The following is a 72,089-nucleotide window of genomic DNA, read 5'->3' as shown; positions in this document are numbered from 1 at the left end:
GAAACACAAACTGTCCTCAATGGTTCACAGTCAGGAAGATGTTCTCACTGGACTCAATTTTACAGTTTTGAATATATACGATTCCCTGCTACCTTAAAGCCAAATGCTAGATGGAAATGTGAGAAGAAACAAAAGGGAACTCATACTGCACAGTATACTGCCAAGTAGTAACAAACAGTAAAACAGCATAATGCTATAGATGTTTTAAACTGCAGTATGCTACATGCAACGCAATCATGGGACAATTCATTTATCATCTGTTATCATCTCAGAAATAAATGTTTTTTTGCAAAACAATTCCTAACTCTCTAGAGAGTCTGATTAAATAAGAACATTTTAAATACATTTTGAATATAAAATATGCATACCGCAGAAATAGAGAGTAGAGAATTATGTTAATAAAATAGTATGGCAGAACGCTATTCCGAAAATAGTCAGGGATTTTGACACACACAGTCTTAAACCTTTCTCTTTACAGTTAAAATGTTGAAAATATTGGCTCGTGTTACTTCAGAATACTTAAAAAATTTATTCATGTTATTAAACTTTAATGTAAATTTTGAAGAAAAAAATAAATAAAAGGAATTTTTAGCTACCCGGCATTACAAAGGAAAAGCAATTTCAGGATAATCATTCTTTTAGTGGTAGGTGTTGCTTCAAACTAGCCCTTTCAATTCTACGCCTAAAAATGTGGCTTGCAGAAGACTCTGTAGAGGTTAAAAGGTTTCCTCTTTTGGTTTACAAATGTTCACAAGAGCATGAATATATCAAGCATTATGTTTTTCAAATGTGAATCACTGCAAACTGTCTGCAAGCTTCAGTTTCTTAAGAATTCAATCACAGAAAAAGAATTCAAATCATACCCTACAACCAATGCTTCTCCACCTCATTTGCATGCATTTGTTGGCTCTGGACCAACAGACAGTGAAATAAACACAGCCAAACACACGCACACATACCACAACTAGAGTTTGCAGTTAAACCATTAAAGGAACACTCCACCCATTTGCATTAAGCTTTGCAATGTTAGAAACCCAGTCATACTATTGAATGGTCGTGCAACATTTTCTCATTTTCCCCTGAGACGAGAGAAATCTGTATTTACCTCTTTACACTTCCTCCTACAATGACGCAAAAATCGTCATTTTGCGTCATTGTAGGAGGAAGTGTAAGAGGGGGGGATTTCTGTTAAGACTACAAGCACTAGTTCCCACCCTTTCAAACCCGCCCATAGGGGGTTGGAGCTAATGCGCTAACAGACCTATCACAGATCAGTGCGAGTACGTTTGATTTCACCAGCAGAAAACATGGACGAAGAAAGCTGAGTAGTGGGGGTTACCATACACTTTTTCCCGGACATGTCCGGCCGTCGAGATCAACAAAAATGTCCGGGATTCAGCTTTTGCTTTCTGCGGTCGCCATTCATTGTTTACATGCACACCTTTTGTTTCAATCTAACTGAATTCATTCCGATTGGTGAATCTGAATGTAGTGTTTACATGAACGCTAAACAAGTGATCGGTTGATGTGCGTTTTACCATTGCTAAGAAGATTCCCGCTCCTCCGTGAGAGATACGAGACCAGTGCCTCACAGGTGTCGGTCATCAGTAATCACGCCACCGGCCTCGCGCCGTTCTCCCGCGCCCCTCAGCCTCGTCCTGCTCGCCACAGTACACATGATGAATGGCGACTGCAGAACGCAAAAGCCGAATCCCGGACATTTTGGGCGATCTCGAAATCACGGGCAAACTCGTCACGGAGACTCACTCGTAGCCTAGCCTTGCCTTGTTGTTTTCAACTGCGCTCTCTTACCGGTAGGCGTGGCTTGGGAGTGGCCTCGTAGGGCAGCGAAGCAAGTGCATTCTGGGAGTTGTTGTCTTTCATCCACATAAGCCAAAAATACATTTTCTGGCTTTTCTCAGTCTAGAAAGCTCCAAATTCAAAAATAATTTCACATTTCTTCTACATAAATGACCCATTTTAAATACACATTCATCTTTCCAGCGGTGGAATGTTCCTTTAAAAAAACTGGAGAGACAAAAAGATGTCCTATAGACAAAATCAGGACACAACAAAAAGCATAAAAGTGCTCCACATTGCATTTTTTCAATGTCAAAATATCCAATTTGTAGAAATATACTGTATACATTTTTAGGTCGACTATACAGAATGTGTCAAAATTGTGGCTCTGTCATACTTTTAAGACATTGAGGCCCAGTTTGACAGACAGGGATTAGATTAAACCAGGATTAGGCCTTAGTTCAATTAGGACAGTAGTTTGTTTTATTTAAAGGTGCCTCAGAAAAAACACTACTGGTGTGCATCTTGAGAAAAAACAATGGCATTGACATATTATAAGATATGGCAGCGCAAGTTAATTTCTGTTAAGACAGTTTAAACATGCATTTTAGTCTGGGACTAGGCTTAAGCCTTGTTTGTGAAACTGGGCAATGCCCAAAAGTCAACTTCTGGCTCAACCAATGACATAATTTTGGGGAGGTACTGTTCGTTTGTTCAAACAATGGCCGATGAGAATTGGGTGGAACTGTTCGGGGGGAAAAAAACTGCTCTGGTTTTATTTACAGTATGCACTTCCATTTCATGCCTCTAATTGCACAGAGCTTACACAAAAATAATAATATCATAATTTTAATTAATTAGAATTTATTTGCAATTAACTTTGGTATAATTAAGTCAAGTTTTAGTTTTAAGTTAGTTTTAATTAAATTTTTACTAAAATAAAAGTATTGTGGCAGCAGTTTCTTTCTACACAATCCAATGTGAATGCAAAACACCCCACATGCAAAGCATCTGTCTTCAAAATCTTTCCACAAACAGAAGCAACATGGTGTCGTCCACAGACACAGCTGCTACTGATATTCAGCACACGTTGTGAGACACGAAACGTAGCTTCACGCAGTGCAGGGATCAGAAGACCAGTAAGCAATATTATTGTACAGTTATCTTCATAACTGCTTTCACTGATACAGATTCAGATGCTAACATTTTTAGCCAAAGTCAACAAATTTTAATTCACAAACCATTATATTTTTAAAAATAGTAAGGTAGAGAATGAAAGACAAGGAAAGAAAAATGAAAGAAAGGATTACAAACTACACCGTGAGAGAGAGGCAGAAACTGAGAGACAGAATTTTAAATCGAAAGCAACACATTAGTGTGACATGGGTCTTTGGCCCGACCCGGGTCTCCTTCAGTTTTAGCCCAGTGAACCGGTGTGGCCCCCTGAGGACCTCTGTTTAAATCTTTCACACTGAGAAATCATTACGCACATTGTGCTTGAGGTGTCCCTACTGACCCCAGCACAATGACTAATAGACTGGTTTACTGAGCCTGTCTCTTTACCCCAGAGGAGAACAAGAGAGAGAGAGGAAAAAAATAACCATGTTATATCTCAGTAGATTAGTCCCAGTGACAATTACATATTCAACACCCTCCTTAAGTCTCTTTCACACACACACACACACACACACACACACACACACACACACACACACAGACCGATGAATTCCACCAGCATGAAAATACAAACTAGCATAATTATACCTTGAAAGCATTGCACAAGCTGCTTTGAAAAGTCTGTCAAATGCATATATGCAAATGTGAAACTGTGACATTCATCTATCTATACATCTGTACTGAATCTGTCCATTTGTTTTTACATATTCATGTTTTCAATATTGTCTTGAGAAATCTGATTTCAGATAACCTCCTGGATGACAGTGATGGCATTTGCTAGAGATTACTAGCTGTACGCTCCAAAGACATCTGACATTGGCAATCTTATAAAAGCACATTATCTTTAATGGACAAGAAACAGTTTCCTCTGCATGTTACCTTGAGTTGCAATGGTGCTATCCAACTATCTGTCTACACAAGTGATATGAATGAATTGTTTTTATAACCTCTGCTTTATCCAGTCTATCATTTTTACCGCCCACATCACCTCATTTCTTGAAGGTCGACAGACAGTCCATCATCAGCTCTCGTCAAGAGCACGATCACACGTCTCATCTTCAGACAGTAGTGTCACGTAAAGACTGCAAGGCTCAATATGCTTCATGTCAACAATTTAGTGCTAGTAATTGTAAGACTGCAAAAACTGGAAGAGAGAACAAAGGAAATTAACATTTGAACTCACTCTTGTGCACCATTCGAGATGCAAGTCTCACCTCAGAATCATCCTAATCTCTTTTCCTCTTCCCCCATTCCTTCTCTCTCATGCTGAGATCACCAAAATTCACCCAAGAATCTATATGGTTTAATGTGAATAATTATCATACAGTATTATACATGTTTGGTATCATTTGAAATGTCTCAGTGCGACTGGTACAAAGCTCTCATTCCCAAAGAAGACAAACAAAAGGTAATAAAGTTTTTAAGAGTTTAGAGATAACTTGCACACAAAGGAGGATGGCTCTCCCAGGCAAATGGCCTCCTGCTCTCAAAAGGTGTAAACTCTGAATGCAAATTCCCATTGTTAGCAAATGATTCCATGTGAAAGGAGTTTCTGTCTTGGTCTGGGTATATAATGAATTGCAACAAGAGGCTTGGGGCGATTTGTTGCTCAAATTAGCCTGTGATGCTGAGAGTGGCCGAGACGCTCAGCATCATGTATTTTCTGATGTCAGGTTCGCAGAGCATTTGATGTTTTGTATTTATTATCTTTGAACTGATTATGAAATTGGCATGATACATTTACCTGACATAATAAATTGTTACATTTGATTTTATTCCAACTGACTCTTAAATTGTTTTCCCAAGTAGATTAAACAGATTTGTATGTTCCCGCAAGTTTTGCATCAGATTAGTGATGACTAATATTTGCCATCGATTCAAGTGTACTCGGTTTGCAAAGACAAGAAGTGAATTTCCATTTAGAACAGCAAATGCTGCTTGACCAATCTAAATTTGGTCTTACCTCTGTTCTAATTTAATGTTACTTTAGATAAGTGTAAGTGGGAAACCACGGCATGGCCAATCCAAAGCTATTATAAGAGAAGTAATGTTGGTCAGCTTATATCTGTAATAGTGGCCATACCTCTACTGAAGTAAACGTTAAGTTAAATTCAAGTGAATGCAATTCCATGGGGGCTATACCAAAGTGTAAACGTGAATGTGACCAATCTCAGGTATACAGCAATTACCTCTGTTTGGTGACCAAAACTGATGAGCTTGTGAATGTGAGACCCACGTTAAACAGAAGACGTGAGGACTTCTGAGTGACATAGTTTCATAATCTGAACGGGTTAAATATAATTAAAGAATTAAAGAATAATCAAACATTGCTCACTTTTAATGATGCTCAGATATCATTAAAACCTTTTTCATTTATGGAGTCAGATGAAATAACGAGGTAATACATATGAGAAAATGTATTTCATTTAATCTTGTTGTGTTGCGTAAAAGGAAAGACAGTAACATGCTAAAACCTTCACCCGTCCTACCGGAAACCCCCATTTGGACCGCTAGACGGGCTTACATAATAAACATTGATTTTCACTTAGTCTTTGATGAAAATCTTTGGAGAGAGGCATCACTCCATATATCATGTTTTTATATTTAATATGCTGATAGCTTGACAATGGGAAGGACTGTGTGAACGCGGTCATCTTACCTTTCTCAGGATCTTTACATTCACATATGTTTAAGGTAAAACTCACTCTTAACTTCAACAGAACATCATTATCTAATCAAATGGACAAATTCAAACATCTGCAAGAGCGTCAATCTCATTCTCAATCTAAACCTTTCTATAGCAATTAAAAGGAATTCCAAGTCAATCTTTTGGAGGAGATGAATCTGTCGGTCTAAAAACATTTTTAGTATTATGTTTCATTTATTATGTTTAATAAATTACGTTTAACATCCTGAAGGCCAACAAATTGACTCGTCTAAGGTGATTCAACAAAATATTACAACATGACCTACAGGCTCAAGACTTAAACTCCTTTGATTTATTTCCAGAGGCACTGGGAATCAGAGTGGAATTCAAAGCAATCCCTGCTGGAAAGGCAGGCCAGGATCCTGGAAATCAGAAGGTACAGTATGGCACAACTGACCCAGATAAAAGCAACTGATCTATCTGTATGAAAGGAAAATCAGTTGGAGCGCACTTTAACATTTAACATTTCAAACATGTTTTTTATTAATAATCCCAGTCAGATTTTTATCATCGGATTTTTATCCACTTTATATCATCTCATTTTTATCATCAAATTGTTATATTCACAATTTAAAGTTTGAAAATCCTACTGTTAACCAATAACGTTTTTTTTCTCCAGATTCTCCAGATAAATGCCTTCTGGTTTTTCCAAAAACTTTTATAATTCATTCATTATCAGATTTTTATAATGCATTCATTATCAGATTTTTATAATGCATTACATTTGTGCTAGACATGCTTGAAATGTTATACCATAGGTAAGTTATTAATAAAATATTTAAAATGCACATTTTTATTGTTGTACAGAAGTATGTAGTCTAGGAACTTTTTAGTCCTTAGCCAAAAATATACAATAATTAAAAACTGCTTCCGATTATTGGTTATCGGGCAGAAAAATAATCTGTATTGCAACAGCCGCTAAAGAACAATAGTGGTCGATCTCTCCTTATAATGTTAGAATGTTGATCTTTTATGGTGTCACTGAAACATTTGCATACTGAATTACAATTTGGCTGCATCCAAAATCGCAGACTTTCCTATATAGTCGACGAAAAACAGTATATGTGACCCTGGATCACAAAACCGGTCAAGTAGCACGGGTATATTTGTGGCAATAGCCAACAATACATGGGTCAAAATGATCGATTTTTCTTTTATGCCAAAAATCATTAGGATATTAAGTAAAGATCACGTTCCATGAAGATATTTTGTAAATTTCCTACCTTAAATATATAAAACATTTATTTTTGTGAGTGAATGCAGCACAATCGCACTCTCTCTTCCAATCCCTCTCTCCACAGAATGCACACTCTCATTGGCCTTGATTGCCTTTGATAAAAAAATACTTGCTGCCTGATGCTTTCAACACATCCTTTCCATGTCCTTGTCCCAAACTATTTTTTTTAAATGTCAACAGGGTCTAAACTAAAGGTGTGTTTATTTGAATAAGCACCAATAGGTTCAAATAGAAGTGGACCGTATCTACAGGGTGGGCCATTTATATGGATACACCGTAATAACATGGGAATGGTTGGTGATATTAAAGTCCTGTTTGTGGCACATTAGTATATGTGAGGGGGCAAACTCCTCAAGATGGGTGGTGTGTACTAATATATACTAATGTGCCACAAACAGGACTTTAATATCACCAACCATTCCCATGTTATTACGGTGTATCCATATAAATGGCCCACCCTGTATATTGATTGCATCATCCTCATCTTACATAAACCAGTTTTAACCAGTGTTAAACCAGTGTTTCGTTAAACACACCACTCTGGCATGATCTTAATAAGTCATCAAATATTTTATTTTATATAAAATTAGAAGAACTTTTCCAGTACACTGAATGTATGCATAAAAAAAAATGTCCACCTATTTCAACTTAAAAACTTATGTTCAGTTGCTGCCTTAAATTTTTCAAGTTAAAGTCATTTCAACTTAAATTATAATAAACTGACAATATATATATATATATATATATATATATATATATATATATATATATATACACACACACACACACACACACACACACATATATATATATATAATTAAATAGTTGAATCTTGTATAACTAATAAAAAAGTTGAAATTGCTTAATTTATTTTGATGAGTTAAAGTAATGTAAAAACATATGTTGCCAATGCCATGACAACACTACATTGACAATAAATGACTTGTTCCTGAAATATACACGCTAAATAAGTTAAATATAGCATGTGCTATGACAAACGTGGATTTTAACAGAAATTAATAAGATTAATTTGTTCCAGGGCTCAAGTAGCTGTGTTACTGTTGCGTTAATTTTTTTGTTTTGTTGAGCCAACATATTATTTTTTAAAGGTTTATTCTGTATTAGTATTAACATTTTAACTTTTGTTGTCACTTTCCAAATGTCACTGTTCAAAGTTTAACATCAAATGTAATCTAATCAATATGCCTCTATACTGTATTTAAATCAAATATATACACTTTCTGCAATACTTCATACAGTAGCTAAATCATTGATTAGTTAAAGTAAATAAAGCACATCATATTGATGTAAATTGATTGATGTCAAAATAGACTGATGAATTCACACTGACATCACATTGCAAAAACAAAACAAAAAAAAGATCACATTTATTCCCATTAATGGACAGTATTTTTTATTGCATGAGGCTGATTTTGAGTAGACAGCATTCAGGTTCACTCATAGAAACCCTTCCTCATAGATTCTGCTCAGTTATCGTTCAGCTTATCTATCTTTGCCCTTTCACCCATTTATTTCTCGTCTATAACCAGGCCTAAAACCTACAACAGCATTGAACTTTTAGCCTTGGCCAGCAGCTACTCTGAACGGTCAATACTCCTCCACTCGCTCTGACTAATCTAATAGTGTTATTTTTCTGTAGTGGAAAGTGCTGCGGGGTCATTAGACTTGTGAGATGGGGAAAAAGCCAACAATCAGCAAATAGCTGCAGGAACTCTTGCCCTCCGTGGCATCTCGACAGCTGTCCACCACTTTAAATGGACGGACCGCAGAATAATGTTAGCCACAGGCAGGGTGTAGAGAAAGAGTGCAAGGAAAGAAACAGGAGGGAGGACTGGAGGAGCAGACGATGAAAGAGTGTGAGCAAGAGAGAGATGGAGAAGGTGAGAGAGCGAGGGAGAGAGAGGAATGGTGGAGGCAGATAAGAGACACTGAGGAGACACAAGGGAGGGTGAACAGGGGCGATAAAGGGGTGGAAGAACCAGGGATTGGACAAACACCAATCGTATGTCTCACTACATGCAGACTCAAGTAAGATTCGGTCACTTCTTATAGTTACACATTAGAAGAAAAGCTATAGTGACAGTGCTCAGAACAGCTCACTGACATACTTTTAGATTGGATTTTTGAAATGTTATGTTATACTCACCCTCAATTTGTTTCAAACCTGTATGAATTTCTTTCTTCTGCTGAACACAAAAGAAGATATTCTGAAGAATGTTGGTAACCAAACAGTTGATATACCCCATTGACTTTCATAGTAGGGAAAAAAAAATATGTGTAAGTGATGACAAAATGTTCATTTTTGGGTGAATTATCCCTTAAATACTGAATATGCCCCAAAATGCAATGAATATGAATTGGTTTACACCTCGAAATAATTTTTAAAGGAATTACTTCTAATCACCCAAATTTTAAAAGAATCGCATTCCAAACCCAATTTTTCTTCTTTCTTCTGTTTCGTCAGGGTCCAGAAAAACACACAAAAAGCACCAGAAAAGTAGTCTATAATCCACTGTAATTCAAGCCTTTTGAACTCACATTGCTTTGTCTGAGAAAGAGGCATTCAATGTAGGATTTAGGCCTAAAGTCTTCTTCCTCATTGGTCCCGAAACTCATTTGTGCTCGAGTTCAATTCAAAACAAGCAAATGCATCACGATCTGTCAAGGGAAATGTGAGAACTAATGATGTTTGACATCACTTTGACAATCATACTATGGAACTTTTATTTTTGGAACTTGACAGCACAACTCACTTTTATTATATATGGAAAAAAAGCAGTTCAGACATTTTGCAAAACATCCAACTGTGTGATCCACGAAAGCAAGACAGGTTTGGAACAACATGAGGGGGAGAAAATAATCAATACTATTCCTTTAACTCAATGGGATAAGCATCATCACAGCTTGAACCCTTCTAATAAAGCAGAGATGCTGAACACACCTGACTGAATCACAATGACAGGCTCAAAACAGCAAGTTTCCTTCTGAGCGCTTCTCTCACAATTCCTCTCATCTCTGTACACAAAAAAAGCAGCATTGTTCATTTTTACTGGCAAGCTAGCTTCTGAAATATTTTACTTCACATACCAGCAACAACCAACCGAGTGTCCGAGTTAAATTATAAGGAAAGACAAAATAAAGCTCCAAATAAAAGACTTGTCAATGAATATTTGAGCCTAACCTGACAGGTTGATGACATGCAGGCAGCACAACAGTTCATTCACATAACATATATAACACATAGCTCGTTTAAATTCAACTGCTCCAGCGTGGTGTTAAGGATAAGACAAAAAACTTTAACATCATTGCAGAAAATATGCATAAAGCATCATAAAGTGATGTGGCTTACCGTCAGGTATGTGGAATCTCACTCAGATGATGCTGGGACAGGTGTAAGTGTTCGAGGCAAGGTTGGTTGATGTACCTAATGGCTGCTGTGCGAAATAGTGCTAAAATAGCGAAATTGTAAGGTTTGAGAAAAAAAAATGAACGGATGCCCAGGTTTGTTAGTGAACTGCAGTGTAAATAAACCAAATATGTTTGAGCTCTGTGCACTCAGAGATGCCAATGAGGAGTGAATGCGGAGCGTTTCCTCTTTCAAAGAATCAAGCCGAGGCTACAGTACGGAATGCCTGAGTCACGTGATCGTCACTCCTCACTCTCTCACCGCGCGCGGGCAACACAATGAACACATTTTCCTTTCTGCTGAAGATTTTCATATATGCTCTGGGAATGTTTTATTGATTATTTAAAAAAATTAAAAAAATAAAAAAGTCTTTGTAAAATGTTTATTATTTTATTTTTTCTTAATCTTACATTAATTACCTGAGATATTTGTACATTTGAAATGTATTTGTCACATTGCATTTCGGTTTTTTTTTTTAGTTAAAAAGCATACAGATTATTAAAAAATAATTATAAACTTGGAGAGTAGTCACAGCAGAAAATACAGTGTCCCTACATATGGGTCAATTAGGAAACTTTTTTTCTATCTTTAAAATGCTGTTCATAAAATGTTCATAGCAATTTAATATAGACTATGTATATTGTTTGTGGGGCTAAAAGTACAAATGGTCTTGGTGGTATAAATGACTGGAGATTGTAAAAAAGAAAAGAATCACACAAAAAAAGCAATTTTGTTTTTAAATATGCAGTCATGTGGCCAACATGCAGGAAGCCATTTTGCTGTCATTTGAGAGGAAAACTATAAATGACCCCTTTAGACCTCCAAAATTCTGTCAGGGTTAAATTAAGTTTCAAAAAATAAATAAATAATTATATTTTGAATTGTTATTAACTAATGAACATGAAAATAATCATTAATGATTAAGTTACGTTTACATTCTGTATTCAAGGTGCAGTATTTGAGTAAATTTATATTCAAGGAAAGTATTTGAGTAGTTTTTTCTTGACAGTTACACCATTTGACCTTTTTGTTAAAAGTCATTAAATCAAGATTTATGTTGAAAATTGAAGACACTTTTGATTTTAATGTATGAAACCAAAATGAATGCAAAGATATAAAGATTTTCAAGTGTGTGGACAAGTATAGGCTTATAATGAACTCATCTAATAAAATAAAATATCTGGATTTTTTTGTTCCTGAAACCTTTCAAATGAAATTACACATATCCCATATGCTAGAAATAACTATAGCTCACAGTTCTCTCATTACAATGTGCATATTTTCAAACAAGAACCATTTATAGTTCATTCTCATAGTCACTAACACATTTTTACCATGACCCATGAGGAAACAACTCACTCTGGTCTGATGTATAATTATGTTCTCACCAACTACTCGTGGTCCATCGAGCAACAGCTAAGAGGCTGTTAACTACCGCACACAGAAACCCATTATTAATGGCATTGCAGTTGTCATCTCTGCCTGAAATGTCAGTCGCTGCATGTACAACACACTTTTTCCATAGAAATTGGAGTCCCTGTGTGCAAAAGAATTTGCTGCTGACTGTTTCTTTGTCTGTTAAACACATGTAAAAGAGCCTCCGGCAATGAAATCTCTGCTCATGTTGTGGCACCAATTAACAAGCTTTACTGCCAGCCTAATTGAAGCATAATCACTAGGTTTGTTCAGTTCAGGGTAAATTTAAAACCAACACGTGAGAAAATGAACAAAGTTAATGCATGCCACAATTAACATTTGTAATACTTTAATGTGTGCACCATTGTCCAGTTGTGCAGCCGGCTCAGGAAAAATAGCACCCCGGTTTCTGTTTTGCCTCATTTGCATTTGTTAGTTTTCAAGCATGTGTATTTTTAGTGTTTGCTTACATTTTGTAGATATAGCTGTGTTGAGGATCCAACAAAGAACTGAAAGCGTCCCCGAAACCGACCATCCATCTGAACAACTGGCAATAATAAACACATATTTTCTTTCACAATCTGTGAGTTTTTGTATCTCTTTGGCAGTCTGCCACCTCCTCTGTGCTCCCACACACACAGGTAATTTTGGAGCTTTGTGTAGGCAGCCTGCATGGTCCAGATTTCTAATCATAGTAAGATCCAGATCAATATGTGCCTGTAAGATGGAGTTGAGAGCAGCTCTAGGAAAACAAAGCTGTGGAGAGGAGACTAGAGAAATAAATAGAAGGATATGTGGGAAAATTCAATCGTTCAAGAGCTTTAATGATTGCTTATGCAAGTTGAGGAGTGAAGCTCTCAAAATGATCAATTTAGGCCCATCTGTCAATTACAACTGTGTATTATTATATATAATAATATATAAGTCTAGTACACACTGCAAGACTGAAGCTTGTCACTGATTATTGAAGTATTTTTTTAACAAGAAAATTTCTATTTCAGTCTTTTTTAAAATGTCATATAAATCAATGAGTTACTTGCCATTTCTTTGTAATTATTTGTGAAATTTACTAGTGTAACCGGTCCTACTTGACCCTCTCCGAGCGGAACTCGAACCGGGGTCTCCAATGTGTGAAGCTGGTCCGCCTCTTGAGATCAGGGGAGTGAGGTTTACACGGACAGCTCTCACTGGCTTACATCCGTTACACTCACCCCCCTAAACCTCACTCCCACCCGGGTCACGGCACCAAATGTAACCAGTCCTAATCGACCCGCTCCGATCAGGACTTATACTGGCGTCTCCGGCGTGGGAGCCGGACGCTCAAACAAGGAAGCTAAAGACCGTAGCCTCTAGCATCAGTCGCTAGCGCGCCTCTTGATGCCAGGGGAGTAAGGTTGTAATGGTCTCAGACCATTCAAATGACCTTGTAATTGATCTTGATATGATCTTTTAATTGATGCTCACTCTGGTTGCATCCAAAATCGCATACTCTCTTGAGTAGGCACTTATTTTGAATGAGTACTTACTTAGCGAGTGCTAAAAAAAGTATGTTCTATATAGTATGAATCTGTGTAGTATGAATATAATCTGGATGTACTACATTCGCCATGTTGTCATTATCATGTGACCTACCAGCGTCAGTTGTATCACTTCACTGCCATTCATAAATCCTCTCCCGTGGCCTCATGGGATAGTAAAGTATCCATCGAATGCACATTACTGCGAATTATTTTGTCACATACTGTTATTTTGTCACCCAACTATACAGTAGGGAAGTACAGTATGTGATTTCAGACACAGCCAATGAAACCCTTCTGCTTTCCAGTGTACTCTTGACCTTTACTGCCAATCCTTCAGTAAATTCTGGATATATTGTGCCCTTAGATATTTGTGCATCCTTTTACTGTAGCAGAAGGCAGTGAGGACTGGAATGATAGGACACATGGGGATGCCAGTGTGGTTTCACCTTGGATTCAGCCTGACTGATTTCCCACCTCACTTTAAATAGCAAGTGAACGACTCCCTTGAAGCGCTAGTATGGGCCTTATCTCTAGCAGATTCAATCAGCAATCATTTTTGCCTTACAAAACGTAAGAGAGAGAAAATCAGAAATGATTGATTAATGCTGCAAAAATTATTGATTATGCTGCAAACAGGATGTGGATAACTAGATTAATGTTTCCTTCCCCAAGTCTCTGTGATTGATGTCGCATAGTCTATAGTATTTTCGTTTATCATTTATTGTCTGATTGCTTTTAAAAGTTATAATACACACATCTCCTTATACAAACCATTTAATTTAACACCTCATTCATATCTGTAGCACAAATAGTGCAAGTGTTGAAAACTTTGATTGATTCAATGCATGGGCAATTATACTTAGGCTACTCTAGTCTATTCCTTGTCTGTGCACAAACATGTGCATATGCAACATGTGATGGGAACTGTGTTGCAATACAAATTATTTCATTTGACACTGTAAAATCCATGAGCTGCCATTACTTTCTCATTTTATTTCATACAACCTGGTGGGTGGTTAAATTGTCCACAGGCAATGGAGACCACACACTCTAGTGACCCAGAATGCACTGCAAGAACATAAGAGCCCACTTTAGTTTCAAAATGAGATAATTGGGCCAATGAGAAAAGCTCCAGTAGAGGAAATGACTTTCAGTCCCAGAGCATGGTCACATCAGAGTGCAAAAATCAGGGGGAGGCACTAGTCATTGTGACCTGAATCTACAAAAAGCCTGCTTGTTAGTGGAGGCGCTGTTACTAAACACAGACAGAGAATGAGGCACATAATGATGTCTCTGAGTCACACTAGGATGTTTTTTAACCGTTTTGAGTTTCATTGAGATTTTTTGTAAGGAATAAATATTTGGGAAGAAATTATAAGATAATTTGTCTTCAACTAGCCTAGATATTTGCAATTGTCATATGAACAACCAGTCTGTACAGCGATTTAAATCAGGTCTCAAAGTTTGATGTTTGATTCACTAAAAAGAATCGACTCATTAGAGTCATTCGTTCGACTACACTGGTTGCACTCCTATGCCGCATGTTTTGAATTCACTAAAATAACTGGCTTATAATATAGTTCTTCATATGCTTATTTTTTTCTAAAGAAAATTGCAAGTTATAAAGTCCGAATTGTGAGGGGAAAAAACTCGCAATTGTGATGAAAAAAATTAAAGATAAGTGAGATAAAAAGTCGCAATTTGTTAAAAAAAGAAAATAAATCTGTGTTGGAAACAAGCTTAGCTTGGCTTAGCTTAGCTATAGGGATGTTTTTGATTCAGCAAAAAAATGGCTTTTAAGAGTCCTTCATTCGGGAATTGGACTACACCTATCACGCTGTAGATTCAAAAGTAGTGCAGGAGTGATAGGGATTTTAAGCAACTCTTTCTGGAGGTAACACCATATTTCTGGAGTGTGTGGTGACAAGGGATTTTGAGTGAGTCATTAGGTCTGTCCCAAATGGAACCCTTCACAATCTTCCTCCGGGTCCACACTTTTGTGACGAAATGCCGCTTGGTGGCCATTGTAAGTCCATAAGACCGCAAGTGCACATGAAGTGTGCCATTTGAGACAGGCCCACTTTTTCATTCATTCGACCGAATCACTCAAAACATTAATTCAGGAAAGTCATAAAGATGTCCGTCTTTATGAGGGAGTCATTGAATCATTCACTGAACTGATTTTGCTCAAAAACACTGAATCATTCCGAGAATGAAACAACCACCATATTGCAATCGTAACGAAACGGCTTTAATTGAAACTATTAAAATACGACAGTAATCACTTTTTGACTTTATTACATATGTATTATTTCCCTTGAAATTCCAAACCAGAACTCTGATATTTTAATTCAGAACCATGCTATAGGTAAAGTGCCAATCTTTCTAAGCTTCTGTTTATACAGTCGCTCCACTTATCAGGTATTATCTGCACGATAATTACAATTTTGAATCACTAAGCTAATTTTTTAAAAATTGTATCAATATTTATTTGTTGTAGGATTTGAGACTATACCACAATGACAAATTAACAAAATACCTAAAGCATTAAAAGTATTATATTATTGTTCTAAAGTGTATTTTATGGAAATAAATGCCCTGTCATCTTTGTAGGGTGTAGGCTGTTAGCCTATGTGCTCTATTTAACAAGGGAATTGTCTTGTGTTTTTTGTGACTATGATAAGAGAAAGGCAAATACATTATGGTTTCCAGGCTGATTGCATCTTTTCATGGTAGAGTTTCTCCGAAACATAAAATTGTATATAGATTTTTGACTTCCTGTGAAACAAATTATGCAATAGCTGTCATAGACGGCTCCTCACAATTGTTTGGCAAACTAGAAAGATTGACTGTCATAGGCTGATCAATGACAGTACAGACTCTGATTGCATTGGGAGAGAGAGAAAGAGAGGGATGGAGGGAATATTATGAAGGAAGTGAGGGACACAGAATGCCATGAGAAACAAGCAGGCCAAATGGGAAAGACAGAAAACAGATTAATTATTCATCAGTACTCCAAACCTGGTGCAGTCCCTGTGGGGGTTGTATATGGAAATGTTGTGGCACGCTGTCATATGTTTCCCTTCAGCCTGAATTCCCCATCGTTCTCAACTCTTGACCCAAAGGGTACTGAGATTTGTAGTATTTGAGCTCTCAAACGCTACTCCAAAGGACCACTTCGTCCATGCAAATTGAAGCAACAGTCTCTTAAATTTCTGTTCTTCCACTTCAGGAAATTAATCCTTGGCTTAAATGTATACCCAAATATTATGATACAGAGAAGTAATATGTGGGATCAGCTTCTAGCTACTCCAAAGGCTTAGCTGGAAATGAATTGACCACCGCATTTATTTAACTCTCAGATAAAACCAGAGAACAGAAGGAACGCTTTCATTTTTGTCGTCTTGTAAAGATGATAATGCTGAAACTAATTGTGGCCGTGAATAGAATATGTAATATTGAAAGTAAAAGCTTTCTGACTTCAACATACTGCTTTACTTTGATAGTGATTATGAAAGTACTAAACTAAGTTGCAGCAGTCTACTTAAACCTTGAAGCTGTTTTATTCATCCTTTGAGCTAATTTTCTGATTTAGTTCAGTTTACAAATACTTACGAAGATTTGTTGCACTGTAATAGTATCTGCTTATAAAAAAATTAAAAAAATCCCCCAATTCAACTTAAACACTTAAGTTTAGGTATACTTAGATTTTTAATATAATCAAATTGTCTGTATCATAAAAAAAAGAAAGAAAAAATGTTATCTTGCCTTTGAATCAGTTAAAATTGTTGAAAAGTCTATTTGAATTATTTTGATGAGTTAAAGTAACAGAATAACATATGTTGCCATGACTTATTGATCATATAATTTTTACAGTGACAGAACTATTTAATTAATAGATTACAGCAAGACATTTTATATATATATATATATATATATATATATTAAAAATGTAAAAATTATTTTAAATTATTTCTTTCTTTTTTTATTTGCATGTGTTCAAATTTGTTTGTTTGATGATAATTAACTGGAAATGTTTAAAAGTTATAGATTGTTTGGACAAAACACCACATCTTGTTAACAGCTTTCTCATAATGTTAACATATCCAATTCGTTTCCATGGAGACGAGAGTGTGATAAACAGTCTGTCCTCTTGATTCATCTGTCCATTTGTCAATCCTGCTGTCATTCAACATGTAAAATGTGTGACAAAGACAATAGATTGCATTTGTATCTATTTTTCCTTATTGCACAAAGACCTGCACACATGCATATCCTGCCCTCTACGGTTCAGTAGATCAGATTGTATCGATCAGAAGGGTAACGGCCCAGAGAAAGCAGCTCTCTCCCACACTTTCAGACTGCCTGTGTGTAAAATTTATCTCTACGCTTTATCCCCCTGGAGGAGTGAAATTTTATTTTTTATCTCCGTCAAAGTGCTGCCCACTTCAGACACTTCACAAATACTGATGTCTCTTTCCACAGGGCTGAACCAGCCCCCACAACTTCAAAATCCTCTCAAATGATTAATCAGCAGGTATATTTTATAGCCAACATTATGTAAAAATCGAAGAAGCTAAAGCAAGATCAAAAACTCAGAATATGCTAATAGAATTATATAAGGGAGATGAAATGTGATAAAAGAGACCCAGGGAAAAGAAATGGACTGAGTGCTCTAAGGAAGTTTTGAAGTTGTTAGTGGTTCTGATGTCCACTAGAGAAGAGTTGATGTTATAATGAGAATCTGTCTTGCACTGAACACATATTAGGCTATGTTCCAAAACCTACAGTGAGCTGCCTAACATTTTATGGCATCTTATGATTCCAAGGCAGCATCATTTTCACTGCAAAGGCAAGTCCTGAAATGCTCTGCAAAAAGCTCTTTAAGACTATTTTAAACAGTATTTATATTTGTTATGTATGTTATGCTTGCTGGATTATTGCAAATATAAACATGCTAAAACCAAGTGCATCAAGTGTGAGTAAATCACAGTTTCTTCAAAATTGTCTTTTGAGGTTCAGTTTCCATTTTCTGTCAATGGTTCTTTCATAGGTATTCTTCCACCGACGCAGAAAGAAGACGTACTATTGGTGCTTTCAAGTCCTCCTGGGAAGTTCGTATTTACGAGTTGGAAAGTCGTGTTTACGACATCAGGTAACCTAACCTACGTCAAGTCACTTTCGCCGGAGCAAGATGGCTGTGAACCTTCTCTTAAATAACTAGCTACACAAAAATACAACAAGGTTTTCAAACTCTACTTCTAGAAAATGAAGAACAAAGAAAGTGCATCAGGTGTGTTTTGCTTTTTTATGTTGTGAATTATGTTGTGAAGCCACTGTAAACTTTATCGTTACATATTATATTGTTATATTGCAGTGCTATTATATTTTGTGCAGGCAATTGGCTTATTTTGTAGTAAATAAAAAAGCCTGACAATGTTACTGCTAAATACCTGTAAGTATTGTGGTATTCTGCCGTGTTTCTCACTGACACGTCCCCGGCTCGGAAAGATCTGAGCTTAAAGAAAAACCCGAGCTTTGTGTTGGCATTCATGTGCATTCAGCTCCTAAATACTATCTTTCCGACATGACTCAACGCACCATATTTATGCTCCCTTCACATCTACTAAAGTCGTGATTACGAGCTTGTCACATTCAAGTGCTTTGTTGTCGGAAAAAAAAATGGAATCATGGAGAACACTTGGTTTATTCATGCCTATTTATTGTGAAGATCTTATTAAAACAATAATTGGTAACATTTTATTGTACAGTGTCCTTGTCCTGGTTGAGACTTCAGGACTGCGTTGTCATCATGTCCAGGCACAGGTCCTTCATCGGATCTGGATGCGGCCTGGATCCGGCGGACTGCGGTAAACCTCGGATAAACAGAGAGACTAATATTAGCGTAGACGCCATTCTTCTTATGATGTAACGAGTACATCAGGATTTATGGGAAGTGTTCCCGGTTCCGGCTGACCTAAACTATGCAGCCAGTATTGAATTATAGAAGTCTATAATGTATTATGTGAATGCTAGGTCAAAGAGATGTGTTTTTAGTCTAGCTTTGAACTGACAGTGTGTCTGCTTCCCGGACAATGTTAGGAAGACTGTTCCAAAGTTTTGTCCCTGTTCCAAAACAAATCCTAATCCTACCCTAACCCTATAGTAAGTACATGTAGTTGCTTAATATTACTCAGTACTTAAATATATAATTACACTGTAACAATGACACCTTAAAATAAAGTGTAACCCAATAATTATATTTAGCATCCCATTCATTAACAACCAGGCCTATAAACATTCACCACGCTTTCTAATCAGCTTGCAGACTTCTCAACGATTCTGCAATTACAGTCAAATAGAGGCTATTTTCGCTGTATATAAAACATACAATACGCTTCAAATGATTATTCATAAAATGTTGTTCCAAACCTGAGATTCTTTCTTCTGCTGAACACAAAAGAAGATATTTTGAAGACTGTTGGTAACCAGACAGTTGACGGCAGCCATTGTCTTCCAGTATTTTTTTTCCAATGAAAGTCAATGGCTGCCGTCAACTGATTACCAACAGTCTTCAAAATATCTTCTTTTGTGTACAAACAGAAGAAAGAAACTCAGAACAACTTGAGGGTGAGTAACAAAATGTTCATTTTTGACTCATCTCAATGTGAAATGCACTGGTCTGTGTGTTGTCTGTTCTGTTGTCCGATAGCAAACTCTGTGTTTTTCTCTTTGTTCTCATAGCTGGAACATTTTCAGACAAATCTATATGCATCATTATGGGAAAAGACGATTCAGTGTTTCACATCTTATTAAGGACCTTCGTGGTTGTTAGATGCACAAGTGATCTTGATTACCTCTCACATACATTTGAAAAACTGATTCATCACGACTAGCTTCTAAATAATGAGAGAGAGAGAGAGAGAGAGAGAGAGAGAGAGAGAGAGAGAGAGAGAGAGAGAGAGAGAGAGAGAGAGAAAAATCAGCCAGCAGTTTGAACAATAGACAAAGAACATATATGGGACAAAAGCTTTAACCTTTAACCTGATGTCTTTTGAAATAAAAAGTCATATTTGGGTCCAAGAACTCAGTTTTTTTTCATGTGCATCTGTGTGTGAAAGGCAAGAAGAACAAGTTGATTAGCCTTTCCTTTAATGTGACCTTATAGCTCAGCTGCTATACACAAACTTCTATACACTCACACAAACACACACACACACACACACACACACACACACACACACACACACACACACAGTTTCCTTGGCAACAGCAGAAAGGCACTAAAAACAATTAGGGAAGCACTTCTGTTTTCCTTGCATTCTTCATCTGCTTTTCATTCCAGATGACCTTTAAAGTGATTGTACCGTGTATAAGTGAGAATAATCATATTTTCAGTTACAATTGGTCCTGGCATCATGTACAGATTAGTGTGTATCTGTGACCTTGAGCATCTATAGGTCATCTATAGGTCACACCTAAGCATCTATAGGAGTGATAAAGCAATATATTGGGAAAACAATTTATTCCTTTTCTTATTATTTATTTATTGATGAGATATATAACTTAAATAAATTATGACAAAATATGTGAAAGTTACAATTCTGATTTTGTGTTTATTGTCCTTACAGCTTGTGTCTATTTAGCTGGTATATGTACTGGATACATTTGTAACAGTAAAATATTTTGATGAAGCAAAACAAGGTAAATAAAGTATATTAGTGTTGGGGGTCTTTGTCAAGCTCAGTTAAAGGAGAAGTTCACTTTTAAAATGAAAATTCTGTCATCATTTACTCACCCTCATGTTGTTTCAAACCTGTATGAATTTCTTTCTTCTGCTGAACAGAGAGGAAGATATTTAGAAGATTATCAGTAACCAGACAGTTTTTGGGTCCCAATGACTTCCATAGTATATTTTTTTCCTACTATGGAAGTCAATGGGACCCAAAAACTGTCTGGTTACTGATAATCTTCTAAATATCTTCGTTTCCGTTCAGCAGAAGAAAGAAATTCATACAGGTTTGAAACAACATGAGGGTGAGTAAATGATGACAGAATTTTCATTTTAAAAGTGAACTTCTCCTTTAATGTCATTAATCAGACATGGTCAGACATTGGAAATGGTTCTAAATGCAGAGATAAAGATCTGGCCTTAAGGATGTACTATTGAATGTTTTCCTCAAGGTGAATGCAGCTTAAGGTGAGTGCGACATTTTAAACATTCATCCCCAATCCCTCTAGACTGCATCAGAGCTGATAGCTCTCAGTTAACCCCCACTGACTCATTGAGAAGGGTACAAATTGCATTACTTGATCACAGCAGAGCTCTGAATACATTAACCCTGTCTGCCTGCCTGTAGCAAAAACCTTGTCCACAAAATGTCTCGTCACAGCCAAAGCAAATCTGTATTTATTTAATTTAAAGCAGTATGACTGTGAGGATTTGCTTCTGTGCTGAACAAATGTTCAGTATTCAGCTAGAGCAAACTTGTGTATTAGGTTTATTTAAAAGTCATTGTGTGTTTAATATAATGATTTAGTTAGGCTAAATGTTCTTTTAATTTAAATAACTTGCTAGGCAAATTCATTTACAGTTTTTTTCAGTTGCTTACACACTAAAATTAAAATTTTCCCACAATTAGCAAAAACTTACACTCATGGAGCAAAACACCGGCCTACATTTGCAGGATTGTAAGCACATTGTCAGCTTCACACTTTTTGCAAAACATTACACACAGTGATTTGCAAAACACTAAACACACTTGTATACATTTGACACAGAAATTTATCATGATGTAATTTCCTTGCAATTTCAAAGCAAAGGCTTTCAAATGAACACACTCATGAACCAATTGGTTAAGCACAGCCACCAGGAGTGCACACACACTGGTGCTTAATTGTGGACACACCAATCAGGTTTACACACTATAAAAAGGCAACAGGTAAGTTCACCTGTCTTCAACAAAAATGGACGGTGTCAGAGGAAGAGGGAGAGTGCGGATGAGAGGGGGAATCCGAAGAGAACAAGGTGGAGGAAGAGGAAAAGGAAGAGGGAGAGGAAGAGTGAGAGGAAGAGGGAGAGTGAGAGGGAGAGGGAGAGGGAGAGGGAGAGGGAGAGGGAGAGGGAGAGGGAGAGGGAGAGGGAGAGTGAGAGTGAGAGTGAGAGGAAGAGGAAGAGGTAGAGGAAGAGGGAGAGGGAGAGGAAGAGGGAGAGGACGAGTGAGAGGAAGAGGAAGAGGGAGAGGGAGAGGAAGAGGGAGAGGAAGAGGAAGAGGAAAAGGAAGAGGAAGAGGGAGAGTGAGAGGGAGAGGACGAGGGAGAGGAAGAGTGAGAGGAAGAGGGAGAGGAAGAGGGAGAGGGAGAGGGAGAGGGAGAGGAAGAGGAAGAGGAAAAGGAAGAGGAAGAGGAAAAGGAAGAGGAAGAGGGAGAGTGAGAGGGAGAGGGAGAGGGAGAGGAAGAGGAAGAGGAAGAGGGAGAGGGAGAGGGGGAATCCGGAGAGAACAAGGTGGAGGAAGAGGAAGAGGAAAAGGAAGAGGGAGAGGAAGAGGAAGAGGAAAGACAACCAAATCCGTGTAACGAAATTCGTTTTCGTTTTTGGAAACAATTGTGGTCCATGTAATAAACCACGGACTAATACTGAGGGAGGTGAATTCGTCACTCCAAAAGATTCTTCCCACGTTGCCTTGCAAATGAAAATATAGCCTATGATGTTGACAAGGCCCTGTGGCCAGATCCAGCTATGCGGAGAGATGTTTAGGTTTTTTTATTTTTTTTATTCGGTACTGAACTGGATTTGTATTTTTATGTAACAGTATTACTGTAAGCTTACAGTACAAGGGTATGTTCGGTAATACTGTATGGAAACTGGAAAATGTTTTGTTATGAATGTTTTGTTGAAATGTTCAGTATTGGCTGACTTGAGTACATGAAAATAAATAAATATTTTCATTAGTCTGCACAATTGGTGTCATGTGGTGTTTACACTCTCTCTGTATAAATGCTAAAAGTGTTTTAGGTTGAGCACAGGAGTGTTTAACTGATTCAAACAGAATTAGACCATATGATGGTTGTGTTTATGTTATTACAACAAAATAAGGTTTTATAAGACATTGTATAGTTTTGACGAAAGTGTTCCATTTTGCAAATGATCTGAGGTGTTGTGCTACTTTGGTGTAGTGTTGTGCTAATTGTGTGAAGGGGTTTGAAAAACCGGGCCCTGTTTTCAAAATTGTGCTTAAGCAATTGAAAAAAACTGTAAACCCTGAACGAGTTAAAACTTCATTAAGAGCTTGAAGGAGGATTGGGATTTGAAAGATAAATAAACTGCTGATGGAGGCTAGCATGGACAAACAAATGTATGCTATATGTTTTAAATGAATTTGATTATATCTGAAAGCACTTGCTCTCGGTCTCTGGGTTAGGCTATGTGTAGGGCATTGAACAATTCAGGTTTAACAAAGATCAATGGCGCCATCTTCTGTAGCCTACATTATATAAAGAAAAAATAACATGCATAACCTAAAAATTTGGGGTCAGTAAGATTTGTTTAATGTTTTTTATTTGATAAAAAAAAATGCCATAAAACAATTATTGATATTTTTTAAATACTGTTGAAAACAGTTGAGGAGCGTAATACTTTCTGCTAGTCACATTAGTGTGACAAGCATTTTTTCTTTAAAAATCACTAGCTTTTTTTTTTATTAAAATGAACAATACTTCTACTGCATCTGCATCTTAGTTACAGTTTTTCTCGATTGTTTACACACATTTTCTGAAAGCATGCCTCATATTCTCAGAACTCTACACACAAATCAAAAAACACACACACAATGGGCAAAACCCCTCAATTATCCTGCAAAATGAAACTTTACATTCAAAACAATGTTATTTCTTCTCAAAATGGTATTTTGTTTTCAAATGACACACACAAACCATCATATGAATAGACATTTATAAGAACCAGTTGAACACTGATGTGCTCAATGTAAAACACTATGATGAATGCAAAACACTTCTTCTCCATTCATCATAATGACTTAGGCCTTTTTTTTGTTCAGTGTTACACTTACTACAGACAGTACATACATAAGTGTGTTGCAAAATATTTGAGAATATTGTTTTTATACTCAGAACACACAAATACACGGTAACAAATATATTTTATTTTTCCCACAAAAACAATGTACACAGTGTACATCCCAACCAACACAAAGTTGTACATACAGTGGTCTACATACAAAACAACAGAAGAATTGACTGTATACAGTTACAGTAAAAAAAAAAAAAAAAAAAAAAAACCAATGTTTGCATCCATTGCTCCATTGAAGAGCTCAACTGTTGCCCTTTTATGCTAAAGCTCTGATTGCTAATTGTAAAACTGTGTGACGGGTGTTTGCCCATGTGATGAGTCAGTGTGCGTATTTTAATGGCAGTGTGTTCCTTGTGAAAACAAGAGATTTTCTGCATGAAAAGTGTGCCAAAAGCAGATAATTGTGTGTAGTGTTTTGAAAAAAGTGTGTTTTAGAACTGCAATTTGAGTGTAAAGCAGGAATTGTGCTTGTACTTTAGCAGAATTTGTTCAGGGGGTTGGTGAATGAGTTACATGTTGTGGTCATTGTGTCTCAAGTACCAGTATTTGTGTGTAAACAATTGAGAAAAACTATAATGTTAATCTAAAATATTGTTAAGATCAAAAATTGTATCTGTTAGACTATAGTTAGTGGACTGTATTAACATGCATGTGAACAGTGGCGGATTTAGCAAATTGGGGGCCCAAGGCGAGGTAGGGCTATGGGCCCCTCCCCATCCAATCTTTAAAAGAGAACGAAAAAAAATATGTACCGACTGAATGGTGGATAGGCAAATCATTAGGTAAAGCTAATCTACGGGGAAGTAAAGGTTAGAGAGGAGAAACCTTTTTTTTTTTTGCTTGACAAATTTCACCATTTCGATTCAATTCTTGTGATTTGATTCAATATTGACTCATTTGGATAAATATTAGGTAACGTTTCACAAGATAGGCGTTACTTTTTCTCAAGAAAAAAAAGCCCTATCAGCTGGTATAATTTAAGGTTAAAATAAGTAATATAGTAGCCTACACATATTTAGCCAAATACTCTCTATAATAGCTCTTTTTTTCTAGCCAATTAAATGGCTTTCCTGAGGTAAATGTTATGTGACGATTGTTCTCCAGCTGTTTTACCGCTTTCCGCGGTTAAAAAACACTTATTGATCGATATTATGAATGAGGAATATACATTTCGGTAAGTTATACTGTATCTTTCAACATTGTTAATTCGTGTTTATTTACTATTAGCTAGAGATGATCAGTTCACGTCCGCTATAGGAATCTGTCACGTAGCCTAACATTAAAACGGCAAAACGGTAATTATTGTTTGAATTTCGTTATAGAATTGACAGAATCTGAGAGCTGAGATTTTTTTAAATATCATGATTCATAAGTAAACTGCTCAGTTTTGTCTGTCGATCTCCGTGTCCATATTGCTTCACAATTTTTCTGTGCGTTGGACGTTGTTGTTCCTGATCTGTAGCCGTAAAAAAAGTTTGTCATCTTTGGCAGCGTTCCCAAATACTTATCAGCATCTTTTCACTTTTTTTCTTTTATTTGAGCCGCTTGGGTAACTTCGAAACATTACATTTTCGATTTTAGACTCGTCTTGCTCTGTTTGTGTATTTCCCAGTCCTCCTGTTACTGCGTGTTGTTTATCTTTCCCGCCGCGCACCTTTACGGACTTTTTGCTTTCCTCCCGCTTCCTCCTTTTTTCAGCACCGCTTGGGTAGCTTCGCTTCATTTTTACTCAGTCTACTACTCTGTACACTCACTTCTGTCTGTCAATCACTTCTTTTTCTCCGTCAGTTTTTTGGCACAGCCTTGTCACTTTCACAGATGCGCAGTAAGTGAGATAATGGAATAATCCAATGTAGTGAGGCGGGGGGGCCCCCTCCTGTCTGCGACACTAATGATTTGATGCCATTTTTCACATGGAGTTTTAGAAATATATAATAAAAAAATAAAATAAAAAACTTAAGCATAAGTTAATAGGGCATTTTGGGGGCCCCTAGGTAGCTCGGGGCCCAAGGCAATTGCCGACCTTCGCCTAATGGTAAAGTCCGCCCCTGCATGTGAACATTTTTAACATCAACAAAGGTTAATAAATGCAGTTAAAATATAGGCTATTGCTCATTGTTAGTTCATGTTAGTTAATGCGGTTTCTAATGTTAACAAATGAGACCTTATTGTAAAGTGTTACCAACAAAATAGCAATACAGAAACAATAGGCATATAACCCAGGGGTTTTCAATCTTTTAGCCATGGACCCCCAAATACGATCATCTGTGCGAGGGCCCCACATCCTAAAATTTAAAAGGCAGCTATATATTTTCATGTATAAAGACTAAATTAATAGTCTAAATTAATTAATAGTAATAATATATATATATATATATATATATATATATATATATATATATATATATATGTATATATATGTATATATATGTATATATATATATATATATATATATATATATACATATACATATACATATATATATATATATATATATATATATATATATATATATATATATATAGGCTATATATATATAGCCTATAGGCCTACTCGCATGCATAAGCTGTAGCCTACTGTAGATTAATTCTTTATTGGTTTCATTTATTTTAATCAATTTATTTAATTTAATCAGTGTTTTATTTTAATCAGTGCGACAGAAGGGTTAATACAGTTTGTTTATCTAACTAGCGATATAAAGTGACGTTTATTATTTATTTCTGAATTTTCTCACGTAACGTTAACTTAAACCGTTCGTATTTGCTGCAGTTGCGCAAAGTCACTTGCTCGTGAAAAGGTAAGTTCGACTCCAACATAAAAGTTATTAAAACAGCAATTTGAACAAACAAAGAAGTTATGTAAAATGAATATTTTGTGAACTGTGCGTATTACGGGTGTGAAACACTAGCTCTCGTTCGACGGGTTATATTTCCTGCGTAACTAACGTAAGTCCACCGGCAGGAGGCGCACAGTGGCAGGACAGTAACAGTGGCCGTCGCTGACTGTCTACCTCATCTTTCTATAAACAACCCGAAACGACATCGAGAGGTGGAGCCGTCGCGCTGACAACTGTCAAAAGACCCTTCCTGATAAGAAGAGCTCTTCCGTCCTCACAGCATCTTGTCGTATCGCTTTCGAAACCGTTATAAGCCACATAGTTGGAGCGGGTATAGCGTACATTCCGAGTATACGACGTATCTTTCGCTATTCCGTTATTGCGGAGCCGTTTCGGATGAGCGGTTCGCACTTTGACAGGTTTTGACAGGCTGCATGTCTTCCTGGAGACCCACTGAGAAGGTGAGACGAGCACGAGTGTGTATGAATATATGAACTGAACGCTAGCTTACATTTTCAAAAGCATCGTCTAGTTGCGTGCTTATGAGACTAGTCATGGCATACGAGCTGTAGAAATGATGCTGATGGAGCATTTCAGAGAAATGTGCTACAAACTAATTACACGTGCTACAACTATATGTAGCCTACTACAAATATGTGCTACAACTAAATACTAAATACACGTATTTTCATGCAAAGCTGTATAGCTACATAATGTGTAGTTGTATTCTCATTTGGGAAGTCTGTTTATAATTATTCATCAAAGAACTAACGTTATGCTATTCCGTCCCAGAAAACATTTAATTTGCATCCACGTCAAGGAAGTGAAACAGAATGACCCCGTTTTGCTAAGAAACCTTCCTTTGTGGTCAAAATTGGCGCTAATATCAAGAGAACCGCCAAACTCTCGCAAAGTAGGAATGGAAACTTACTTTGCCTATTTTTTACCACAGTATATAAAGGATTGTTTGTGTTTGCATTGATACTCATGTTAATATATATGTATAATGTAATAATATTATATACTATTTGTTGTTGGCTATACCATAAAAATGATTATTCGCCAAATTTTGGTCTGTAGTAAAAAATAAAATACTTTACTTTTACCTTTAACCTATTATATATATTTATAAGTTTTTTTCAAAAATGTGCATATATTTGATGAAGAGAGGAGAGTGAAAATAGATTCACAGGTCCAACAGTTTACAAAAAAAAACATGTTAATCATGTGTTATAAAAAACAAAACAAATGAAAGAATGATGAACTCGATGAACGCAGCAGAGCTGTTCAACAACACTGTCAGTTTAAAATAGCCATTGGAGGGATTATTAGCTAAAGACGAGGATTTAGTTTTAAAGCACTGGACGTGTTGGATCAAACAGCCTGAAGTGCTATTTACTTAAGCTCTAATGAATCGTTCCTATTTTGCATGACTAAAAGCACTTATTTCTCCACTGAAATGTATAGGTTCTCTTCTGACAGATACTGATATATCTGGATAGCCGTTTAAACGTGGTTATACAGTACTTTGCATCTTGTCTCACCTTTGTGTTATCCTCCAACATTGTCCATTGAGTGGTTTGTAAGTGTGCAGGCATGTTTTTAATGCTTCATGAGAGTATTAGTTGAATTAGGAGTAAGGATTTGTAGGGGAAAAAATAATAGGTGCTTTCATTACAAATCATGCTTATGCTGTATTAAAAAGAATAGGCGATAGGAGCACAGAGTGAGTGTTTGTATTTCTCCATTAGCACAAAACTGGATTCCTAGTTCATTAAATTGTAAAACGCAGTCTGTTGTTGAGACTAACCACAATTATCTAACTAAAGGGACTTAATGTAACTGACTGAAGGGGAACTTGAGGTGTGTGGTTTGCTCCACCTGCTCTCCTTCAGGTAATCTGCTGCTAAAAGCTCCGTCACCCCGCACAACATGAGCCTGCCGTTTGAGATTATGAATTACGCTAAGATTAGTATCAGATTGCGAGAAGCTGTGGAATATTAAATGTCACGTTTATTTTGGTCATCTGATTCACAGTGTATTATTGTTTTCCCATGAGTCAGTAAGGTGTTTGCTAATGAGTCAATGTAATAATAAAGAGTGATGAATAAAGAGTGAACTCATAGTGATGTTTGAGTTATCAATAACCACTAATAAGTTAAAGCACTTTTTACACAATCGATATATTTATGTGTTCTACAGTGATGTCAAGGCGAAGCACAAGGTTAGGTCCCAAAGGGACGACCTTTCCTGATGATGACGCTGCCAGCACCAGCTCCACTGAAACCACTGGCCACGTCTCTTACAAAGAGAGCCCAACCAGGTGTGTTTGTGTGTGCTGGAGCTCTCAGTACATCAGATATATAGTTTGCATGTGCATTAATGGCAGTGAACCTGAGACAGTTGCTTTCCTGCAGGATCTTCAAGAAGAGGACCGGTCGCAAGAGCACAGGCAGTGTTTCCCGTAATTCCAGTCGCGCGAGCAGCGTGACTCCGAAACAGACCGGGCAACGCAGTGACCTCACTGCCACTGAAAATAAGAATGGTTAGTATCTACACACACAGAATCTGCAAAAAAAAAAGTATGTATGTATATATATATATATATAAAATAGAAATAGACATCTATACTGTCACTTTTGGTCAATTTAATGCATCCTTGCTGAATAAAAGTATTAATTTCTTTAATTTCTTTCCAAAAAACAAACAAAAAAAAACTCTTACTGACCCCAAACCTTTGAACTGTAGTTATAATGTTACAAAAGCTTTCTATTTCAGATAAATGCTGTTCTTTTGAACTTTCTATTCAAAAATTGTACACTACTGTTTTCAACAGTGATAATAATAATATATGATTCTTGAGCATCAAATCATAATATTAGAATGATTTCTGAAGGATCATGTGACACTGAAGACTGGAGTAATAATATTGAAAATTCAGCTTTACCAACTCAGAAATAAATTGCATTTTAAAATATATTCAAATAGAAAACAGTTATTTTAAATTTTAAATAATGTTTTTGCTGTATTTTGGATGAAATAAATGAAGCCTTGGTGAGCAGAAGAGACTTCTTTTAAAACATTAAAAAATCTTACCGTTCTAATAATTTCGGCCACCACTGTATATATATATATATATATATATATATACAGTATATGTAAATGAATAAAATCTACCTACATGTATTTTAATTTACTATGAATAATATAATATTAATAAAAAATTATGATATATAATATAAGGAGTATGTAATATTTTATATATGAGTAAGATATACAACATATACAAGACTGTCTCAGGCGTAATTTGCGGGTGGGACAGGTGGGACATGTCCCCACCACTTTTTGCCAGGGTTGATATTGTCCCCACCACTTTTTAAAACATCTCGTGGCACGAATGAACCAATTCTACAAATAAATAAAACTTCTCCAGTTAACTGGCAGAGCATTCATTTCGTTCGTTTTTTAAATAAGAGACGTTGCGGATACTCTCTATTTGTTCTGGTGAAATCACAAAACATAATGCACACAAACGTGTCCCTGCTTGATATACAACCACTGATGAACATATACGAGAAAAAAAAAAAAAACATACGAGTGCGGATTAGAACCCAGAATCTCCGACACTGTTGGCGAAAGTTCTACCACTGGACCATTAATCAAATAGGAGGATCTATGTATTTATTCACACGAAAATTCTCGGCACAGACAACATATATTAGGCTACATCTCATTAAACGACAAATTAAACCCCATGTACTATTTAAATCGATTGCTGGACATCGTAATGTTATTATACATATATCTTAGCATTTTATTAGCAACCCCCACCCCACATGTCCCACCCACTTTTTAATACAAAGTTATGCCACTGGTCTCTGGGTTTCAGGCATGCCTGTTGCTGGATTCTCCTCTGGATATTCCTCTGCCGAGGAGCATAATGAACAACCCTTAAAATCAAACCTTAGTAAGTGTACATTGCTAATTTTTTTAATGAAAAAAATAAATAAAATGGCTGGTTGGTTGGGCATGCTGGTCCTTTTTTGAATTGTCAAGCAAAGAGCGTTGTAGAAATTTTGACAATTTATTTTTCCTTTTCTCTAGGTTTTACCCCGTCTGTAGCAGAACCAGGCTTTGGCATTATGGACGTGTTTCACTCTCCAGGTATTGCATGTTTAAACCCTCGAACATGAACAATCAGTGTTTTTCTCCTGCAGTAGTCATGCGCTCGTGTGTGTGTTGCAGCTCAGGCTCTGGTTATGCTCTACTGGTGGCTGGGCACTGCGTGGTACAGCCTCACCTCACGACTGTCTCTGATCAATGTGTTTCTGCTCAGCAGGTACAGTGCTCTCTGTGTGTGTGTGTGTGTGTGTGTGTGTGTGTGTGTGTGTGTGTGTGTGTGTGTGTGTGTGTGTGTGTGTGTGTGTGTGTGTGTGTGTGTGTCGTTATTACATTAAATATGTGACCTTAAGAACATAGTTGTGCAATAACTCACTGTAACTTTCCTGGGATTTCGAGATGGTCCTCACTGCAGAACATGAAATCCAGGGGGAGGAGTTGGATCCAGATCCAACTCCTCCCACCTTACATATACCTAAACCTACCCATCTCCACCCCCTGATCCCTAAACCCACTCCTAAACCTACCAATCTCCACCCCCTGGATCTCGTGTACTGCAGTAAGGTGCTACTGGGGATTTCCAGGCCTGGAAAAGTTTAAAAACATAAATGAATGAAGTGAATTAATTTGCTTGCTCATTTTTTAATTTTTATTTAAATACTACAAAGAAGCATTTAAGAACATTTATTTTTATTTTTATCACCAATCCTGTCTTTCTCTGTAGATGCACAGCAGATATGAGAAAGGCTATCCTACTGGTTCTCCTTCTCATCTTTCTAATTTTTGGTGAGACAGCTGATGGACACTCTTCTAAAATATCAAAAATGAAACTTACATATTTCAAGATAACACGAGAACCTTCAAGACTGTGTACATGTAGCTGTAAAAAATACTTATGCATGTGTTCATCATCCCTAATAATGTCTCATAGAGTTATCAAGAAACGTTCATTTGCATTTGCCTATTGCAGGAATATGGTACTGGTTCCCGTTTGCTTCTCGTTCTCCCCCTCATGTGGTTGTTTCCAGGACTTCATCTGTCAAACACACAGATGGACCTATGAAAGCAGCTTTTGATGTGAGTAGAACATCTCCAGTTCATTTAGCCCTCAAAAAGCTCCTGTTTCATAACGTTCAGTTATTGCATGTTTCTCTTAAATGTATTATTATTTTAGTAAATGCAATTTTTGCTCTTTTAGGACCAACTCCAACATGCCAGCCTGTCTAACTTGAAGGATGAGATCGCCAGCTTGCACGAAAGGGAGGAGAACCTGATGGTAATTAAAATCTAATCACAATCATTTATGTTGGTGTCTCTTAAAAAGAAATTGTCAAGTCACCTTTATTTATATAGCGCTTTATAAAATACAGATTGTTTGAAAGCAGCTTTACAGTAATGCAATCGCAGTGATGCAAACAGAATTGCATTCTGCTGTAACGCAGCTCTAAAGGAGACAATAGTAACCCTAACTTTCATTATTCAGCTGAAGTCAGTTCAGTTCAATAACTGTAAAGTTCATCAATTATGACATGAGTTCAGTTCAGCTACTGTATCCCTTACGGAAAAGAAGTATACTTCAAGTTCATTTTATGAAGTATACTTAAGTAATGTTCAAGTATATTTCAGTAAGTATACTTTATGTAGTAATTATACTAATATCAATGTGTACTTTTAGTAAACTTGTAAGTGTACTATTTCAATACTGCTTGGGACTAAATTGGCCCACTTTTAGTATATAAAAGTATCCATTAAGTGTACTATAAGTGTAACAGTAGTAAACTTTAAGTACACAACTAGGTTTTTTATTTGTAATGCATCTGCACTACACGTGAACTTATAAGTATACTAGTAGTTTACTATTTTAATACAAGTAGTACATTTTTTAGTTTATGAATGTACACAGTGAAGTGTGCTCTCAGTAAACTACTAGTTTAGTAGTTTATACTGCAAGTATGCTTGTAAGTTTTCTTTAATTGAACATTACATTATACTTATAGTTTTCTATTTATATATTATTTGTGCACTTGCAGTATACTACTATGTTCAAATGTAGATATTATTCTTCTCCTGTGTTTTGATCCGGAGATTCTGTACTAGAAGATGTGTCATAGCGCCCCCTACCGTATAACAGTGAAAACATGGATAGCTGGAAAATTCAGTCAATGGTGGGGAAAAGTAGCCTGACTACGTTAGACTTCGTACTTCCGCTCAATTTCATTCCGCTTCTGTACTCAGTCTGAGACAGCGTAATAGCTTTCCGTTTTCCTCCGGCCTGAAAACAGCCGGCCAATCAACGAACAGAGGGCGGGCTGAGAGCCGTGACGACGTAGACACTGATTGTACCGTGGATGCGTAGATTTACTTCACATAATCTGCAAAAGTCGTTCACAGCCATGTTCACAACGGTATTTCGCTCTATGGTTTTGTTTTCGCATCATACATGTGTTTACAGTGGAAGTTAGATGCGGCTGAGCATGCGCATAACACACGCCATAACCAAACGTTATGTGATTGGCTTACGGGTAACCAATGATTTTAAACTTCAGACAAGTGCCCCCCCGCGAGAAAGAAGACGCTTTTCAATTATGCCATGCCAGACTCTGTCTACGAAGCAAAGCGAAGTAGCAGAGTTTGGTATTACCAGGCTAGGGGAAAAGTAGAATTAGAGTAAATTCCTATGTACACTACCAGTGGACTAGCCTAAACAAAAATTCAGATACGCAGAATTAGAAACATATCTGTTTTATATCAATATTCTAATCAACATTTTCAAACAATGTAAGTTTCATAAGACTGTATATGAAAAACTATGTAAAAAAAAGTATATTTAATAGGCTACTCGATCAAAAGAGTTAACACAACTACAAGCCAAGTATACTTTGAATACTTAATTATACTTTTAAGTATATCTCGATCAAAAGATTGAGTACAAGTACAGGCCAAATATACTTGGACTTTTCTCTCAGTGTAAGTCAAGTACACTTAAGTGTAACTTTAAGTATATTCTTGAGAAGTACATAAAGTATATTTTTTAGAAGTATATAAAATGTAGACTGAAAGTATACTTTCTTATTTTGAGTTTAAAAGAAGTATACTAATAGAACACTTGAATAAACTTCTTTTTCGTAAGGGATATGAGTTCAGCTATAAAGCAGCCCTGTAGAAAACATCCAGCGCATTAAATTAATAATATTAGACGAGACAAAAAATATAGACAAGAAACCCAAACTGCATCAGGTGACAGAAATGGAGGAAAAACAAAAGATCTGTCCTAATTTCTTTCTCTTTGACTATCTGTTATCTCAGAGAGACATCGAACTACTGAAGATGGAGAGCGCCAAACACAAGGTCAAATCTGAGGTGAGGAAACCAAACCTTCACATTTTCTGTATATTAGCAACTATATCATTTCCGCTGACTGTGAAACATCATCCATCTTCCTTTCCACCTCCTCTGTTTCTTCTGTCATAGCAACAAAGCACAAAACAGGAAATTATGTCATCCACCTAATTTGTGTTTTTGTGTGTTTGTCTCCTAGATGCTGCAAACCGATCTGAGGTCTATGAATAAGCAGATGATGAAGTTAGTGTCTTTTCAGCTTTTCACTTTGATTTTGTAGACTTTTTATGTTTAGTCTTGTGCATGTTGCATCATTATTATCTGATCCAGTGATGGCATATGTTGAATGCTCCCTAGTGTTGAGTCTGAGCACGGGCAGCAGATTTCTGAGCTGAAGTCCAGTCTCTCAGATCTTCAGTCAGCTCAAGACCTTCTCAAGGACAGAGTCGATGCACATGACACTCTCAACACCAATGTAAGGACACGCGCTTTTAGCTGGTTTAAATTCAGCGCAGAGATTTGCCTGTGACTGGATTGCAAATTGCAATTACTTAATAATCAAATATTCCTTCATGTCCTTTCTTCTGCAGCTGAGAGCAGAGCTATCCGATTGGCTAATAACACGCCTGAAAGATCCAAGCTCCCTGGACTCAACTATAGTGCTCCGTCCTGAGCTGCAGAGGGCGCTAGAGGATCTGGAGAAACGCATACTAGATAAACTAGTGCAGGAGAAAGAGAGCGGCAGAGATGTCTGGAGGACTGTGGGAGAGACGCTGCACCAGGAAGGAGCCGGAACCGCCACGATACAAGTGTGTGTCGGAGAGAGAACAAATTCAGACTGAAGTTTACATGAGGATCGTGATGTCTTTTAATGGGTGTTTTTTTAATGCATAACAGGATGTGAAAGAAATCGTCCAGAGGGCAATTAATCTGTACAGGGCAGATGGGATTGGATTGGCGGACTATGCCTTGGAATCTTCAGGTACAAATTTCCTGCATGAAAACTTGTTCATTGACTATATTATACTTTCAAATGAATTTTTTATATATATATATATATATATATATATATATATATATATATGTATATATATACACACATACATATACAGTATTCAAATATACATACATACGCTACTGTCTAAACAGTGCTGTTGGGTTTAATGTTTAATGTTTTTGAAAGAAGTCTCTTAAGATCACCAAGGCTGCATTTGATAAAACAACAGGAATAAACAGCAATATTGTGAAGTATTGGCAAAATTGAAAATAACTTTTCTATTTTAATATATTTCAAAATGTAATTTATTTCTGTGCTGGCAAAGCTGTATTTTCAGAATCTTCAAATTTTTATGTATATAAAAAAATATATATATTATATACACCACACTTTTATATGTAAATGCTGTTCTTTTAAAGGTAGGGTAGGTAGGATTTTTATAAAAAACTTTTTTTCAAATTTGTTTAAACTGTCTTTATATACCAATACATAATTAAAATGTAAGTGCTCTGAAAAAGAGAGTTTAAAAATCGAGTGACTGTAGACCTTTTAATCTGCAATAAACACATCTCATTATTTCCATCCGGGACGAAACAATTGATTGGTTTGGGCGACTGTCACTCACTCTCGCAACCAAGGCTACCACCACTGTTGCTACAAGATCTGCCCATATGCGCGCGCACCCGTTTGATTTGAGGGGAGTGCAAGAGAGGCGCGGAACCTACGAAGAGTAAAATTATGGCAGAGAGAAAGAGCATTCAAAATTCAAAGCACCTGCATATGCAGTCAGCGAAGGCAAACAAGGCAAAAACTACTTCCTCGGACCCTGGTTGCCCGCACTCTTGAACGACCTCCTCTGCTTCGCCCTCGACCCCGGACCTGTCCTCGAACCGACGATGCGGTACTTGTCAACGGAGTGTAACGTTAGTCCTCATCAGAGTCAACAATGTTTTCATCATGTAAACTCTTACATGCAAAACACTCTTACACGAAATTCACCTTCATCACAGTTTAACTGATGGTAATGGAAAAACGTGTATCAATGCAACCTGTTTTTAGCTTTGCCTTATGAATATAGCTCATTACCGAATCAAACAAAATATATTTTAAACTTTACCAGTATCGATATGCTAGCTTGATAGTGAGTACTAAAAGCCATCTTATTTGTTTATATTTCTAGTGCTAAAGTTTATTATGTGATTCTGACATGATGTCACTGCATGCACTGCGCTCCTTCCTCTGCACTCGTCTCAGGTAAATAAATGCGTCTTCCTGAGCCTGAGCATTTGGCGTCGCGCGTTCATGTGTTTTGGGGGCGTGGCTTTGGAAGGAGCCCAGAAGGGAGGGGGTGGAGTGAATGGAAATAATTAGCTGTGTTTACAACAGTCGTGAGAGGTCTACAGACACTCGATTTTTATACTCTCTTTTTCAGAGTACTTATATTTTAATTATGTATTGGTATATAAAGACAGTTTAAACAAATTTGGAATGTTTTTTTTTTAGAAAAATCCTACCTACCCTACCTTTAATCTTTCTGTTCATCAAAGAATCCTGAAAAATAATTTCCACAAATATTAAGCGGTACAACTGTTTTCAACAGTGATAATAATAATAAATGTTTCTTCAGCAGCAAATCTGCATATTAGAATGATTTCTGGAGGATCATGTGACACTGAAGACTAAAGTAATGATGCTGAAAATTCAGCTTTGCCAGTTATTTTAAATTGTAATAATAATTCACAACATTCTATTTTTTACTGTATTTTTGATTAAACAAATGCAGCCTTCGTGAGCATAATTCTTCCATAAACATTCAAAAATCTTTACTGTTCCGTACTGTACAAGTCTCATTGTGTGTGTTTGTGCAGGTGCCAGTGTGTTAAACACTCGTTGCTCTGAGACGTATAAGACCCGATCTGCGTGTCTGAGTTTATTCGGCATTCCTCTCTGGTATCATTCAGAAAGCCCTCGTACTGTTATACAGGTAACCCACACACTCTCAAATCACACAAACACAGTTTAACACATCTGACTGTCTAAGCTTCTGTGTGTGTGTGTGTGTGTGTGTGTGTTGTAGCCGGAGCTGTATCCCGGGAAGTGTTGGGCATTCCGAGGCTCCCAGGGTTTCCTGGTGATCGCACTATCTTACCCAGTAAAAATCACCCACGTCACACTCGAACACCTTCCCAAAGAGCTCTCGCCAACGGGACGCATTGACAGCGCGCCTAAGGATTTTGCTGTCTATGTGAGTTGATATTCCAACGTTTTTCTTCTTCTTCATAACAGTGATAAAACAACAGCATTGAGATTCCTCGCCTGTCCTGTGTTCAGGGTATGTCTAATGAGACTGAAAACGGAAAGTTGCTCGGGACATTCATGTACGACCAGGATGGAGAACCCATTCAGACTTTCAAGATTCCGGTGAGTCAAAAATGTCTATTATGGCTCGTTTCCACTGAGCGGTACGGTACGGTACAGTTCGGTAAACCATGAATCGGCTAGCGTTTCCACTGCCAACAGTACCCTTACTTGATAGGCGTGGTGTAGCCTATGCCGGAAAGAAGCGATCGACGTCATTTTCGCGTGAAGAAGAAAGCGACATAAACAACAATGGATGACATACAGCAGATCTTCTTCTTGCTTCTCGGCATGTTTGTCACAAGAAGCCAAGCGCCGACATTAGGTGTTTCTCAATAGCAAGTACGCAAAGTTCGCAAACTCCCGAGCACGCGAGTCCAGTAATTCTGCAAATGCAACAGCGCGTTCTTCAAAGCGTCACTCAGTTCGCTCTGCTACTCCGGTTATCTCTTTATGTACATTTTAGGCAACAATAAAACGAAGTATGTTATAAAACACCACACTGCCTCTTTACGTTTTCATTTAAAGAAATCTTAAACATTATAGCCACACAAATGTGGTTCAGGCAACGCGTATTGATTATATTCACTGCATGTAACGTTAGCCTATTTATAAAAAAAAATAAAAAATAACACAACTCTGCCTCTTTTCGTTTAAATTTTAAAAATATTAAACTTATTAATATGGTTCAGGCAATATGTGCATTTGTACTCTGATCATCTTCACTGTAATACAGTAAAAAATTACAAAACTAAACCCTGTCTCTTTTTGTTAAATTTCAGTTTTATCAATAATAGCCATTATAAAAGTATAAGTAAAAAGTACAAGAAGCTATACAGTAAGAAATAAAGCAAACAATTCAGTCAGACATACAAAGTCAGCGCTCTAGTCTAAAGTTACAACGGTAAAGTTAAATAGCCTAAATATAAAGTTATGAAATTTCACTTAGCCCTCAGTTTGGCCAGGGAACAAATTATAGATTCACAAGACCAAAGATCGCCCGTTAGGTCTACACAAGACGAATTATATCTCATGTTTAACCACTATAGAGACGTCAGAGTCAGCGGCAAACGTCAGAACGGCTAGCCGAGGAAAGGCTGTTCCAGGCGGGGTACATGAGCGCCGAGCGCCCGCTGATCGCCTGGATCTCACAACCTAGATCAAATTTTCATAAATCTTTATAAATAAACCACAGATTTGAGCTTTAAACAACTACATTCTCGCCTGAAAAACTCTTAAAATTACATTTCGTGACACAGTATCTGTAGTATTATATTTAAACTGTATATTAAAAAATGACGCTTCTTATGTTGTCATTCCCCTTGTAGCACGCGCAAGTGACGATTCTCTGTCAACCAATCAACGTCCTGCAGTGAGTCTAGCTCCACCCTTAAGTACCATACCACTGTGCTAGGTACCCCAACGGAAGGGTACCCAAAAAGTGGTACGGTACGGTTCGGCATTTTGGTACCATTCACAACTTTTGACAATGAAAACGGAAATAAATGCATACCGTACCGTACCATACCGTACCGCTCAGTGGAAACGAGCCATTGGTCATACTCTGATAGGCTAGATAAGTTTTTGTGAATTCATCCTAAAATTCTTCCTGCTCTCTGGCCTGTAGGAAGCCTCAGACAACTACAGCATGGCAGAGCTGAGAGTGTTAAGCAACTGGGGTCACCTGGAATACACCTGTGTGTATCGCTTCAGAGTTCACGGAGAACCTTCACTCTTCTGAGAGCCGAAAAGATTCCGAGATCATTCGCTCTTGGTTTACGTTATGCAAAAACAAAACAAAAAATGTAAAGCTCAAATGCACTGGACTCTTATAGAAAGAATCAGACAGCTTCCTAATGTACAAATACCAAAAAGCGCTCGCGTTTGACTGATACCAGAATGAAGATTGTTCGCCCTCTTAAAAAATATTCAGTTTGCATTCCTCAAACATTAATTTTCAGACAAGTGCTGATAGGAGATTTTTGTTTTTTAATGCAGTTTTGAATTAACTGTCGTGATTTATTTATTTTTTATGCAGGAAGGCCAGGCTTAAAGGGATAGTTCACCCAAAAATGAAAATTCTGTCATCATTTACTCACCCTCAAGTGGTTCCAAACCTGTATGAAAAAAAAAGAGATTTTGAAAAATGATGGATTTTTATGGGAAAAAAAAGTACTATGGAAGTCTATGAGGATCATCAGCTGTCTGGTTACCAACATTTTATAAAAATGTCTTGTTCAACAGAAGAAGAAACTCATACAGGATACAGGTTTGGAACAACTTGAGTAAATGAGTAAATGATGACAGAATTTTCATTTTTGGGTGAACTATCCCTTTAAGTTACGTGTAAAATAAATGATTTACAAAGCCGAATGAAGGACAAAAAGTGTCATGCTTAGCTAGAATTACTATAAAGCAATTGCTCTGCCTTTTACATTTGTTTTACCCTCAGCATTGTGTTTTGTAATGTTCATTCACGAACCATATACCTCTTAAGAAGTATATAGTAGATTGTTCTATTGTTGTAATATTTGATTGTTTAGGTATGTCCTTGTGGATCAATACTGTTTCCTTTGAGCAGAAGTTGGGATTGCACTCTGAAACTTATTTTCCGCCCTGGGTGACGAGTACACATGGCTACTAGAAATGTCAGATGGTGTACGTCTCCTCTGCGGGACGGGGGAGGTGTGGAGTCAAACTCAGGTTTTGGGTTTTCAAACCAAAGTGCTCTTGAACGTCACACTCTTGTTCTCTGTGTATATATGTGCTTGATGATGCCGTTTCTGCGGTGCGTTCTCGAATGCGTACTTAAAACTCCTTGAAGGTATAAATATGTGCATCGTTTTATTTGATTTATTATTATTTTATTTTGGCATCCTACATTTCTCATCAAGCTTAATAGAGCTCTGATGTTAATTTGGCAAAGTTTACAAGAAGTTTCTGTAACATTATTTGATACTATTTTGTAAGAATTTTGTTTTTGTTTTTTTTGTTTGTTTTTTAATAAATTTGAGATGGTACACAATATGGTGTGAATGCAAATATTAATGCATGATTTCAAGAGTTGCACACATGAGAAATGTTCATGCACATCTGCATGTGTAGTACTGCACTGATCTTTCCATGCTTCGTTTCATTATTCATGGCTAAACATCAGCCAGATCAATTAGTTTTATACACAGGCAATTCAGCAACATACTTTAGACCTAGATCAAATTTAATTTGTCTTCAAATTCTACCTGCAATGCACATTTTTGTTTTATGATCCTGCAAGTTTGATGAAATTAACAAAATATAAGGAAAATATTCTAGAGCTACAGGTTTTATTTTACTATACAAACACACACACACACACACACATATATATATATATATACACACACACACACACACTGTATATATCATAGAAAAATAAAAAGCTCAGAGGAAAAGGCATACATTAACTACAACATAATCAGTTATTAACATTCCATTGGTTTTCTCTTATTTTTGCATGTTCATAATTTCTTTATATGACAGCCTGGCCAAAAATTATGTCTGCACAATTTGTCAGGTTTAATTGCGTTATCACAAATAAAACAATTGACTCCAAGCACAACTACGTAAATGAGCAAACCTTTATAAAGGGTGAAGATGCTAAGGCCAGACATCACTTTTGGCCACTACTGTGTGTGGGTGTATATATATATATATATAGACACATATATAATTGTATACCTCAATCACATACAATAGTATCTAATGCTAAAAAGGTGGCAGTAATAATTTCACTCACGTTTCTCGTAAGTTGTTTTGTCTCTTCATTCCCTTGTGGACACATCTATACAAATCCCAAACAATGGTAGGAATCCGGTTTAATTTACCCATGACTGACCAGAGAATTTCAGCACACCCTCGCAAATGCTTTGTTCTGAGAGGCTGACGCTTCACTACATTACACCGCAGGGATTCATTTGCTTTTCTGATTTATAAATGAAATTGTTCAGCTTTCTTCTCTCGAGGGTCTAGATTTCTGCAGCTCTAACGGGTGAACAACATCAAACTATCTATCAGCTCAAGCAGTGGTTATAGATGTACCACTGTAGATGTCTGCTAAAACACACCAGTTTTAGTTCTTGGAGGTTTTTCAAACGAGTTCAATCAGGTGTGTTTGTGAAACCACTGAGCTAAACTACCCACTGATTCTCAATTCATTCACACATACAATGCTGTTTTTTTCTCACAATTTTATTTTCATAAAAGATGTAAAATTGAAAGCAAAAAAAAAAAAAAAACTAAATAAATTAAGTGGATCTAATAAATACAGTATGGTTAAAAAAAAAGAAAAAAGTAAGATGCTATTGTCTTACAGTACTGACTACCATGATAGTGCATCAAAGAAGAAATTCTACGTTACAAAAACAGGAAAACGACAAATGCAAATGTTTCATGTACAGCTATTACAAGGTCTTAAACATAAAATAAACCAATTCTATTTTACATTAATTATTTACAGTTACAGCTGGGAACTTTCCATAGGCTAAAAAATGTTTCGATTTGTTTCTTTGAATATACAAAACACACATCACTGATTTCAGTGGGACACTTTCATGTGAACATGCATGTGATCTGCAAAAGACTCACTCGTGTACAAAACGTCCAAGACAGACACACAAAATGATTTCATATGGAATGCTGTGAGGGTGAATATATTTTCTGGATGCTGGTGTTAGAACACAAAGAAATTCATTTTTAAATCTGTTGTATCTCTGACCAATTGGCCAAATATCACATGCACACACTCAAACTCCACTCAAAGTGAAAAAACCTCATTTACATGAATTTGATGTCTAAGAAGCCACAAAAATAGGTAGTTTTCACCTACAAACAAAAACTAGTAAAAGTCAGAAAATCAGGCATATTCTCGAGTGTTTAAAAACAGCAGATTACATATGTTCACAAATGGATGAATCATCAAGAGTGAACATTCGAGGTGTAAAACAAATTAAAAAAAGAAAGAAGAAGAAAAAATGAAAAAAACTAAAAGTCTTAAAAACTTGACAAGGCACATTGGAGCCAGACATACTGTTACACAGCATCATCAATGGTGTCATTTCCAGCTCAGTGAGCAGAGGAGCGCTGTCAGTGCACTCGAACCAGTGCATTTTGGTCTCTCTCCGTGTTTCCCAACTTTTCCCTCAGCTGGAAAAGTCGACTGTGCAAAACGCATTTCAACTACTGCCGTCTAAACGTTTCCTGACGTGCGACTGAACTGGGACATTCCGAATGATATAGCAGTATTTATGGGAGTATACAGTATGCTGTATTTTATGATCAACATTCACTTGTGCTGATGCTAATACTTTCAGTAAAGAGTACATCTCTGTGCATTATAAAGTGACCGTCTTTATATTACGAAAGTTGGGTAGGTGTGATATTTGGTGACATGTAACATAATGAAACGATTTAAGAAATGTTCAGGTTCTCTCAACCTGGAGTGATTATACTATATATACACTATACTATATAACTATCTGCACTCCTGGAGAAACCAAGTGAATTTGTTACAAAAATATAAATACATGTAAAAGATGTGATGCATCTTAAAAGCAGGAACAGAAGAAAAAATTATAATGAATATAGGGATAAAATACCCTGTAATGTGTAAAAAAAAAAAAAAGAAAAGAAAAGAAGAAGCCTGCTATGTAAAAGAGTTTTAACATAAAATTTACATGATGTCACTGATAATGTACAATTGTGACATTATCGATAAAATGTAACTAAAAAAGAACCCTAGAATATATATATATATTTTTTCGGGGTTAAATAAAAAGAAATGAAATATAATTGCTATATATATATATATATATATATATATATATATATATATATATATATATATATATATATAGTCGAAACTATTTAACATGCAAAGTATATATAAATATATTTAATCCTATTATTTAAAAGGTTTTTTTTTTTTGCATGTTAAATTGTTTCGACTGCTAGCCAAGGCCAAGCTGATGACGATAACTCTGGTTTATCAAAGCCACAAGACTTTCATAATAGTGATACAGTAACATGGAATACAGTATTAAATTGCCAGTCGCCGTGGCACATTTGGCCTTTTGATTTCTGACATCAACAGCGTAGAGTCTAGCTCGGGAATGACCAGGTGACCTCCGTTGAGTTTTCACTCATAGCACAGCAGAAGTAACAGTTAAAATAGTTTTAAAAAACATAAAACCTAGTAAAAGAAGCCAAAACAGTCTGACGCAAACCTGTCTTAAAACGGTTATCATCTTTCTGATAAGAGTACGAGAACTACTCTTACTACCCCCTTGTCTCGAGCCCAGATGTCTCACGATTATTGGGGAGTGCGGGGACTAAGAGGTGAGTGCAGCCGTGGGAAGGGGGAAATGTTTGATTGACAGCCCGGTGACCCCCTCTCCTCAGTAGTTGCGCGCAGCGGGGTCAGAGGAGGGGTTTAAAGCTGAGAGTCGGCCCCCAGCCTGTCGAACTCTTCAGACGTGTTCTTCTCAGCAGCTGATGCTGCCTGGCGGAAACCAGCCGAGATTTCATCGAACGTCCGGCCCTTGGTCTCTGGGACTTTGAAGAAGGTGAAGACGAAGAAGCCAAGTAGAAATATGGTGAAGATGATAAACACGTACGGCCCACAGAGCTCCTGTTAAAGTAGAAGACAGAGAGAGAGAAAAGTCAGCCAAACCAGCCAAAATAAATGTGCCAATATCCTTCTGTTAATTCCCACAGGCCTCTCACCTCGACATACTGAAAGCACATGCCCACGATAAAGTTTGCGGTCCAGTTGCAGAATCCAGCGACAGCAAAAGCCGAGGGTCTTGGGCCTTGACTGAACAGTTCAGCCACAATGAACCATGGGATGGGGCCGGGTCCAATCTCAAAGAAGGCCACAAACCCAAAGATAGCCACGATGCTTATGTACGACATCCAGGGAACCTTTTCCTGTTAAGAGAGATGGGCAACAAAGCCAACAGATCAAATATATTGTAAACCTCTGGACCACAACGAGGACTCTATAAATGATTAATAACTCTGAAACTGACACTTGGCCATTTATGTAAATATATATGATGTGCATACCAGCAAGGCAAGAGCAATGGTCATCAATACAGCAGATCCAGCCATTCCCAGCAGTCCCAAGAGGTGCAGGGACCTGCGGCCCGCTCGCTCCACCACAAACAGCTGCACAAGGATAACAAATCATATTAGTATTGTGTCATTTTATATTGTATATACACAATATACAGTGGATTAATGTTTGGTCATTTTAAGATTAACAGCATCAGCAAATAACAATTAAAAGAAGAGTTAGCACTCTCTTGTGTTTTGAGTGAATTTTAAGGACATAAATTAGTGTAATAAGTAAAATAAACTAATATCCAAAGGTATTTTATATAGTATATTTAAATATAAATGTAATAAATATCTAAAATAATCATGCAAAATTTCTGATACACTTTGTGCGCGAGTGAATTTGAAGAAAATTAGCAAAATATGTCAATTAAATAATAATGATACTCATATATAATTCTTAATTATTATTTATTATAAATATAGTATATATAATTCATGTATTGATTCTTTTATTTTATATATTTACATCAACATGTATGAATATATATATATATATATATATAGATATAGATATATATACACACACATCATTACTGATTAAATATATAAAATAATCATTACATTAATATTTATATTTATATATATATAGTTTTTCTAAATATAAAAAATATCCTATTACAGTAACAGCACTGATTCTGTTGATCATGCTCGTGTCTGTGTACTAATGATACTCACCGACACTACGGTGAAAGCTGTGTTGACGACTCCTGCTCCGATAGTAGCATACACCGGCTGCTCCACACCTGCCTTCTGAAAGATCTTTGTAGAGTAGTAGAACACCTACACAACAACATTAACACAAATTAGATGTGGGTTTCGATTAAGATTAGGTTGTCTTCATTGAACTAGTAAGTGTGAGTGCACACAGGTACTCACAGCATTGATTCCAGACAGCTGCTGGGACAGCTGCAACATGATGCAGATAATCATGGGCTGTCGGTAGAGAGGAGAGCGGAACAGTTCAGGAATGGTCACTTTCTTCTCTCTCATCATCTTTCTGCTCTCCTCCTTCATCTCCTGCATGTCTGCGCCCACATCTGTCGTCCCGCGCAGCTTTTTAAGCACTAAATGCACATCAAAACGTTAGTTTACACTAGTGAAAGCACTCTGCTGTATCCTATGTTGGATACATGTGGATGTGTAGGTGATGTGGGTCCATGCTCACCTGTTTTGGCTTTGTTTTCCTCGTTGCGGATGATGAGGAGAAATCGAGGGCTCTCGGGGCAGATGGGCAGTAAACAGCACTGCAGCAGGGCTGGGATGAAGGTGAAGCCCAGGAGGAACGGCCACATGGTGTCGTTACCCATAATAACATCCATACCAAAGATCTATAATACACAAAACAGAACATAAATGGAGAAAAACAAATCAAAATGCTAACTTAAATGGCAGAAATGTCCATGTCAGATTTATTCAGATGTCCAAAATGTGTACCTGTGCCATGAGGATGCCAATAACAATGCCCAGCTGATGGAGGGTGCCAAGGGCTCCTCTGAGGGCTGTGGGAGCCACCTCACCCACGTACATGGGCACAAAGCCTGTGGACAGACCAGAGTAAAGGCCCACCACGAACCGTCCAATAATGAGCATCTCCCAGGACGCAGCCATCTTAGAGAAGCCCATGAGTGCTGCAGCGACGAAAGCCAGGACATTAGCCATGAGCATGGAGTTCCTCCTGAAATTAGAAAAATAGAGAAAAATATTAAACATTTAGTCATCCAATGACTGAATAGTTCAGCCTGTAAACAAGGCCTTAAATAATGTAAAAGTGCCATAAATAATTTTAATGGTTACAACAGTACTTCACCTTCCAAAACGGTTGACAAACAGCCCAACGGAGAAGGACCCAACAATGCCGCCCACAGAGAAGATGGCCACAGACAGAGACCAGAGCGTAGTCATGGTTGTTTTAGGGATGATCTCCTCATATCGAGCTAACCATGTCTCATTGTAGAACTTCTCAATGACCTAAAACACAAATATAGACAATTATCATTCAAATTGTGACGGACAACACGTTGAAATATACAGAAATATTACATATAAGGTCTGAATATATTTTATTATTATTCTGATAATGTAGTTCAGCACATTTTATTAAAAAAAATTCTAAAGAATAAAAACATCAAAATTAAAATCATAATTAAAATTGTATGTTTAATCACATAAAAAAAAAAATAGCACACTTAAAAATTCTTTATATTAAAAAATGTAACTTATAATTTTATGCTTTAAATCATTTTAAATTTGTTTGAGATTTATGTTCTCATGAGCAATTCTGTCCAGTAGGGGGCTCGCTGCCCAGCTCAGTATTAGATAACATGATTTTGTGATGGAAAGTGAGCCGCACAGAGTCAGGTTTCTGAGTGTTTGTTGATAAACAGAGACTGTCTGCAGCTAACCCTTATAAAGCACTGGTGGCTTTTAGAGGAATGTCACCCAATGATATGCTGCATATTAAAACAAAAGAAAAAGAGTTTGATCTGTATGATCTGTTGATCAGCAAGCCAGTTCTACAACTACTTCCTGTCTGTCTGCTCCCGCCATCAGCTGTCTGACACTTCAGGCATGCAGAAAGCCCCTCAGCGCATTCATCACCAAAATATCAGGCATGGTTAAATTCATGTGCCTCATGGCTTAACCCCTCATTATACAAACCTGTTACACAACGCTGTGTTGTTTTTAATAGAACCACTGTGAGCTAAATGAGTGATACTAGTTATTGGTTATATTCACTTATTCACTGTGCAAGTTGACTGGTTTCTAACAAACCTATTTTTTATGCTAAATGTAATCTTATTTGCATCTGAGGAGCTAAATTGCTTATAAAAAAACTCAATAGACAATTATAAACTATGTTTAGTAAAAGTAAAAGATGACCACAGCTGTCACCAGTCCCAATCCACTGTCATTGTATGACAAATAAAAGTCAAATGGGTTTGAAAAGACATGAGGGTGAGTAAATGATGACAATTTTTATTTAATCAGGTTGACTACTCCTTTAAACTCTTTAAAAAGATCCACCTGGTCACAAATAATACAGTCCATTCATAGAGGAGTTTCAGGATAGATAGTGCATTGTGACACAATATAGTTTTGGTGATTTGTGCAGTAAAGGAGGTCTGCAGACAAGGAGCCCTTGAGGTAATCTTATCAAAATGATTATTTATAGAGAGGGTCTGCGTCAGACCCACACCCCCACACGTTAGTCCTATTTTGTCCTCACCACAGCCCTAAAACTGTTTTAACTGCTGTTAAAACCGCAACACACAAAGAGTGAAAGCAAACATGCCATTCATTACCAGAGGCCGGTGTGTATGTTGGTATTTCAGTAGTTAAAACTCTATGGATGCACCTATTATAAAATTCAAGCCGATAACAATTGGCAGATAAATGGCCAATGTTAAAATCATATTCTATTTTGTCTAAATTAAAAAAATATATATATAATTTTTTTAAATCCTAAAAAATTTAATTAAATGCTAAATTTAAATGCTAGAAGTGTGTGCATCACAACATTATAATGAATAATACTGTGAAAAATGGTTTCCATTTTGAGACTTGTTAAAGATTACGTTTTTCAGTGTTTTTAAATATGGATGCCGACACATCCATTATTGACCAATACCATTAATAATAATAATAAAAAAATGCGAATATTGGCTGAAAACCAATATATAGATATATAGATCACCATATAGATATTAAATATTAAGCTGTGAGAAAAATATGAAATGTTTGGTTAAGCACAAAATTAGCATATTATAATGCTAAATAATCAGTAATGACGCTGAAAATTCAGCTTTGCATCACAGGAAAAAATTACATTTTAAAATAATTTAAAATAGAAAACAGTTTTTAGATTGTAATAATATTTCATAATATAGCTGTTTTTATTGTGTTTTTGATCAAATAAACAATCTTTGAAAAACATTACATTTTAAAGAACCTCAAACTTTTGAACGGTAGTGTGTGGTGTGTGTGTGTGTGTGTGTGTGTGTGTGTTTGTGTGTGTGTGTGTGTGTGACTGACTGTGAACACCGACTGAATGCAACTGTCTCTGACTCAGCGCGTTTGGGCATGATCAGTCATAAGTATCAAATTACATTCATAATCGGCCTTCCAGTCATTAAGTGTGTCCCCGACTTAAGTGAGTATATAGAATCTATACACTGTGTATAATGTCTGAAGGACAGAAAAGCTCCATTCACTTCACATAAGCAAAGCCTGGCCCCTAGTTCAACATGCACGTCTGAACAAGTTGTGCTATGTGTGAGATGACCTTCACCCTGTACCAGAACAGAAAATATATTTAATATTCATTTGAGAGGCAAAAGCTTATCATTTAACAGATGCAAATTGCCTAATAATATGTAGATGAAAGGCAAAATGTCCCAGAGGAGCTGTATAGAGTAACTCCAGGTTTAACAGACAGCATTTGGGTTGCGTTGGCATGAGTGTGTATGTGTGTGTGTCTACTGACAGACAGGGATTTGGAGACAGCTGCAGCAGTATATAATAAATAAGTGAGGGGGTAGCGTTCCGATAAAGTCAAAGTACAAGGACATGGGATGTTGGGGTGAACAGTAAAGAGTTTGTCACTCAGACAAGTGTGTGTGGGAGCATGTACTTGTCACTCACATTTTGCGGGGCATTGATTACACCCGTGTTGTAGCCGAACTGAAGCGAGCCAATCACAGCCGTCCCCACAGCCAGCATCAGCGGCAAGGTCAGTCCCTGCTGAGGGAAGCATAAAAAAAGAAGAAGAGTGAGTCATTTTTTGATACACAATGAATTGTTTTGAAACACCATCTCATTGTCCAATGGAGCTCTATTACCCTCAGGCCAAAAGCAATAAACAGAACTATTCTCAGAGGTGTGGTAACCTATTGTTTGACATTCTGATAATTGTCATGGTAGTTGAAGAGCTTGTTTTAATTCTGTCCTTCCTCAAAAATGAAAGACCACAGCTCCAACATTTTAGCCAACCAGCGCTAATCACTTAGTTTATGAGGGCCTTTGGTCTAAAAGGTTAAAAGACGAGAGCAATCCAAACATATTTATAAATCATCTTTGGTATTCCCAAAAGAATTCTATTGTTTAAATATCCAGCACCCCCCCCCCCCCCCCTCCCTCCCCCTCTCTTTCCTGGTGGGGCATTAAAGATTCGTGTTGCAAAAAAATGACAAGAATTTAATTTCTTTCTCTTTCAATACAACAGAAAGCATTCTCTCACAGAGATGACTTCCTGAAAGGCTTAGTTTATTTTTCTGCAGATTTATGAGATATATTTCAATATCTCTCAGGGAAGTGCTCAGAATAAAAATCACTTTCCTCATTCCAAAGAAACAGAAAAAAAAGCTGAAGTATGTTTGTTTTCGGACTGTCTGGTTTGAAAATGACTGGACAAAATGTGATGAAATCTGTCTGCTACACACAAAGCCTTGAAGGTGAAAAGGGAACTGAAAACTCATTCAGTTGGTATATTGTGCTAATATTGCTGTATGCAATGTACCATTCAACATTTTCTACTCAAGTTTGGGTGAAATGATTTCTGAGTGAGGCTGTGCCTCCTGACCTGAGAAACTGTTCCTGTGAACTACAGTGACTGAACCTGAACTTGTGAAAGATTATGAGACTCTACTGGACGACTTAGGGAAGATTTCTAGTGGTTCAATCAGCACCTATAAAGAAATGGTTTGTGTAAACCCTCTTCTCCAGTGAAGGCAGCATCATCATTGTTTGGGTTCCTGTTATTTTAGGAACTCACTGGATTGGATTTTTATTTACACAGAGAGGATCTGGGATGGACATTTTTTTTCACATGGTTACCCATCCACAAGACACAGGCAGCTTTAAAACCGGTTTAGCTCAGCTAAAGCACATTGTTTAGTTCACTGTTTACAGAGTCACTTGACGACTAAGTCAAGCCTTTTGACAGCTTAACAAATATGAATATCTGATGACGAACTTAAGCCCAAATAGTGCCATTGCATCACTGTCTGGTACATACATAAATTATACAGAGCATCAAGCACTCATTAAAATAAAGTTCACTCAAAACTTTTCTGGGACAGCAGCAACAGTTTGTACACTTTTTTTTTTCTTTTAGGGAATCAACCCACAAAATAATTACTTAAGAGTTGTATCTAAATAATAAGATAGGATAAAATACAGTATTTATTTCTGAAAAAGATCTTGTTGATTCACCCTATAAGCTAAACTCTAAAAAGTAGCTTTAAATGTCAAGCTGTTCTGCATTTAGCAAGCTCGATGAGACTGTAAACAGATCTCCATTCTGAACATTTTTCAGAGCTTACATTCGTCCTTTATAAACAGACAGTCAGCGATGGGAGATACACCAGTTTTGGGTACACTCCTTTCATTTGCACACACATGCGTACACCCCTCTGCCCAAGACGTAAGAGCTTAAAAGGGGCGGGAAATGGACACACCTTCTCTCTATGTTGGTGTAGAGGCTACAGTTCATCGAGTTCAAGACTTTGTTGTTTAACTAGCCTCGAAACAGGAAGCCAAACACACACAAACACAAAACCTCTAGGAGGCACTTAAACATTCATTCGGTAGTGAAAAAATGTGCAATATCCGATCAAACTTGCACACAGGTCCACACAAATGAAAACGCAATAAACAGAATCCTCAGCTAAGTCGACTTCCCTAAGAAGTTAACTATATCCTTCCTGCTGCTAAAACATCAATGCTGATAGCAAACACTGCTCAGAACAGACACAGCAGAGTGCTAGTATCTCTTTAAGACAGATGAACCTTCTAAATATGGAAGATTTGGAGTAAGTCTTACTCGAGGGGAGGGTGGAGGTTTGGCTATGAAACATTCCTCTTCAGATTCCTGCCTTTACCTTATATTACCATGCAGACATGCCTAGTTACACACTGCATACATGTAACTACATGAACGCAGTTCAATCAGATATATAACGTAGGCCTGGCACTATCCATGAAGTTTAGTGTGTGTGTGACAATTTCTTAAAGGGATACTTCACCTCTGGAAAGATGAATGTGTATTTAAAATGGGTCATTTATGTAGAAGAAATGTGAAATTATTTTTGAATTTGGAGCTTTCTAGACTGAGAAAAGCCAGAAAATGTATTTTTGGCTTATGTGGATGAAAGACAACAACTCCCAGAATGCACTTGCTTCGCTGCCCTAGGAGGCCACTCCCAAGCCACGCCTACCAGTAAGAGAGCGCAGCAGTTAAACAACAAGCCTTAGCTACTAGTGAGTCTCCGTGACGACTCGAGTCTGCCCGGGATTTCGAGATCGCCCAAAATGTCCGGGATTCGGCTTTTGCGTTCTACAGTCGCCATTTATGTGGCGAGCAGGACGAGACTGAGGGCCGTGGGAGAACGATGAGAGGCCGGTGGCGTGATCACCAATGAGCAGGACGCACTGCAGTCAAAGACGCACCGGTCTCGTATCTCTCACGGAGGAGCGGGAATTTTCTTAGCAATGTTAAAACGCACATCAACCGATCACTTTTTTAGCATTCATGTAAACACTACATTCAGATTCACCAATCGGAATGAATTCAGTTAGATTGAAACAAAAGGTGTGCATGTAAACAATGAATGGCGACTGCAGAAAGCAAAAGCCGAATCCCGGACATTTTGGACGATCTCGACGGCCGGACATGTCCGGGAAAAAGAGGATGGTAACTCAGCTTTCTCCACAGAACAAGAGCCTGCTAGCTTAGCTTCCAAAGAAAGACGGCTGACACTGAGTACATTCTGTGAGTGAGATCCCACCCTTTATGGGCGGGTTGAAAACATGCGGGACAGCCCCTACTACTATAACGATTTTTGCGTCATCGGAGGATTTTTTCCAGACAAAAAAATTAGGCCTGTCAAAAGATTAGGCTAATTGCGATTAATCGCATCCAAAATAAAAGTATGTGTTTAAATAATATATGTGAGTGTACTGTGTATAATTAAATTTGTATCTAGAAATACACACACATGCATGTATATATTTAAGAAAAATGTGTTATTTATATATAAAAAAATGATATTTATATATAATATAAATTATATATAAATATATACAGTATATGTATGCAAATATTTCTTAAATATATACATGCATGTGTGTGTATTTATATATACAAAATAATTATACACAGTACACACACATATATTATTTAAACACAAACTTTTATTTTGGATGTGATTAATCACGATTAATCTTTTGACAGCCCTAAAAAAAATACATAAATCTCTCGTCTCAGGGGGATATGAGGGTAGAAAGCACGGTAATTCGAAAATACTACAGGTTTTCTACTAATACAAAGCTTAATGCTAAATCCTGAAGTATCCCTTTAATGGTTATATCATTTTTTTAGCTTCGTCATCCTGAATCTACACTGCTCACACTGTAAACAGTCACGCCCTTCTGCTGATATCACACACTGACAGTTGAGTTGGACGCATATTTTGGCTCAGTGCTCATTTCATTGTGTCAGCGTACTGGTTTACATTAAGGATTATTTTTTAGCTGTTTGAATAAGAATAAAAAGGACTTTTCTAAATGTCATCATTACATCCACAGTATAGGAAAAAAACTTGATGACTTCCTGTAAAAAAATGCAAAAACAAATGCCCCAGTAACTCTGTTGGAGCAACCAAATTAACATGCAAATAAACCTCACTATTCATGGCAAAGCTCAGAGGCTTTTTATCCCTCTCGATTTTGGGCCCCTCAGAGTTACAAAACAAACTTGAGCTGATCTTTACTTGAGCTGCCCTTTTGATTCTGGACTCTGACTTTTAATTTTAGGGGGAAAAACGTATTTATTTTATAAGAAAATATTTTTCCAATCATTTTTCGTAACAAAACTTTCATAACAGGGATGATTGGTTCCCTTCAGAAGAAAACAATTTGAAATCTGTCGATTTATCGGTCATCAAATTATTATTTTTTCTGCTAAATATTATCTCGATTCATAAATCTGTTTAAATTAAACATTTTTCATTTTTAAGGCCATTTGTGTGTGTGTGAGTGAGAGAGAGAGAGAGAGAGAGAGAGAGAGAGAGGGAGAGGCAGTAGAAATAAGATGGAACTGCCATATTTTTGTATGTATGTGTAAGTATTTATTAAAACTTTTAATAAAAAAAAAACTTTTCTAAAAACACAACAAAGTCTCTGTCTTTGTGGATGTATGCATATCTGTATTATCAGTCACTCAGGCTCAATACACATCATAAACTAGGTGCAATAACTAAACTAAAGATTACCACCTTAACAACAGCAACGCTACTGAAAGTTTACTTACAGCCTTAGTAACTTTAAGATCTGCATCTTTAGTTAAACAAACAATAAAATATATCTTGTAGCATTTTTTGCTCTGGTGATCAAATCTAAAGGCACAAGGTAACACTTTATTTTAAGGTGCCATAGTTATATGTTGCTACACTACACATAATACAGCAATAACAGTTAATTATGCATAATTTCAAGTCTAAAGTAAGTACATGTAGTTAATTAATGTTACTCAGTACTTATTTAAGAAGCAAGTACAATGTAACTACATCACCTTAAAATAAAGTGTAACCAAAAAAAATCATATTTCATACAATATGATAAAAAGAGTAGTACTGTGATGTACTAAAATACTGGCTCATCAGGAAGAGAACACAATATCGTACGTACTCAGAAAACTGCAGTGAGAATGACATTGAACAAACCTGTTCTTAGAAAGTACACTGAACAGGGCACAGCATGACATTCTGCCAGAAACACACTTATAGCAACTGAGAATATTACTTATTAGATTCCACTAGCCAATTCAATGAACATCAAGAATTTGTACATGACACTAAAATACTTTATTTGTTCTTCCAATTTCAGTTCACAAGAAACACGCTCAACTAGGATACCATGATTCCTGTCACAACTTAAAGGAAGGTTATTTATTTACATCAGTTTAATCATATAATCTTGAGCCGGACTAATCATTTCCTGTGCTTGTACTTGCTGATTTTTCAATCAATTTATTTCTTTATTTATTTAATGGTTAATTATTGCTAGGTTCTAATTCGAGACCTTGATATGTTGATATGAGATAATTTCGAACAAAATCAGGCCAAAAAGAAGTTCGTTTTAGGAGTTCGAAACAGCTTGCCAAACAAAACTTTCCCCAAAAGTTCCCTATGACTGGTAAACACCTTTGTACTACCATTGATCTGTGACGATTACGTAATAGGCTATGTGCACAAGCGTCGCGACGAACTTCCGCTATTGTCAGTTGTCGGCATATCAGTTTCCGGTTTACGGCCGCTTCATCGGCATCCGCTGTAAACAAACAAGATGAGTGCTGCTGTTGTACGAAATATAGAGATACTATGTGCGTGACACATCTAAGTTTCTAAGAACTGTAGGTGGATCTTACGGCCGTTTCCCACATACTCCGTGTGCAGTGTGTGTGTGTGTGTGTGTGCGGTGCAGGAGCAGCACGCGCTATAGTGCTTCATATATGATGCGTTTGCAGTGAATAACTGATTCACGGCTGTACCACAAACACTTACTATTTTTATTTAAAATCCAGAAGTTACGCTGCAACTTTTATTTAATAAAATGTTTTTTCAGCATTGCGATTCTCTTTGTACACATATAACCTACACTCTTTAATGGACGCATGCACGTTTAAACACAATTTAAACAACGTAGGGCTATTCCATGCATTACTTAAGTTGCTCAAGCAAGTGGTCAAATATTTAACTGTAAATTGACAAAAACAGCCGACTCTCATGCCTTTTCTTTTCCATTTAAATTTTAATAAAATAAATCTTGCATGTCACAAAGAACTTGTTTTTCCACCGCTTGTGCACATAGCCTATTGGTAGGTGTACGCAGAGGCGTCAGATGTTCGCTAACAGTATATCGCTGGTCACATTTTTCAAACTTTGTTTTACCCCTAAATGAAGAACGAAAGAAAAAATATATATCGGGGCATTAAGCCACAATAAAAAAAAATGTTTTGGAATGTAATTGCACCAGATAACAAAATATCAAAACAAGTGGCATTTATTTGAAAGAATAAAATAATTATTTTAAATTATAAAACAATAAATATACTGTACAAAATAAAAGAAAACTTTCTGGTTGGCAAATTTCTCAAAAAAGGATAGTGTTGCACGGTGTACCGATACTTCAAAAGTATCGCGATACTCGGAAATTAAAAACGTCACGATACCTAAATTTATCAGTATCGATACTTAAAAAAAAAAAAAAAAAAATGCCTCCCTATGGACGTCTGTGTTTTTTTCCTGACGCACGCAGCAAAGGAAAAGATGTTTCTATGTCATTTTGACACGAATACATATTAATAAATGACATTTTGATGTTTGAAAGTTTTGACATAAATACAATAAATGTAATTTAAAAAAATATTATCGATTTTCAAATATTGCACCTCTCAATACAGAACGAATTATTCTGTAGCCTATTTTGCCGTCAACACTGCCGACGTTGTCTTTGCTGCTATATATTTATGTTTAACATGAAGCATAGGCCTTCCACAACTCTCTCCCCACGTCAAATATATCACCAATGTGGCTTTATCATATGTTACCAATATTAAACATTGTTTAATATAATCGCTGTTCATATTTTTATTCAAAGTTCAGAATCAAGATAAAGCTCTTATGTTTCTTATGATAAATGAGATAATGCTGCTAAATTTATATATTTTTTTTACCTTGAATGTCATTGCTCTAATTTATTTTTTATATTTTGATATTTCATATTTTGTTCAAATGTTTAATATATCTGCTGTTCATATGTTCATTTATTAGTGTGTTATATGATTAGAATGTTGTCCCGGTTTTAAAATAAAGCACAGCAATGATATTTGAGAGTGTTTCTCCCTTTTCAGGAAAAGTATCGAAAAAGTATCGAAATCGCAATACTTGACTTGGTATCGGTATCGAAACAATAATTTTGGTATCGTGACAACACTAAAAAAGGAAGGTTAGATCTGAGAAATGCAGCTTTTCTTTCTAGATGCCACTTAGGTTTGACATTCTGTTATCTAATGCACTGACATTAAGATATTTTAGTTGGGTTAAGTGTCCAAAAACTTTTTGGAGCCAATGAATGATGAATACAGATCTGCAACATGAGGAAGAGAAGCTGTCTGGTTCATACTCAATTAGAAGAGCTTACTCTGCAACAAAAACAAAGATCTCTCTCTTTCTGCCTCTCTCACTCTCTCTCTCGACTGGCACGTCCCCCTTTTCTTTTCAAGCAGCATCTATCTGCCAGCTTCTAGTTCAGTAAAGTCTGGAAGACACTCCACTAATGACATGGTTTAAGCCACTCACAACTCCACTGAATTGTTTTTAACAGACGTCAACATTTACAGTGCTAACAACGCTATCCTTTACTGGAACACAACCCCGCTAGGATTTAACACTGCTTTATTACAAACAATATTATGTAACCTACAGTAAATGACCTCAAGTAAAAACTCTGCCCTCCCTTTCAAACGACTCGGATTAACAATTACAGCTGAGCACCGTTTTGCCCCGTGATTTTTCATGGAAATAAATTACCTCAATGGCACTTGAAATTCCATCGTTCCATAATCCCTTAGAAATCCCTTTATTAGCGCCCATTAGGCTGAAATGACAGTAACAGCCTGACTTGAGAAGGCAAAATAGACTCAAGTCTTCTGACAGTTTGCTTTAGGTTTAATCCTTAATCAATTTCTCCAAATGTCTCTTTGCAAATTGAGAATTCCACTGAAAGCTTGTTAGTTCCACTTGATGAAGTACAGGTCACTGTACACCTGCCCCCAATTACTTGATCTTGCGGCCGTTCTGGTGCTCAGCTGTAATTTTTCAACAGTTTGAACTGATTAGACAGAGTAACATGTTTTCAGCCGTGAACAAATTCTGAAAAATGGTGCCTTCATAGCCAGTATATGATGGTAATAAACAAAGGCATGTCTCAAATTAATAACTCAAATGCCTTTATCTGGGTTGTTTATCCTTTGCAGCCAATAATAATCCCACAAACTTGTGCGCGTGGTTTGGTGGAAGGAACAGTTAAAAGAACAAAATGAATTCATAACTCTCTGTTTTTCATTTTATCTTTCCATCTCTACCAGGAAATAATCATTGTAGCATTAAATATTTGCTTGGTAATGCCTAAAGCTCAAAAGAATTCATTGTAGATCATTAGACATGACACATGACTCTTTGGAAGTCTGTATGAAACCAGTTTCCTTAGGAGGTACCTTCACAAAAAAACAAAATGCTCACTTGGGGAGTTGCTTTTTGGTTTTAAACAACCAAGGTATCAGGAGAAAAATTAGGAGATATGAACAAAAGAAAGAATGACAAAGTTGTCCTCCTACGCAAATACTAAAACCTGACAGGTGAGTGACAGGTGTGGCAATGCTGCCTATTCATTCAAGACATGCTGATAAATGTACTTCAAATGCCTGAGAATGTTTTATGGTCAGGCATAATATCTAAGGCCCTGCTTACACCTGGTATTAAGGTGCACAAAAGTGGACGACGCTAAATACAGGTGTAAATGGGGTCTAAAACTTTTTAAGCTTGTCCACTTCCAATCCCAGTGGTAGTCGAAAACACATTCAACCGGATTGCTTTTGTAGAGTAAACGCTCATGTGGGCAAAGTGTTTAAACAAGCCACAAAAGACATCTACTCTCCGCTTATGACGTAATGCGTAAACATCATGAGAAGCACGCAAGCCAGGGAATGTGTCTCCCTCGTCTACTTGTGATCCGATCGACCAAAACGCATCTTAATACCAGGCGTAAACAAGGCCTAAAACCTTTCCGACAAGCATACACTCTGCACATTGGTTTAATATCAGAAGCTGGTTTGGAATGAAAAACCCAAGCACGAGGGTTGTCTTAACAACCAACAATGTGTGTGTACGTTTCTCTGGTATTAGCGAGGCACACGACTGTGCACAGTGAATGAAGAGTGCTGTACAACACAGCCAAAACACTATGCGGTGTGCTGAGAACGGGTCAAGAACACGACCTCTCTAGCAGGGTTATGTCGAGTGTTCCCTAGATAGAAGCCAGCTGCAGCTCTCCTCTCCATAGGGACAGCTCCATCGTTCCCAGCACGTCAACCAAAAACTAAATTAAATGCAGCAAAACCATAATGCACAGCTGAATTTAATGTTAGACACAGAGTAGTGGCCAAAAGTGATGTCCGGCCTAGGAAAATTGACATATTCACCCATATTTAAATATTATTCAAAATGTGTTACGTATTACGTAGTTGTGCTTGGGGTAAATTGTTTTATTTGTGATAACGCAATGAAATGTGCCAAATTGTGCAGACATAATTTTTGGCCAGGCTGTCAAAACAAAAAGAGAACCAACAAAATATTAATAACTGATTATGTTGTAGTCAATGTATGCTTTTTCCTGTGAGCTTTTTGTATTTCTATGCATTTTTTTTGTTGTTGTTGCATAGTAAAATGAAAACTAGCTGTAGTTTGACTTTTCTTTACCAAATAATTTTGTCAGAAGTTTAGTGTTTTTCCTTCATATTTAAAAAATATATAAAATATTTTCCTCATTTAATCGAACTTGTAGTGACATAAAAAATAACAAATATCTCCTCCAGACATCACATTTGGCCACTACTGTATTTTTAATACTTGAAGCCTTATTTTATATCAACCACGCTACTTCTACTATAAAGCCACTGAATTTCACATAAGCATTCATCTTAATATTTAATAGCCTTACCTTATACTGTTTATTCATCAGTATTAGACATATTCTTACAATTTATGTGTATGTTAAGTAAAGTGGGACGGTAGCCTACTTCTGTGTGTGTCAACCATTTTTGTGAAATAAATTTGCTGGGTTTTTAAAAGCAAATTTTTATTTTATATATATATACACACATACATAGAGGTTGTGTTGCAGCCTAATGACCATAGGAAAATGTGGGTCTCATGATCAAACCAGTTGAGAACCACTGCTCTAAAACATTCTGGTTGTTTTTATGGTGTGCTTCTGTCTGTTGTGATTAAAGAAAAAGAAAAAAATCAACCAACAAGACCTTATAAAGTCTCTAAGGAAATCTGAAAGACACAATCTATCACGGGTGATCATCATGCATCTGTGGTTAGGTTAGCCATGTATAACAGCCCACTAGTCACGTACTAGTCTCTAACTCAGAATTAGTCACTAGTTTAAATAGTGCCAAAAAAAAACCTAGAGATGGAGTTTTCCAGCTAAAACATACTGATGAATTTTAAGGTTATTTTAAGGTAAACTCAGCCAATAAGATGCAGTCATATATACTTATTTATTTTCAGTAATATTTACAATATCCACTTTTATAGTTATAGATTCACAATGATATGGTTCACATAACCTATTTTTGTCTGGAGGAGATATTTGTTTATGTATATATGTGTGTGTGTGTGTGTGACATGTATTTTTTTTTTATAATTACCAAAACGTTTTCATAATTACAATCATTATGAAAACAAAATCTTTATTTTCATTCAAGAAAAAAAAGAATATATAAAGAATAGTATATTGTATTTATTTGTTCTGTGTAATAATGCTTTGGCAATATTGTATTTAAACACATCATGCCAATAAAGTACTACATTGGAAAAGAAAAGAAAAGAAAAGAGCTGGCCACCGATGGATTAAGTGGCACGTACACCACGATTCTCTGGCTGTGTCTGAAAACCTAGTACGCTTCCAACAAAGACAGCATTTTTGGGCATCACAGGCGGCACCAATGATACCTAAAGACGCTGTCTACATAGTGCTTTAGAGACATAGCCAGCGAACGCGCCAAATATGTCCAAATGTGTTGTCTATATAGGCAGCATACTCGGTTTGTGAATTGAAACACAGCCTCTCTTTATACAAACGAGTTCCCGGCATTGCCTGACGCGATTAACACCTACCAGTTCGTAGGAAACTGTAACACACTGATGTTAACTTATCACAGCTCGGCTAGCCATGTGACGTCTCTCAGCATGTGGCAGGCTACGGGTTTATTTAGGTTTTTGTCACTAAACTAGTTTGTCAACTTTTCAGAGCTGGAGATGAAGGCTCTCGAAGCTTTGCGGCTAATGTTAATAACTGACTGACATTCAAAAAACTAATCTAGACACACATAAATACAAATACTGACCAATAACATGTTCCACATACTGTTTTATTAAGTTTTATCTCTCATCTTTGTTTATTTTTGTAATTTGACTGGGAAAAATTAGTTTTTTAGTTACCTTTCCGCCCTCCATCACGTCTTGTCAAATGCTCGATGATGTTTCGACGCGTGTTAACTCAGCTGAAACTTCGCCTCTTTTTCCTCGGTTTTCCTCAGAAGTCGACTTGTGAATAAATTTAACAATAAAAAAAAGTTGTATAAATAAAAAAATAAATACAGCTTCGACAAGTATGATGTAGCTTCAGAGGGATATCGAGTAAATGCCTTCAGATGCCTCTCACGAACTTCTTCTGACAACTCTCTCTTACTTTAGATGTTTCTCCTCTTTTTTCGTATCTGGTCTACTTCTTGAAACCTAAAGTTATCGGCTCGACCCGGTGAGTCTGAGATGATGTGCGGGTTCTTCTGGTTAATAAGTATGACGCAACAACGTTGGGAGTGGGGTGGGCTGGAGTGGGAATGTGCACTGTGATTGGCTAATAGGAATGACGCAATATAGAGTATATGAATGGGGAAAAGAGCGTTATAAAACTACACATCACCAGAAATCTTATCAAACAATGCTTTGACTCAGTCTTTCAAGATTAACCATGTCACATTTTCTGTGCGAGACGGTGATGAGCAATGTGTTTGGAGAAATGTAGTCAATGTTTCTGCTAAAATAATATTTTTGGGGGGGTTTTTTGTACTATTTTTACAAAAAAGTATCACATTTTCAAAACTCTGTTCACTAAGCTCAGTTTCAAACGATGCTTTCGTTATGGTTGTGTTTCTTTTCTTAATAACAAAATAATTATGTGACATAAGGAATTTATGTGACATAAATGTTCTTGAAAAGACAGTTTAGTTGTGAGAGGTGCATACTGAAAATGAAAATGCGGATAGTGAATTTCTGAACCTTAAAAAAAAAGATTCTTCAAGGGGAGTTTAAGGAAGTGTGTAAGAAGAAGAAAACAATCTGTTTGCATGTTCAAAATAGAAAACCCTTTCATGTATTATTCCTTTGAAATCTAATGAAAACAATAGTATCTGGCGACAGAAAAGTCTGGGTAATCATAGAGCAACAACTTGTGAAACAAGACACTTGTGAAATGCCAATTATTACTTTTTTAATAGCTTACACTTTATTTCTCAACTCTTATTCAAACTTACTTAATTTGTTTTACATATTAGATTCTAAAGGTTAGTAAATAAACACTAATTGCCAGATCCACTCCACTATCATAAGGTAAAGATTTTGGGAGATGAGGACTTTTTCCCCCCCTGAGCAAGACTCTATTTAAAACAGAGCAAGTCTTGAAATATCATTCTTGTGTGGCAGAATCAAATGCAAAGACATGATGTCCTGCCAAGAGAGGAAACGGGTGTCCAGGTAACTGTGCGGCATGAGTTACCTCAGACTGCAGTACCAATGCCCATTCAGTGATCCTTTATACTAAATCAGTGATTACGCCACCAGATTTCAACAAGCATTTGGAGAGAAGCTCAAAGAGCGATTGTGTCTCACTCCTACAGACAATTCCCTTTGGATCGTGGGAAAACAAGAGATGAGAGGGGGGTAATACGTAACAACTCATTTACAACACAGAGGTTTTCTTTGAGTTGGTGGGGAAGTATCTGCTTATCGCACAAACAAAATAATCAATCTGCAAGAGCAGGAAACAACGTCGCATTGGCAAAACTACACATGAATAAGAAAAAACTGACGTCAGTTATAAGTGTGCACCTTTTGTCACATTGTTAAATTCGTTTGATATTCTAAGAAAAACAAAAACAGACATTTATGAACAATCATGAATCAATCATGACTGTTTCAAACCTGGGAGACAGTTCCAGGATGTCCGTCACCTCAAGCCTTCAGAAGAGCGTAAAAGTGAATCAAGTAGGCCTACTGAAACAATACAATGCAGGAAGATACTAAAATTCAAGTTCAAATGAGAATATATAACTGTATTATATAAGATTATGTACAAGATTGTATAAGATATGTACACTTTTATGGAAAAACTTATATATATATAGAGCAATTAAATTATATAAAAATTCAGAGTAATCCCTCATTTCACTTTTTTTTAGGGGAAAAGTAATTAAATTAAAGTAATTAGATTACTTAGTAACATATACATATACATATACATATATATATATATATATATATATATATATATATATATATATATATATATATATATATATATATACACATATACATATACATACATATATATACACACACACCAGTCAAAAGTTTGGAAACATTACTATTTTTAATGTTTCTGAAAGAAGTCTCATGTTCATCAAGCCTGCATTTATTTGATCAAAAATAAAAACAGTAATGTTGTGAAATATATTAATACAATTTAAAATAATGGTTTTCTATGTGAATATTCCAACATTGATAATAAATCAGCACATTGGAATGATTTCTGAAGGATCATGTGACACTAAAGACTGGACTAATGGCTGAAGAAAATTCAGCTTTGCATCACAGAAATAAATTCTATTTTAAAGTATAGAAAACCATTATTTTAAATTGTAATAATATTTCACAATATTCATGTTTTTTTTCTGCATTTTTGATCAAATAAATGCAGGCTTGATGAGCATCAGAGACTATATACTGTATATAGTATTGGGTGTAATCAATAACTAAAATAAAATAATGACTTAACCAGATCATTGACCAGGATGAACCACTGGTCTTTTGTTTATGTACAAAATATTATTTTATGATAATTAATTATTAAATTAATAATTCAGTTTGAATAGCATGATCACTCTTTGGCTTTGTGAAGAATATTAACATTTTTAGAAAATAAAATCTTACGTCAGTCATTTTTTCCTTCTTAAATCTGTTTGGTATTCCCTTTGTAGGCAGCATGCAGTGGTGTGTTGGCCTCATAAATACACCCTAGTCAGTCTGTCAAAGATGGAACAAGTAGCCATACACTCTCTTGGCAGGTTTAGTGGACTCCTGCACGTAAGGGTCTTACTAATGTGCGCTAATCTGCTTATCCGGCATCTAGACTCATTCCATAGTGCGTATCAACCGCACCAACCAGCAACCATGTGCTCTACTTCATTCCCTACGAGGAACTCGAAGGTTTAGAGTGAGCAGTGAATTTCTGGGAATCTGAATACCATATGTTTACCTTCATCAGTAAATAATAGTATTTCATGTGACGTCAACTTCACCTCACATTTCATTCTCCTTGTCAAACAGCAGGCCCAGAAATCTGTTCTCAGAGACTGTTTTCAAAACACATAAGCTGCTCGTGAGGATGATAGAACTTCACATTTTAGATAATAAACATGACCTGTGGATCAGCTGACAAATAAATGTTTCTTTATGGATAACAGGCCTGGAAATAGAAAGCTCAGTATGGATATACACTCTTCTCTAAGCCATGCTTTAATTTAAATAAGTTGTTTTTATTTTCTGTTAACTCATCCATATTTGCAAAGGATCATTTTAACATGAAAGTGAAATGTTTTTACAGCACACAAACCATTACGTTGATATGATCACAACGATGACTACAGTGCTGGGTATGTTTTCTGTATGTTGCTGTGGTAACAGGTTTTATTGACTGGCTTCTGAAAACTGACCTCTGAATTCGGAAACTGGACAATAGTTCAGTATGTATCAAACAACATCGAGATACAACAGACAAATAATCACACCTTGCATCTAAGCGGGTGGTTTTCCTTCATACGCGTCTTGGGACCGCCTCAGGCCTAAGTTCAGGATGTTTTATTATGAATCTATGTCAAAAGGCCTTATTTACACCTCCATGAGAGGGCATGTAGTATTTTACCATAAAATTGAATGAATTAAGATGAAAAAGTGCACACATCAGCCAAATTAATACTTGTTCTATAGCTAATCTGTGTATTAGCCATTACTTTAGAAAAAATATAATATATAATATTTTAATGCTGAAACTATATGAACGTTATCATGACTGAAGTTAACAAGAATTGCTATGCAGAGACTCAAATGTTAAAACAGGATGATGCATGTATATCTGTGTAAAAGGTTGCACCTCACATGACCTTTTACCCCAATCATTGTTAAGAGGCCAAGAAAAGCAAATACGTTTAGTTAGCAATCTGGTGTTACTAGCCAAGGAATGGTTCCAGAAAGTGTTAGAAACTAAGTGTTGAAATTGCACAGTCACTTTAGAATCAGAAAGGATTTTATTATTTACTCACTCTCACGTCAACTTTCTTAAAAAAAAGAAAGAAAATTAATTAGGCTACTATAAATAATTTTGAAGAAATATTGCACTTTTTTTAACATAATGAAAAGTAAATAAGGACTGTGTGCATGCTTTCAAAAATCAAAAAGATCACAAAAGTAGTTCATACTAATGCACTGTATTCCATGTCTTTTGAATCTATACTTTGTGTTAAAAACAGACATCATTCAATCTATTGGGCTTTTTACACAGGAAACCTAAAAAATGACGACTAAACTAAATCTGACTACAGCTATAGTACTTTTTTCGTGGTGTTTGATATAATTCTATAATGCAGAATTTGCTAAATGCACTGATGTTTTATGATTGTTGAAGGTTTTTGATATTAGTAGGTATGAGATCAGAAAATAAGTAGTTATGCCCATCCCTAAAGACAAGTTTTTTCAAGAACAATCCTCACAGGTGATTAAGTTTAGCAAGTCTGGGAAATTTTACTCTCATTTTGAATCACTTCTAGCTGTAAGATTTCATTGTACTTTGTACAAAAAAAAAAAAAAAAAAAAAAGGGGTGGAGTTGGAAAGAGCATATAGGCATTATTTTTCTTCATAAAATTGATATGGGCATATGGTATAAACATCCATTTTGATTTGAGAAGCAACCAAAACCAAAGCATAGTCGAGGCCAAAAGGTCGCAGAGCTGAATTAGCATATGGCATCATGCCAGCAAATCTGGGTAGTCAAGGCCACAGGCTGACCTTTCATCTATATATACACACTCTTAAAAATAAAGGTTGCAAAAGGGATTCCATAGAACCATTTTGTTTTTTAAAACAACCCCTTTTTTCCCGAGCTGTCCAAACTGATACCCAGTCAGCTGGCATCCCTGACCGCTATGCACAGAATAGATGTCTCTGTATCAGTGACTGTCACTGGGCGTGAATCCAGCCATAGTCCTGGCCAGCTCATGCTTTGGCCTTGCATATGCACGTTCTGACCGGTAATCTAAACTTCACACTACCTATGACATTTTAGCACCGGAGCAGTTGAGGCAAGGGCTTTCATAGCGGTGAAATCTGATACACTGGTTGCAGAACTGACAAGCCTGGAACGCCCAGTGCCCTCTCTGCCAGTTTCACCCAGCTGAGTCACTGCCCCCATTCAGGCCAATTGGAGAAGGCATGAAACCGTTCCCATGTCTCGTGGGTTTGTTAATAACACCACTGCAGGGCATTGTTTAATACTGCACCTTGGCAGATTTATAAAGACTTTTCCTAAGACAATGAAAGAACAGCTAAAAACCTAACAAATGATTCTTCTTTTTTAACATTAAATTAAACTGCTACATATATGCATGCACAATGATTTACCAAAAGGTGAAGTATATTTACTTTAGTATTTTTTATTTTTACCCTCTAAATGTACATTATTAAACCATCAACCAAAAATATGAGTTCTAGTAAATTTTCTAATTAATTTATTCATTCAGATCAATTTTGCATCATCATTATGCATCACAGGGTTAGTTGCTGACATCTGTCAAAGGAATTATATTTTTGTAATATTTCATTTTCCACACAGTTCCTATCAGTCTTTAAGTCAGTGTTGTTTTAGTATCATTGAGCTACTATAGTTTTTAGAAATAGTTTTTATTTTTATATTTTCTGTTTTCATTTTAGTAATTTTGTTGTGTTTTTGTCATTTAAAAAAAAATATATGTCTATACATTTAAAAAAACAAAAAAAACATCAGTTTTAGTTATTTTTGTACATTAAGTTAAACTAAATGAAAATGAGAAATGTTTCCTTGCAACTAGCAGTTAACTGAGCTCGTCTTACGTTACTCGGGGCTAACAGTTAACGTTTATTGTATTACAAGTAACTGTATTACAAGTAACTGTAAATGTATGTAAATTTATTGTATCATAAGTAACTGTAAATGTATTTTATGGTGTCAGTTTCAGTTAACTATAATGTTTTGGTCTCTAGAAAACTTCAGCTCCACAAAATTAATCATTTTCATGCCATTGAAAGGTTATTTTTAAATGAAATGCATCTTTAAAGGTTAAAAACATTTCATTGTACATACAGTTGTGTGCATATAGCTGAGCTACATAAGCTAATTTTCATATTGGGTCACAAAGGTCGATGTTACACCTCTAAGCCTATTGCGCTTGTTTTACAGGATGAATAGAGGCTTTAGAAGTATTTACTTGATATGTTCCAAGTGGCACGTTACATAATCAGATAAGCATGAAGGAATTCGAAGAGATAGAATTTTAACAAAGAGGTATTTGTGTCTAATTTTGGTCATTCTTTTTTCCTCTGAAAATGTACAAATGTGTGTGTAAACTTTATCAACGTTCAATATTTATTTATTTATTGAGGCACACTCCCCTCAGTTAATATAGAAACAGTATAAAATAGAAAAAGTGCAGTCTAAATAAAATGTCAGTGCTAATCTGTAGGTCCAAAATATTTATTAGCCAATCCATAGTATCTTTCACCAACTCACAAAATAAACAAAACCTTAGTTTGATACTATCATGTTGCATAATATTGCCACAAAAACTCCATCTATATTATTCTAAAACATCAATGCTATTCTTAAACAGCAAAGTTCTATTTGGAGAGCTTAAAAGATCAGAATATAAATATGAAATGGTATTTGTTACATGGTTACATTACACAAGTTTAATACTAATTTCAAGGTATTTATAATCTAAACAATCTCAAGCGCAATCACCCCTGACAACATCCATTAAGCCACGAGGTGAACCAGCACAAGCCTCCTGAAATGGTTCTGCTGGATTTTTGCCATTATCTATTGTTATGTTCCCTAATGCCAGCATGTCTCCAATTGCAATAGCAAACTGACTGCAAAAATGAACATTCGATTTTAATTTGATAAACATATCAGTATTGGCTATAGTAATTTCAGCGTAACCTATTAGTATATTAATTTAATACTAATAGGTTGAATACATGTTCTATGTCATAATCATTTGTTAACAAACATGTATTCATTACTTCAATGAGCTCATTGTTTCTGCCTTAAATTATTACATTGTTTAAATGAATACATTTTTAGATAACTGTGATGTGTACATTTCTGAAATACATCATTTAGACGTGCACCTCTGATAACACATCACTCTAAATTGTAATATGGACTTATGCATTTTCTGTAAAGCAGCTTTGAAACAATGTGTATTGTGCATTGAATTGGGGATTTTTGGGGGTTATTGCTTTCAAAAATCCATTTGTGAAGTTTTTTTAATTTTGTAAACACACAATTGACCACAAATTCTATTTATTAGGTCAACATTGTGCAAATACTAAATACTGACGTAACAGCAAAAGTGCTTTGCTCTACATTCAAAGGCTTTTCACTGGTTTATTGAAATCCTTCTCACACAGTTGGGAGCTCTTCTCTGATTCAGACTGAATTAGGTGGAGTCACACAAGGTGCTTTTAGTTGTGGTCGTATTAACTACCGGTCAACATAAAGGCTTGTTCATGCCTGTTCTGAGCCACGAAATAGACTCAGGATTGCTTGATATCATTAAAAAGTTGTCTGATTGTTTTACTGAGCATTTCCTTGATGAAATAAAAGCAAGATGACACAAATGAGGCAGGAAATGACAAGCCTTCCTTATTATCAGGGAATGTCTGGCTGATGCAATACCGACACGTCTAGTAGCTTTACCCCTGTGAATTCTAATGATATGGCCCCTGAACTGTGAGTTACTACATTCCCTATTTACTCAATCCACTTTGGCCTGATAATGTCACGGGATGGGTTAGGTGACAGCCTCAGCATGATGCACAGGTTTATATCAGTCTGGGGAGCAAAGTTTTGTTTACAAGTTACCTGGTTGCAGTGAGCACTTCCGAGGAAGAGTAAATGAAGCCAGCAAGGTTTATTTAATCAAATATCTGAAAGAGTCAGCAACTAAACAAGAGCTTGTCTGAAACCAAATATTCTGTTTTATTTTGTCCACATGCTGAGAAAAACAGTATGTAAAAGATATTATAATCGCCACTAGGCGATTCAAACCTTCCTTTCATAGAGAATGCTGTACAATATTTGAACTGAGCAACCACTTTCATTACTGCGCTACAATCTATTTTACTCCATAAACGTCACATAGAAAGTTGTGGCTGGTTGCTTTATGCTAATATATAACAATCTTTTAAGAATTTTTTAATTCTTAAATTGTGGCTTTGAATTCGTGCCTATTAGCTCTGACATTATCTATATGCTACAGTAGCATATTAAAAATTGCAAATGCACAAATACAGTATATGCATGTAAAATGTAAAGTCATACAAATTTATACAAAACTGATCCCTCGAACTCTCTTTTCTGATCAGCAATAGCAGTGCTGGGTACATTACTTACAAATTGTAGTCCGTTACTTATTACAAAGTGCATGACGAAAATTGTAGTTAGTAACGTAATCTATTAGATTACACATTTTTTAGGTAATGTATTCTGACTACTGTTTGAAAATAAAAGCAGAATGTAATTAGCCTGGGAAAACCCAGACAACTTCCGGCAAATTCAGATTTGCTCGAGAAGTAGTCTGGCAAAGAGCTCATTCAAGCCCATTTCCATGCCGTTGAAATCGCGGCACCAATCAGAAACGTTGAGGCGGGCTTTACACAATGACGATCGCTCTGATTGGTTTTAGGTCTATCCAATTGCGCCCAGAGGCATTTGAGCGACGTCCGTTCAACTTTTAAATGCATTATTATATTCAAATTGCAAACACATGAGGACAGTCTCCATAAAAGACCCACTGGCAGATGAACGTGCTACTACATTTCTCTCCGAAACGGTAGGGAATTAAATTAGATTTAATAGAGGATTTTAACTGTGACACGATGATTGACAGGGCAGTTTAAGTGACAGGATGCATGCGACAGATCTGTCCGATAAAGATGACGAAGTAGTATGTCCTAAAGCTTGCCTACTTTTTTGCTACACATTCAAAAGTAAATATCTTTTCTTCACAAAAAGAGTACATACTTTTATGGCGTAGTGTAACTTAGGCAAATTGGGACGCAGCATATGGCTTTACACGATGACGATCGCTCTGATTGGTTTTAGGTCTATCCAACTGCGCCCAGAGGCATTTGAGCGACGTCCGTTGGTGACGCCCCTTTGGAAATGATTTGTCTATGGAGCTTTGCCAGACCATAACTCAGTTACTACTGAGAATGGTCTGGTTTTAACCAGGCTAGAATGTAATAACAATGACAGCAGAACTATTCCTTTAAATATGCTTAATGTAATAATAATAATAAAAAATAAAAGAATCAATAAAAACATTCCTAACTACACATCTCCAGCTGACAGCTGTCACTGGAGGCATTCGGTAACACATGAGGATGTTTGGTTTGGTTCAGTGTAAACAGCGGCCGCAAACGCATTTGGAGGAACTACTGATTCATGATTCATGTCTGGGGCAAATAGGGCCTGAGTTGTTCATCAGGGTGACTGGAAGAAAGAAGCTTGAAAGGTGACCATGGGTTACTATATCGACTGCTTGGAGTATCACTGCTGAATTGTGTGTCTAATAATGTTAATTAATAGGGTAAGGGGGCTCAGCTGTGATAAGTGTCCTTACATTCACACATGGATTGCTACTGTTGTTGTGTCATCAAGAGCTTCTTCAGCAGGGATCTTTGTGAGCCCTCAATTCCATAGATTCATATTCATGTGGTCTGGTATAATCCAGTGACTTTCAATCCCTTGAGAACTGGGGGGCCACGTTGATTGATTGAGAGGGGTTTACAGGCAACGATTAATCTCACAGTAATTAAAAGGGGGCATTGGAAAGGGGACAGTCAGAAATATAGGGGCCTATTGTAAACATGCATCCCTTTTATAGATCTTCCCAGGGTTTCTTTGCTACGAGCAGCCATTTTGTTTGGGTAACGTGCCATTTTTCTTGGCTCCAACTTGAACGGAAAGGGTTCTGTAATACATGCTTTTATCATTCAATTCTGAATGGAAAGCTTCGTCACCATGGAGCATCATCAGGTTCTCTGTGGACTTCCTGTTAAACTATAAAAAGTGACTAGTAAGAAATTTGTTACTCATTCTTGGCTGCTAAAGAGATCCATCCTACGTGACATTAAGTAGGTAGGCGCTGCCCTCCTGAAAACGTAGCCCTGGTTACGGCGTTTTCTATTGGCTGATGCAATTGTGAATTTATTTTATAGCGTCTGACTGTATAGATAGGTGAGGATTTATAGACACTTAATAAACAGCGTCACACAAAAAATCTCTTTATAAAGTATGAATCTACTAAATTCCAACTTTATCTAATAAGTAAAGCATTATATATATGAAGAGCTCAGATGCAAAAGCCTCTAAGTGCCATCTGAAATTTTCTTCTAGAATGATAATTTTTATCAAGCTTGTATATTTAATTTCAGTAATTTCACTTAAATGGCAATGAAAATTACCTATT

At 36.5% G+C, this 72,089-nt stretch overlaps 3 protein-coding genes across 8 annotated transcripts in view; 1 reads left to right on the top strand and 2 right to left on the bottom strand.

The window, feature by feature from the left end:
- The window catches only part of rap1gapb (RAP1 GTPase activating protein b), a 94,853-nt gene extending 84,282 nt beyond the window's left edge, over positions 1-10,571 (bottom strand). Inside the window, exon 1 of one of the 5 annotated variants that reach the window (XM_084127726.1) lies at positions 10,291-10,571. Coding sequence is in view for 4 of the 5 variants with exons in the window: in XM_084127734.1 (XP_083983860.1) it covers positions 3,965-4,032 (68 nt within the window). In the remaining variant the exon portion in view is untranslated. Of the gene's footprint in view, positions 1-3,964; positions 4,116-10,290 lie in introns of those variants that run through there. The other 4 variants (XM_084127734.1, XM_084127728.1, XM_084127733.1 and 1 more) reach the window with 4 other exon arrangements.
- A 16,783-nt stretch (positions 10,572-27,354) lies between these two features.
- Positions 27,355-41,047, top strand: sun2 (Sad1 and UNC84 domain containing 2). The gene is made up of 18 exons (XM_084127691.1): positions 27,355-27,670; positions 29,412-29,532; positions 29,627-29,754; positions 31,099-31,176; positions 31,314-31,373; positions 31,455-31,548; positions 32,053-32,114; positions 32,299-32,405; positions 32,527-32,604; positions 34,635-34,688; positions 34,867-34,910; positions 35,025-35,142; positions 35,258-35,476; positions 35,565-35,649; positions 37,533-37,648; positions 37,742-37,909; positions 37,996-38,085; positions 39,650-41,047. The coding sequence occupies exons 2-18, from the start codon at positions 29,414-29,416 to the stop codon at positions 39,761-39,763; spliced, it is 1,734 nt and encodes a 577-aa protein (XP_083983817.1). The 5' UTR covers positions 27,355-27,670; positions 29,412-29,413; the 3' UTR covers positions 39,764-41,047.
- Positions 41,048-43,984: 2,937 nt separating this feature from the next.
- On the bottom strand, positions 43,985-61,825 carry slc2a1b (solute carrier family 2 member 1b). 2 transcript variants are annotated; one of them, XM_084127696.1, is made up of 11 exons: positions 61,714-61,805; positions 61,464-61,568; positions 49,819-49,917; positions 46,985-47,145; positions 46,612-46,852; positions 46,343-46,505; positions 46,054-46,241; positions 45,853-45,957; positions 45,124-45,225; positions 44,782-44,985; positions 43,985-44,686 (listed from the first exon to the last, which is right to left on the bottom strand). In XM_084127696.1, exons 2-11 carry the CDS (start codon positions 61,476-61,478, stop codon positions 44,489-44,491), a joined length of 1,476 nt encoding a protein of 491 aa, XP_083983822.1. In that variant the 5' UTR covers positions 61,479-61,568; positions 61,714-61,805; the 3' UTR covers positions 43,985-44,488. The 2 variants fall into 2 exon arrangements, with proteins under 2 accessions (XP_083983822.1, XP_083983821.1); XM_084127695.1 differs by having other exon boundaries at positions 61,464-61,825.
- Positions 61,826-72,089: the final 10,264 nt, after the last annotated feature.

This window comes from Abramis brama (genome assembly GCF_963993115.1).
Source record: "Abramis brama genome assembly, chromosome: 11".
Lineage (NCBI taxonomy): Eukaryota > Metazoa > Chordata > Actinopteri > Cypriniformes > Leuciscidae > Abramis > Abramis brama.
The sequence above is the reverse complement of the archived record's forward strand: the minus strand, read 5'-3'. Positions and strand labels throughout refer to the sequence as shown.

What these genes read in the sequence shown, in the direction of transcription:
- sun2 (XM_084127691.1), top strand. Translation starts at nt 29,414, where the DNA reads ATGTCAAGGCGAAGCACAAGGTTAGGTCCCAAAGGGACGACCTTTCCT. An exon ending in AATGTGTTTCTGCTCAGCAG is followed by an intron (nt 31,549 to 32,052) that starts GTACAGTGCTCT and finishes CTTTCTCTGTAG; the next exon opens with ATGCACAGCAGATATGAGAA. An exon ending in AAAGGGAGGAGAACCTGATG is followed by an intron (nt 32,605 to 34,634) that starts GTAATTAAAATC and finishes CTGTTATCTCAG; the next exon opens with AGAGACATCGAACTACTGAA.
- slc2a1b (XM_084127695.1), bottom strand. An exon ending in TAATCAATGCCCCGCAAAAT is followed by an intron (nt 47,146 to 49,818) that starts GTGAGTGACAAG and finishes TTTGTGTTTTAG; the next exon opens with GTCATTGAGAAGTTCTACAA. An exon ending in GGAAAACAAAGCCAAAACAG is followed by an intron (nt 46,242 to 46,342) that starts GTGAGCATGGAC and finishes ATGTGCATTTAG; the next exon opens with TGCTTAAAAAGCTGCGCGGG.